This window comes from Neoarius graeffei, chromosome 25 (genome assembly GCF_027579695.1).
Source record: "Neoarius graeffei isolate fNeoGra1 chromosome 25, fNeoGra1.pri, whole genome shotgun sequence".
Taxonomy (NCBI): domain Eukaryota; kingdom Metazoa; phylum Chordata; class Actinopteri; order Siluriformes; family Ariidae; genus Neoarius; species Neoarius graeffei.
Genome location: NC_083593.1, coordinates 23,228,938 through 23,301,026, shown reverse-complemented (window position 1 = coordinate 23,301,026; position 72,089 = coordinate 23,228,938).

The following is a 72,089-nucleotide window of genomic DNA, read 5'->3' as shown; positions in this document are numbered from 1 at the left end:
TTGGTGAAGGTGTTGTGTGTGCATGGGGATGTTCACAACAACCCTTTAGTGTCGGTCCACATTCTATTTTGAGGGGAAAAATTTAGTGTAAAGGCAGCGGTTAATCCTCGCCTTACCCACTCGATAATTTTGGGGACTGATTGGCCGGGATTTCAGGAATTAATGACTCATTTAGTGAAGAGTGGGTCCTGCCGTAGTTCAGCAGGGGGAGGTCCCGGTGTGGCATTGGCAGGAGCAGCTGTCACAGAGCTGTCTACGTCATCTCCGTGTCAGAGCGAGGAGCAGCAGGCACCTCCTTCTATTGGGGAATCCCTCGCAGATTTTCCATTAGAGCAGTTGCGAGATGAGACTCTGTGGCATGCGTTTGACCAAGTGAGAGTAATCGATGGTCAAACGCTCCAGCCAAATGCCACCCCATCCTTCCCCTATTTCTCTATTATGAAGGATAGATTATAGCGAGTGACGCAGGACACTCAGACTAAAGAGCAAGTCATGCAGCTTTTGATTCCAAAGAACCGCCGGGAATTGGTATTACAGGCGGCTCACTTTAATCCCATGGCTGGACACTTAGGGCAGGATAAGACACTAGCCCGAATAATGGCCCGGTTCTATTGGCCAGGGATTCGCAGCGATGTCCGTAGGTGGTGTATGGCATGCCGCGAATGCCAGTTAGTAAATCCCGCAGCCATTCCAAAAGCACCTTTGCGCCCTCTACCATTAATCGAGACCCCATTTGAAAGAATGGGGATGGATCTCGTCGGGCCATTAGATCGGTTAACATGAGGGTATTGCTTTATTTTAGTCCTGGCGGACTATGCAACACGATACCCGGAAGCAGTGCCTCTTCGCAATATCTCAGCACGCAGTATTGCGGAAGCACTCTTCCACGTCATCTCCTGAGTCAGAATCCCCAAAGAGATTCTGACTGATCAAGGCACTTCGTTTATGTCACGCACACTGCGCGAGCTGTATGGGCTACTGGGAATTAAGCAGATCCGCACCAGCGTTTATCACCCACAAACGGACGGCTTAGACGGCTTAGTTGGAATAAATGGCTCGAACCCCTGTTATTTGCAGTGCAAGAGGTCCCACAAGCCTCCACAGGGTTCTCCCCATTCGAATTATTATATGGGTGTAAGCCGCATGGCATCCTAGATGTACTGTGGGGAAATTGGGAGGAGGGACCTTCACCGAGCAAAAACGAAATTCAATATGTTATTGACCTGTGTGCAAAACTCCACACACTCACACACCTAACCCAGGAGAATTTGCGGCAGGCCCAAGAACGGCAAATCCGCCTGTACGACAGGGGTACGTGCCTTAGGGAGTTCGCACCAGGAGATAAAGTACTCGTACTGTTGCCCACGTCGAGCTCCAAATTGATCGCCAAGTGGCAAGGACCCTTTGAGGTCACACGGCGAGTTGGGGACGTTGACTATGAGGTGAGGCGAACGGACAGGGGTGGGGCACTACAGATTTACCACCTCAATCTGCTTAAACTCTGGAATGAGGAGGTCCCCATGGCATTGGTGTCGGTGGTTCCAGAGAAGGCGGAGCTGGGGCCGGAGGTTCAAAAAGGAACATTGACATTGCTTACCTCTCTGGTCCCCTGTGGAGACCACCTCTCCCCGACCCAACTCATGGAGGTTGCCCAGTTGCAGACCGAATTTTCGGACATGTTCTCACCCCTGCCCGGCCACAACCGCCTCATAGAACACCACATTGAGACGCCCCCGGGGGTGGTAGTGTGCAGCTGCCCTTACAGGCTACCCGAACACAAGAAAAAGGTGGTTCGGGAAGAACTCAAGGCCATGCTCGAAATGGGCATCGTCGAGGAGTCCCACAGTGACTGGAGCAGCCCGGTGGCCTTGGTTCCCAAGGCCGACGGGTCAGTCCGGTTCTGTGTGGACTATAGAAAAGTTAACGCGGTGTCTAAATTTGACGCGTACCCAATGCCTCGTATTGACGAGTTGCTGGATCGACTAGGCACGGCTCGCTTTTATTCGACACTGGATCTGACAAAGGGTTATTGGCAGATCCCCTTGACTCCATTATCCCGAGAAAAAACGGCCTTTTCCACACCATTTGGCTTACACCAATTCATCACACTTCCTTTTGGGCTGTTTGGGGCGCCCGCTATGTTCCAGCGGCTTATGGATAGGATCCCCCGCCCCCACGCCACCTATGTGGCCGCATACCTGGATGACATTATAATCTATAGTAATGACTGGCAGCGGCATTTACAACATCTGAGGTCCGTCTTTAGGTCGCTGAGGCGAGCGGGTCTCACAGCCAACCCGAAGAAGTGTGCGATTGGGCGGGTGGAAGTACGGTATCTGGGCTTCCACTTGGGCAATGAGCAGGTGCGTCCCCAAATTAATGACAGCAGCAATTGCAGCCTGCCTGAGGCCCAAGACCAAAAAGGGGGTGAGACAGTTCCTGGGGCTGGCTACTATCGTAGGTTTATACCTAATTATTCAGACATCACCAGCCTGCTGACTGATCTCACTAAAAAGGGGGCACCAGATCCGGTCCAGTGGACGGAGCAATGCCAGCGGGCCTTCTCTGAGGTGAAGGCTGCACTGTGTGGGGGGCCGATGTTACACTCCCCTGACTTTTCTCTCCCCTTTATGTTGCAGACAGGTGCATCGGACAGAGGGCTGGGGGCTGTTTTGTCCCAGGAGGTGGAGGGGGAGGATCGCCCCGTGCTGTATATCAGCAGGAAGCTGTCAGTGTGTGAGGGGCGCTACAGCACAATCGAGGAGTGCCTAGCCATCAAGTGGGCGGTCCTCGCCCTCTGCTACTACCTGCTGGGATGCCCTTTCACCCTCTGTTTGGACCACGTGCCCCTCCAGTGGCTCCACCTCATGAAGGATGCCAACGCGCGGATCACCCATTGGTATCTGGCACTCCAGCCCTTTAACTTCAATGTGATCCATAGGCCGGGGGCGCAGATAGTCGTGGCGGACTTCCTCTCCCGTCAAACGGGGGGGGGGGGGGGGGGAGTCGGCTGCGGGCCGGACAGCTGCCCGGCCTGAGTCGGGCGGTGGGGGTATGTGGCAGCGGGGGCGTGGTCAAGCGTCGGTCTGTGACCGAAGGGCGGAGTCAGGGAAGGTAAGTAGCAGAATCATTACACCTGATGTTAATTAACCTGTGTTTGTGTGTCTTCCCAGCAACCACGCCCTATATAAGGAGAGAGAGAGCAGAGGAAGAGAGGTCTCTCCCCAATCAGATGGCTGATGGGTGTTTGCGCGTGTGTGTCTGAGTTTCTGGGAGAGTGAATACGCTGAAAAGTAGTATAATAAAGAGTTTTTGAAAACTCAGTTCTGGCCTGCCGTACTTCTGTGCTCCACCCACCCGCGCAAAGTTCTACAGAGAGGTTTTGTATGCCCTGTTTGCAGTCTTTGTCATAGTTATTTTAGTAACCTTACAGTTGGTTGTCTCTCTCTCTCTCTCTCTCTCTCCCCGTGTGTGTGTTTGCGTCAGGGATGCAAACTTGTCACCTTTCGGCGAAAATCGCCGTTTTGAATTCACCATAAGTCATTTGTGTGATTCGTGCAGATTCAATTAGTTTTTGAAAAGGGTGTGTGTTTACATGGTAAAAGAATTAAAGCAGTGGCATAACTCAGCCAGGAAAACAAGGTGTACATGTCTAATACGTGAGCATGAAGTGAGCAGCAGAGCACGTTACGTTACATCATAACTGTCTGTCATATCTGTCAGAAAATGGTGAAAAATGTTGATCAGTCACTACGTTTACATGCACATAGAGAGAATCGAATTTCTGCCGTTGCTCGACTGAAATCGAAGTTCAAAATGCCATGTATACACCTTAATTCGGCTGAAATTGAACCGAACTTGATTTCTCGGAATCGAGCTACACGACCTAGTTTATGCGATTTCTGCCGAGCTACTTTATGCATGTATACCCTATCGAGCTAGTTGTCGAGCTACTTTCGGAAGTGACGAGTGACGAGACCACAAGCGGGAAACACAACAGCCTCGGTCGGCATGACAACGAAATGAATCTTTTCTTTTTGTGGCATTGTTTGCACTGTTAAAATTTAGCTCACTTACTGTATCACCAAATATATCTGTACAGCTGTTGCATAGCTGTGAATTGTGTACATAAACAAGTCATTGTATTTGTGTGTGTGTGTGTGTGTGTGTGTGTATATATATATGTCCAACATCTGAAGAATGTCAATAAAAACAAAACAATTGAACTTTGTGTGTTTATTAAGACATAAGTTAAATTGTAAGCAAAAAAAAAAATATTTTTTTGTAAGCAAAAAATGGACTTTAGAAAAATATTATTGTGCAAAATAAGTTGTCTTACAAAACAGTGGTCTGCGCCGGACAGTTTGTAGCCATAGTCTGTTAGAGCAAGCCTAACAGCTTGAACACGGAACTCTAGTGTTGCCAGATTGGGGGTTTTAAGTGCATTTTAGCGGATTTGAACATGTTTTGGGCTGGAAAACGTCAGCAGTATCTGGCAACACTATAGCTCTTCTTCATGATGACAACCGGAAGTGTACCAACACGATGGGGCGTGTAGCGCCACGTGTGGCTCGGGTGCACAATGCACCTTGCACAATAGCCCGATTTCACTTGTGCATGTAGGATTGGATTTCTCTGGCACCCCTGCTGGGACCCTTTGCTCGATTACCGACAGCAGCTCGATTTTGACGTGCATGTAAACGTAGTGACTGTTTCCCAAAGACCAAGGTGACGTGTCTGCCTTGAACCGATGTCTGCCTTACATTACTTTAGTAGCAGTAAGTTAACATTAATTCGTGGGTGAGTTTTTCTCAATATGCTGACTGTAAATGTATATTAAATTAAATATAAATTAATTAAATGTACATTTTACTGGACATTAAAACAACACTGGAAACTTTTGTGTGTATGTCCCCTGCCTATCCCACACTTATGAGCTTTAGAGGACCTATTTCACACCTTGTTTTACCAGCCAAAATGTAACTGCTTGATTAATGGATATTTATTCACTTAATGAATACCTAGCAATACATCCAAGTTGGAATGAATCAACATTTTTGTTAAGTTCCATGTACTTATATACATACTATATAAATTCACTGATACTTCTCATTCTAATTCCAGAGACGCTCATCAAGGCAAGGTGATGATGCTTATTTTCATGCAGTTATATGCTAAGAAAAACAGCGTATGAATATTATATTCCATTTCTTTCAGGTTCCCTATATGGACTAAATACCACAAAATACTACACACTGGACTTTGATATCAAACTGCTTTGAAGATTTTTACATTAGCTCCCCCCTAAATTACACAGAAATACAGTATATGATAAGGCTTATACTTGTCTTGGAGAGATGTTATATTTGGCCTTATGTATGTATGTGTAACTGCCTGTTTATTTTTTCTTAATATTTTTACATTCTCATTTCCAACACTGATAACTGCTAATGATGAGAATTTTGCTTATATTTTTTGTAGATCAAGCGTTTGAACAAGGTTTACGGCAGAGAACAGGCACCCAATGGAGAGACAAGTCTACCATTAGTAAGTATCAACTGCGATATACAGTTAGGTCCATATATATTTGGACACTGACATAAATTTAGTTTTTTTACCTGTTTACTGAAACATATTCAGGTTATAGTTATATAATGGACATGGACATAAAGTCCAGACTTTCAGCTTTCATTTGAGGGTATCCACATTAAAATTGGATGAAGGGTTTAGGAGTTTCAGCTCCTTAACATGCGTTACCCTGTTTTTAAAGGGACCAAAAGTAATTGGACAATTGACTCAAAGGCTATTTCATGGGCAGGTGTGGGCAATTCCTTCGTTATGTCATTCTCAATTAAGCAGATAAAAGGCCTGGAGTTGATTTGAGGTGTGGTGCTTGTATTTGGAAGATTTTGCTGTGAAGAAAACATACGGTCAAAGGAGCTCTCCATGCAGGTGAAACAAGCCATCCTTAAGCTGCGAAAACAGAAAAAACCCATCCGAGAAATTGCTACAATATTAGGAGTGGCAAAATCTACAGTTTGGTACATCCTGAGAAAGAAAGAAAGCACTGGTGAACTCATCAATGCAAAAAGACCTGGATGCCCACAGAAGACAACAGTGGTGGATGATCACAGAATAATTTCCATGGTGAAGAGAAACCCCTTCACAACAGCCAACCAAGTGAACAACACTCTCCAGGAGGTAGGCCTATCAATATCCAAATCTACCATAAAGAGAAGACTGTATGAAAGTAAATACAGAGGGTTCACTGCATGGTGCAAGCCATTCATAAGCCTCAAGAATAAAAAGGCTAGATTGGACTTTGCTAAAAAACATCTAAAAAAGCCAGCACAGTTCTGAAAGAACATTCTTTGGACAGATGAAACCAAGATCAACCTCTACCAGAATGATGGAAAGAAAAAAGTATGGCGAAGGCGAGGTACAGCTCATGATCCAAAGCATACCACATCATCTGTAAAACACGGCAGAGGCAGTGTGATGGCTTGGGCATGCATGGCTGCTAGTGGCACTGGGTCACTAGTGTTTATTGATGTGACACAGGACAGAAGCAGCCGGATGAATTCTGAGGTATTCAGAGACATACTGTGTGCTCAAATCCAGCCAAATGCAGCCAAACTGATTGGTTGGTGTTTCATAATACAGATGGACAATGACCCAAAACATAAAGCCAAAGCAACCCAGGAGTTTATAAAAGCAAAGGAGTGGAATATTCTTGAATGGCCAAGTCAGTCACCTGATCTCAACACAATTGAGCATGCATTTCACTTGTTAAAGACTAAACTTCAGACAGAAAGGCCCACAAACAGACAGCAACTGAAAACCGCTGCAGTAAAGGCCTGGCACAGCATTAAAAAGGAGGAAACACAGCATCTGGTGATGTCCATGAATTCAAGACTTCTGGCAGTCATTGCCCACAAAGGGTTTTCAACCAAGTATTAGAAATGAACATTTTATTTACAATTATTTAATTTGTCCACTTACATTTGAGCCCCAGAAATGGAGGGATTGTGTTTAAAAAATGCTTTAGTTCCTCACAATTTTATGCAATCATTTTGTTCAACCCACTGAATTAAAGCTGAAAGTCTGAACTTCAACTGCATCTGAATTGTTTTGTTCAAAATTCATTGTGGTTATGTACAGAACCAAAATTAGAAATTACAGTAAACAGGTGCGGCTGTCGGCAGCATAGGTCAGCAGGCAGCAGCAGCGCGCAGTACAACACATTGTAAACAGGCGCGGCTGTTGGCAGCATAGGTCGGCAGTCAGCAGCGCGCAGTGATGCGAAGGGAGAGAAAATAGCGCCAAGTGATTATGAGGTCTGACTTTTTTGTGGACAACGGTTTTGTGATACAAATGTATTACTCTTTTGAATGCATATTGTTTTGAGAAGCAAAACGCTTTATTTTTGTGACCCCAGCCAACCAGCCCGAACTACACATTTCAACACCAAGACCGGGCCAGAACTTTGCTCACAGGACGCAGTAGGGGGAAAGTCACTGTTGATACACGACACTGCTAATAAGGATGTCATACAGTTTCATGTCAAAAGATCCTTTAAGTTGTGAGAGCTGCTTGTAGGACTGGCTTTGTGAATGCTGAACAAGACAACGTCACTTATGTGAGTTGTCTTTATAATTACCTATTTTCACAGGCTTTTACTTCAATAGTTTTACAATAAACTTCGACTTCCCTGACTAGCAAAATTATCTTTTAAATCGACAACATCGATATACTGTATTTGTGAATCAAGGCTCAATTCAAACAGGATCAAAAAATAATTTCTTTCCATTAACAATACATACATGTCTTCTCACTAATGAACAATCAGCGTTATCCTGTTTTTATTTCAGTCTGAAAGACACAAAATCCGTTGCTAATTTTGTGTTTTAAAGAAACAAACTAAGTTTGTCTCTCACTTGCAGTTTTAAACAAACTAAATATGTTTGAAAGAAAAGAAGTTTGTTTGTCCTTCCAGAGGTGGGATTCAAACCCCATATCAGGTTTAATCAATTAAACCATAGGGTGTAGTGACACACTTATGGCTTTTATTTTAGAAAGTTGCAAAAAAAAAAGAAAAAAGGTCACACCCCCAAATAGCAAACTCCTCCTGGTTGTTTAAATAAATGGTAAAAAAAAAAAAAAAAATTCTACTTTTTATAGTAAGGGCATTTCAGTAGATCTTACTTTTTCCTTTCCCCCACCACCAGATGCACCAAAGATCCAGCTGATTTTCTGGCAATTTGGAGGAGGATTCTTCTTCTGCTACGACTGTCACTTCAGATTCATTGACCTTTTGTGGTATGTTTTGATTTTGCTTAGTAGTACACTGTATATTTAGGGTTCTAAATCAAGAATGTAATACTTGTCCACAAATACTACAAATATCAGAACGACGGTATACAGAGCCCCCAAGGATCAGAAGAATGGTGTGGAAAACAAAACTGAAATGGAAAATACAAGCTAAAAAACAACAGACCACAGCCCCCTCAGCCCAAAAGCTCTCCACCTGTTTCAAAGGTGAGATAGTACCGTTAATGGAGAAATAGAATTTTTAGTTTTTCATTTCCTCCTGGGGGGGCTCTGAAGAACTGTTTGTGAATAATTGGTTGATAATGTAAATGTACAACTCAATACATTAATTAAAGGGGTTTTAGAATCAACAGTGGTGTGTATTTTATTTGTAATTAAGTTCAAGTTAAGAATAACTAACAGTGAAAATATTTAGGGTTTTTGTTTGGCAGTCATACCTGCTAGTCATACAGTTTTTTTTTTTTAAGGTGGTTTTTAAGGCGTATTAAAGGAGTTTGATCGTAATAATTTAGCAAAAATCTGTAGAATAACAGTATTTTTCTGCAGAACTCTTAGCATTGTCACTTTATTAAAAGTGTTTGATTGTAATAATTTAGGAAAAATCTGTAGAATAAAGGTATTTTTCTGCAGAACTTTTAGAATTGTCCCTTTATTAAAAGTGTTTGATCATAATAATTTAGGAAAAATCTGTAAAATAAAAGTATTTTTCTGCAGAACTCAGCATTGTCACTTTATTAAAAGTGTTTGATTGTAATAATCTATGAAAAATCTGTGAAATAATGGTATTTTTCTGTAGAACTTTTAGCACTGTCCCTTTATTAAAAGTGTTTGATCACAATAATTTAGTAAAAATCTGTAAAATAAAGGTATTTTTCTGTAGAACTTTTAGCATTATCCCTTTATTAAAAGTGTTTGATCACAATAATTTAGTAAAGATCTGTGAAATAATGGTATTTTTCTGCAGAACTTTTAGCATCATCCCTTTATTAAAAGTGTTTGATTGTAATAATTTAGGAAAAATCTGTAGAATAAAGGTATTTTTCTGCAGAACTTTTAGCATCATCCCTTTATTAAAAGTGTTTGATCGTAATAATTTAGGAAAAATCTGTAAAATAAAGGTATTTTTCTGCAGAACTCTTAGCATCGGCACTTTATTTAAAGTGTTTGTAATAATCCATGAAAAATCTGTGAAATAACGGTATTTTTTCACAGAACTTTTAGCATTGTCACTTTATTAAAAGTGTTTGATCGTAATAATTTAGGAAAAATCTGTAAAATAATGGTATTTTTCTGCAGACCATTTAATGAAAATTTCTGTAAAATTAATGTTTCTGGACTTAATTTGAATTAGGATAGTTTACCTTAATTTTACAGTTTTTGTTTGGCAGCCGTAGCTGCCAGTCATTGACTTTTTTTTTTTTTTAACGGGTTTTTTTTTTTTACAGTGCAGAGAAGGTAATCCGAATAGTGTGTAGCAGTTTTTTTTTTTTTATCTTTTAAGAACCTTTTGATGCTAACAATGTTGAACGAATTGGATTCTTTAAATCCTTCAAGGAAATCTTCATCCGAAATATCTATATCAACTCCATGGATTATACCTTGGTTGTTAGGAACAAATCGCTCTACTACGATTGCTGTTTCTTCAGATTTTAGAAGTTTAGAAGTTTATCAACATTTGCTCTATCACAAGTCACTTTCAAATTTCCCCCAAGAATTGAAACACTGAATTTTGTACCTATTTGAGTCTTAATAAAAGACCAAAATTTAAAAGAACTGGTTTTGGCAAGTTTGATGTTATTGGGTTCCGCTCTGAACACAACCTCCAAACTTTAGTTTTCGTCTTTTTTCACCATTTTGTTTTCAAAATCTGACTCAATTGAGTCATCACTTGTTCTTTTCATGAAACTCGTAAATAATGTATATACTTAGCTCCACAATGTGCACAATTTCCAAAGCAGAACTCCATCAGCCATGACCAAAAAGCAGTGTTAATGATGGGAAGTTCAGATCTTTTTACTGACTCGGATCTTTGAATCTTGTTCAGTAAAATTAATGAATAATTTTTTTTCTCCCGAATCATTCGTTCATTTGGTTCACTGGAACTAGTGAGGCACTGTCACTGAGCCCAACGTAAAAATCTGGAGAGCTCATACCCTATTCCCCGCTGTAGAAATGAGTGAAGCCATCTGGCCACCATATTACCACTCACATATTTGGCTTATGTGTTAAACCGTCGTATCAGATCAAATTTGTCCCAAGAAAAGTATCTCCTGACCCCCCCCCCCCCATTATTATCTCCTCTTATTTTCTCAACTTTACCCACATTCTTTACAGATCTTTATAGTGCTCCCCTTCATTGTTATTGTTTTTGTTTCCTTTTCCTAGTTCAATCTCTGATCGTTTTTTTAACAGCTCTTTTACTATTATAATTATTTTTACGGAGATTATTTCAGTTTTTCTTTGTACAAGAAATCCTATCAGACGCCGTCTGGGAAGTAAGCCATTGACCAGGAAATATAACCAACCCTGATTAAGAGTACTTGCACTCAATTTAAACTAAAATCACGTAGTTAAAACAATCATGCCCATTTTGTCAATTTGTGCAAATGGGTGTGACATGTGTAGATGATCTACACTGTCAACTGTGCTTAGCCTTAGGTAAATGAAAATAACTACTGACAACTAGAATAATAACATATCTCTTTTTATTTGCATCCCTCACTATCATTTCTGCTTAAGGCTATGGTCCTTTCATTTAGGCTACTGAGGCTAATTTACTCAGTTCATTTTTCTTTTTGAATTTGAACCGTTGAACTTGAGCTCTCACATCCAATATCAAACATGTCTAGACTTTAGCTTTGATCTAGTCTGGGACATTTTTCATCGAAAATCTGACAGTCAGTGTTCATCCCAGATATCAATGTCAGATTTTCAGCAAAGACGGACAAGATGATGAGACAGATTTTCTGTTATTTTTTTTTCCTTTTGCTCTTGCAAACCATCATAAAATGCTATAGGGGGTCCACACAAATGGCAGTGGGCACACGTGTGTAAAAATGATCACACACGATCACTACTCACAGGTGAAATGTCTATCCACAACCTTTGACTTGACGGTTTGTACAGTTCACTGCTGCACATGCAAGCATTTTTTGTGTAATTTTTCTCACCTACTACATAAATAAATTGTCCAGTTTTGTGTAGCTTCCAGTAGCCTAAATGACCATTCTGCTCCGTGATGTGAGTGGTAAGATGGTGGCCAGATGGCTTCACTCTGACGAGCCTATGAGCTCTCCAGATTTTTATGTAGAGTTCAGTGGGCACTGTGGAATGGGAGTGTGACGTTAGCCGAAGTGAGTAACACAAGGAATTGTGGGATTTTAGGACACAGAAGCTATGGTAGTAATACAGTCGTAGTGGAGGTAGTGTTGCGGTAGTGTTTGTATTATCCAATTTAAAAACATGGCGGAAGCATGAACACTTGCTGGATTAACTGCCATAACCATTTTTCACAACCAACGTGGAAAACATATTGCAAATAGGGTGCAGTTTTTCAGCTTTCCAAACAATACGCTGAGCTTGAATTTGATTGGACATTGAAATAACTCACAAACTTAATATTTGTCTCATTTAAGAAAATTACACTTATATATTGCACATACTACTTTACATTGAGAACAAAAAAAAACAACTCGTGTTTAGAAGCTACTGATGTTTATATGTATTGAGTCAACTAATTTTTTCAGTGCACTCAAAATGCTGTTTTAAAGTTTATTATTATCTCATCTCATTATCTCTAGCCGCTTTATCCTTCTACAGGGTCGCAGGCAAGCTGGAGCCTATCCCAGCTGACTACGGGCGAAAGGCGGGGTACACCCTGGACAAGTCGCCAGGTCATCACAGGGCTGACACATAGACACAGACAACCATTCACACTCACATTCACACCTACGGTCAATTTAGAGTCACCAGTTAACCTAACCTGCATGTCTTTGGACTGTGGGGGAAACCGGAGCACCCGGAGGAAACCCACGTGGACACGGGGAGAACATGCAAACTCCGCACAGAAAGGCCCTCGCCGGCCCCAGGGCTCGAGCCCAGGACCTTCTTGCTGTGAGGCGACAGCGCTAACCACTACACCACCGTGCCGCCCTATTATTATTATTATTATTATTATTATTATGTTAGCAGCTGTTGCAGTGAAAGGAATCCTGAAAGTTTACTGTGCTGCAGCTCATCAGCTCCATTGTTGGATTCTTCAAGCAGGACAAAACAGATGTTATTAAACATTTTGAAAATAAAAATAATCTGTAATTTAAAGAAAGAAAATGAATCCTGTAAAGTTTATTTTTGTAATATTTTCAGAAAGCAAATTAAAGCCTTTCATAATTGTTGTATTTATTTCCACCCTAAATCAGAAAAAGTGGGAACGTTAATAAAAATACAAATAAAAAAGAAAGGTGTGATATCTAAATTTACTTGGACTTGTATTTCATTGCAGACAGTATGAACCCAAGATATTTCATGTTTTGTCTGGTCAGCTTAATTTCATTAAAAGACATCCATTTCTGCATTTCCGGCCTGCAACACATTCCAAAAACATTGGAATGGGCAATTTAGAGCTAGTAATGATGTGATTTGAAACAGGTGATGTCAACAGGTGATTGTAATCATGACAGTACAAAATCAGTCTCCGGTAAAGGCCTAGTCTTTGAGGAGAAAAGATGGGCCAAGGATCTCCAGTTTGTCAACAAATGTATGAGAAAATTATTGAAATGTTTAAAAACAATGTTCCTCCAAGAAAGATATGAAGGGCTTTGCATAGTTCACCCTCATCCAGACCATTAGCATAGTTTATCCAGACTGTTACCAGCAACAAGTCCAAAAGCCAGGTCATTGTATGGGGTTGTTTTAGTGGCCTTGGGAAAGGTAACTTATATTTCTGTGATAGCAGCATTAATGTAGGAAAGTACACTGAGATTTTGGAGGAACATATGTTGGCTTCAAAACAACATCTTTTCTAAGAATATTTCAACAAGACAATGCAAAACCACATTCTGTATACATTACAAAGGCATGGCTGCAGAAAAAGAGGGTGCCTGTTCCCAATAGAGAATGTGTGGCAAATTTTGAAATAGAAAAATATGACAACGATGACCCTGTAACGTTGCACACCTGAAAACCTGTTTGCAAGAAGAATGGCACAAAACACCTAAAACGTTTCATTGCTTAGTGCCTTCAGTCCCTGAACATCTTTTTAAGTGTTGTGAGAAGGACCTGCAATATTACAAAGTGCTAAATGCTTTACCAGTCCAACTTCTTTTGAAATGTGTTGTAAGGATCAAAATTGGCACGTTTTTAGTTTGAAAAAAATAATAATGTGCTGTTATATTGTTTTGAGTGAAATACAGGTCAAAGACTATTTACAAATCATTGTTTTCAGTTTTAATTTCAATTTCAACATACTGCAAGCCTCAACACCAGACATTGCCCGATTTGCCCAACCAAGACCAAGAAATATTTTAGCAAGTTAGACCCATTCAGGCACACCTACAGTGGTGCTTGAAAGTTTGTGAACCTTTTAGAATTTTCTGTATTTCTGCATAAATATGATCTAACATCATCAGATTTTCACACAAGTCCTAAAAGTAGATAAAGAGAACCCAGTTAAACAAATTATACAAAAATATTATACCTGGTCATTTATTTACTGAGGAAAATGATCCAATATTACATATCTGTGAGTGGCAAAAGTATGTGAACCTTTGCTTTCAGTATCTGGTGTGACCCACTTGGCAGCAATAACTGCAACTAAATGTTTCCAGTAACTGTTGATAACTCCTGCACACCGGCTTGGAGGAATTTTAGCCCATTCCTCCATACAGAACAGCTTCAACTCTGGGATGTTGGTGGGTTTCCTTACATGAACTGCTCACTTCAGGTCCTTCCACAACATTTCGATTGGATTAAGGTCAGGACTTTGACTTGGCCATTCCAAAACCAAAAAGTTATTTTTTGGTCTCATCCATCCACAAAACATTTTTCCAATAGCCTGCTGACTTGTCCACATGATCTTTAGCAAACTGCAGATGAGCAGCAATGTTATTTTTGGAGAGCAGCGGCTTTATCCTTGCAACCCTGCCATGCACACCATTGTTGTTCAGTGTTCTCTTGATGGTGGACTCATGAACATTAACATTAGCCAATGTGAGAGAGACCTTCAGTTGCATAGAAGTTACCCTGGGGTCCTTTGTGACCTCGCCAACTATTATACGCCTTGTTCTTGGAGTGATCTTTGTTGGTCGACCACTCCTGGGGAGGGTAACAATGGTCTTGAATTTCCTCCATTTGTACACAGTTTGTCTGACTGTGGATTGGTGGAGTCCAAACTTTTTAGGGATGGTTTTGTAACCTTTTCCAGCCTGATGAGCATCAACAACACTTTTTCTGAGGTCCTCAGAAAACTCCTTTGTTCGTGCTGTGATACACTTCCACAAAAATGTGTTGTGAAGATCAGACTTTGATAGATCCCTGTTCTTTAAATAAAACAGAGTGCCCACTCACACCTGATTGTCATCCCACTGATTGAAAACACCTGACTACAATTTCACCTTCAAATTAACTGCTAATCCTAGAGGTTCACATACTTTTGCCACTCACAGATATGTAATATTGGATCATTTTCCTCAATAAACAAATGACCAAGTATAATATTTTAGTGTCATTTGTTTAACTGGGTTCTCTTTATCTACTTTTAGGACTTGTGTGAACATCTGATGATGTTTTAGGTCATATTTTTATGCAGAAATATAGAAAATTCTAAAGGGTTCACAAACTTTCAAGCACCACTGTATGGTTGGCTTCTTTAAGCACAAAAATGATTTTCGAGTGAGTACATTACCCCCCCAAAAAAGCCATATTAACCAGCATCCTTGCCTCCCCTGCGATCGCCATTTTGTTTTTTTCTTCCCGATTTGTAACGGCAATTCCGATTGGCTCGCTTCAGGCACACATGTGCATTTGTGTTTTTCATCACTACGAGTGGTCTCTGGTGCCCTCTACAGTACATTTTCCCGGGTTGACTTCAGGACGTCCACATCACATCACATATCACATTATCTCTAGCCGCTTTATCCTTCTACAGGGTCGCAGGCAAGCTGGAGCCTATCCCAGCTGACTACAGGCGAAAGGCGGGGTACACCCTGGACAAGTCGCCAGGTCATCACAGGGCTGACACATAGACACAGACAACCATTCACACTCACATTCACACCTACGGTCAATTTAGAGTCACCAGTTAGCCTAACCTGCATGTCTTTGGACTGTGGGGGAAACCGGAGCACCCGGAGGAAACCCACGCGGACACGGGGAGAACATGCAAACTCCACACAGAAAGGCCCTCGCCGGCCCCGGGGCTCGAACCCAGGACCTTCTTGCTGTGAGGCGACAGCGCTAACCACTACACCACCGTGCCGCCCTGGACGTCCACATATATATGTAAAAAAGCTAGTGTTAAGTCCATTCAATGAATGGAAAGACATATATAAATAATCGGCGGCACGGTGGTGTAGTGGTTTGCGCTGTCACCTCACAGCAAGAAGGTCCGGGTTCGAGCCCCGTGGCCGGCGAGGGCCTCTCTGTGTGGAATTTGCATGTTCTCCCCGTGTCCACGTGGGTTTCCTCCGGGCGCTCCGGTTTCCCCCACAGTCTAAAGACATGCAGGTTAGGTTAACTGGTGACTCTAAATTGACCGTAGGTGTGAATGTGAGTGTGAATGGTTGTCTGTGTCTATGTGTCAGTCCTGTGATGACCTGGCGACTTGTCTAGGGTGTACCCTGCCTTTCACCCGTAGTCAGCTGGGATAGGCTCCAGCTTGCCTGTGACCCTGTAGAACAGGATAAAGCGACTAGAGATAATGAGATGATATATATAATTTATATCGTGACTTATCCCATAGATAAATATATCTTACCCCATTTATCATTTGACATCGGCCCATCATGCATGTGAAGATCATGGGGGGGATAATGGAGGGATAATGTTGTATAATGTTTTTAGTTTTATATTTCATCTTTGCAATATTGCTAGTCATTGTTATAGGCAAAACAAAGTGTGTTTTCTGTCCTAAACTCTATATAAAAAGACGTATTACGTACTAGTACCGTATGCAAGTCTTACATATATGATATTGATTTATGTTTCATGTTTTCAGGGCTTGTCTTGTTCTTCTGTTGCAGAAATAAATGTTGTTTTTAAAAATAAATGTTGTTGTTTTTTTTAAAAAGATGTGCTTTTTTCTAAATAACTCAGTTATACCCCTAGAAAGCATATCAGTATTGTCTTGAACAGTGTACTTGAAAACTTGCCGAAATACAGCAAAATTTTGAGGCCATTTAAGGTGTCAAAAGTTAACGGTGAGGCCTGATATTGCCTGATATTGATACTTTTTCTGATTTGGGGTTGTATTTACTAGTGCATCACAAACAATTAGAATATTGTGGAAAAAGTTCAATATTTTCCATCAGTTATTTAAGAAGGTGAAAATTATATGTATTCTAGACTCATTACATGTAAACTAAAATGTTTCAAGCATTTTTCTATTTTAGTTTTGATCATTATGGCCTACAGTGCACAAAATCAAAAGAAATCTCAAAATATGAGAATATTTCATTTCAAGTTTGAGTATGAGGGATTATTTTATACCTCAAAATTACTGTTTAGGGCTTCACAGTGTGTTAAGATTTCTGTTTCTCTGGCCTTGGCTATCTTTGTGCCAGGTTCTGTGTTACAAGGGTCAGCAGGTCAGATTGTGGAATGTATCTTTGTTAGCCAGTTTAGAAAGTTAATACTCTGTTATTTCAATATTTTCGGGGCCTGACACATACAACTGCATTAGCCTGCAACAAATATTTTTCTCAGATAATGGAGAAATTATATTGTATTATTTAGCCTGAATTTATGATATTCTACTTAAGGAGGTTTTCTGACACTTCTTCCTCCTGGTCTAGCACTATTGCCAGTTCGGGGTCCATGTGGACCTTACTGATGCACATGTCATATTAATTGGAGCATAGTTTTACACCAGATGCCTTTCCTGCTGCAACCCTTCCATTTCTGGTCTTGGGAAACAACCATTCATGCACATATTCACACCTGTATCGCAATTTAGAACAGCTAATGACCCTAACCCATAACTATGTCATCGCTTGTTTACCTCAATGCATTATGGGTGATACCCGGGGTCAGCTCCGCCGTATTGTTTACTTTCGCTTTTGTTAAACACTGCATTGGTCTGTATAACCGGTTTTAACCATGCCTAAAATTAATTGCTGTGTGCCTTACTGTGTCTCTACAACAAAGAAAACACCTAATTTGAGTTTTTATCAGCTGCCAGTTGAGAAGAAGAGAAGAAAGAAATGGATAAGTTTAATCTGCAACAAAAACCTTCAAACTTAATTGAAATGGACAAGTGTGTAGCTTACATTTCTCTGGTGGGAAAAATACGTACTTAAACTGTGACCTAGCAACATTTCCATGGTCTGCGGAATGGCCTTCAGGTATAAAAGATTATAACAATCGACACTGTTCATTGTCTGAAACTAGTGATATTCCAAAGCCTGTAAAACAAAGAAGCATTCCTCGGCCTTTGCTTTTCAACGTGCCGAAACACTCGGCAGCCAAACGAGCCTGTCGGACCAATAAAACTCTCAAACCATGAAGGTTTCTCTTTCAGGTATGTATAATGTTCAGTGTACCTCACTAGCAGCATTTATTAATGTGTTGCCATCTGGGTCACATATGTATCAACTTAATCCACTGTTAATTAAGTCCTTCACCCTGTAAAACACACCAAAAATTCAGTTCAATCCGTGTCCAACGAATAAATCCAGATTAAACTTACAAAATAGTTTATTTCTTAAGATTTGACTAGATGTAGCAAAATGTTTCAAAATTAGGAATGAAATTATTTAGCATACAAATTATTTATGTTGTTTGAACATTTTCGTTGATTGGGCCTATAAAGTTTTGCTATACCTGGTCGCAGGACCTGGCAGTAGACCTAACATGAGTGTAACTTCGCCATGAACACTATAGACATTACAGCCAGTTTCAGAGAGGCTACATACAATTCCCAATATTCAGATAGATTTGTTTTCTCAATAAAGTTTAGCTGGTGCAGTATACGTCTTCAGAAATAAGACATTCTGAGATTTGATTTTCTGAGGACACACAACATACCGGAGGAGATAGCCCGAACGACGGGCTCTCCATGGATTGTTATCGGCTCCGGCAAGCATCAAAGGTGGCGCAGACACAGGAAACAAAAGCGTGGATGCCGATCGGGCCTACTTGCTAGGCTAAAACACAATCCATCTCTTCCCAGTATTTTTCTCACCAATGCCAGATCCATCACCAACAAAATGGATGAGTTACATCTCCAGAGTTCCACGAACAATCTCATAAAAGACTGCTGCATTCTACTAATAACAGAGACATGTCTAAACCCGCACATTCCCGACACCACTACAGAGCGAGCAAGCCACACAATGTTTCGCTGGGACAGAAACAAAGACTCCAGTAAAAACAAAGGTGGCGGGCTCTGCATTTACATACACAACAACTGGTGCTCCAACACCATCATCGTAGGAAGGCATTGTTCTCCCGATCTGGAGTTCCTGATGTACTTTCCAAGAGAGTTCACCACTTTAATCGTCACAGCTGTTTATATTCCACCGGATGCTAATGCTAGCACAGCACAAGGCTACCTGCTAAACGCCATCAACTCCCAACTAGATACCAACCCCGAGGCTGTACACATCATAGCCGGGGACTTCAACCACGCGGATTTAAAAGCAGTTCTCCAGAAATTCCATCAGCTCATCAGGTGTGCAACTGGGGAAAAACATTTTGGACAAAGCCTACTCAAACATCAAGAATGGATATAAGACCACACCACTACCTCACTTAGGACAGTCAGACCACCTATCCATACTCCTAACCCCTGCATACACCCCCCTAAGGAAGAAAGCTCCCCCCACCACCAAAACTCTCAAAACATGGCCTGAAGGAGCAATCTCACAGCTCCAGGACTCCTTTGAAAGAACAAACTGGGACATTTTTGAGGATCATGACCTAGAAGAGTACACATCAGCAGTGCTCTGTTACATCAACAACCGTGTTGACAATGTCACTGTTGACAAACATATCCAGATACATTCTAACCAGAAACCCTGGATGACGAAGGAGGTCAGAACTCTCCTGAAGGCTCGCAATGCTGCATTTAAATCTGAGGACAAAGCCTTATACAGCACAGTCAGAGCCAACCTCAGGAGAGCCATCAAAGGTGCAAAAGCTGAGTATGGGAAAACAATTGAGGACCATTTTACCCACAACGACCCACGGAGACTATGGCAGGGGATCCAGCACATCACCAATTACAAAAACACCAATCACAGGACTGTTGAGATGAATGCCGCATTAGCAGAGGAGCTTAACTGCTTCTTTGCCCACTTTAAAGTAAGAATGGCAGAGGCAGCAGACATTACAACCACTCCCACCTACAATGGCCACATGCTCAGTGTACAGGAACATGAAATGAGGTGTGTGCTCAGGGCTGTCAACCCCAGGAAGGCTGCAGGGCAGTGATGGGCGGTAGTGCCGCTACATGTAGCTAAGCTATTAGTTTAACCACATTTTCCTGTAGCTTGTCAGTAGCATCGCTGATTTCTGAATCAAATAAGTTTCCAGTAGTTACATTATTTTTTTGATCAAGTAGCAACGTAGCGTCCACAAAAGTTACAATTTCCAGGACATGTATGAGAAAAGCAGAGGTTTGCTCTACAGTATGATTTTGAAACGCAATAATCAGACAGAAATAAAGCATGTTCATGTGTGAGCTTCTACTCTGCTTGTCTGGCTTTCGAACGCATGCGGATGGCAGTGGAACAAGCAGAGTGACCGAGAGCGGCACACACACACACACACAGCACAAGAGGATGGAAGAAGAGACAGGAGGAGAGCGAGAAGAACCATCCACTGACGTCACGCCGTGGCCTTATCTGCAAAAATATATGACACTTGTCGAATTGTCAGAGAAAAAATACATGTTTAAATGTGTGCTTTGCAATCCCAAAACCAAACTGTTGTCAATGTCTAAGACATCCAACACCAACCTCAGAAATCACATTCAGGTGAATTAATTTCCCTACTGCAGTACACTGTAAAAAAAAAAAAAAGTTACGCCAACTTAAAAATTCAAGGCAACTTACTGCACAGGATTTTTGAGTTTATGTGACAACTAAGATTTTTAAGTTTTGAAGAAACTTGTGCCAACTTATACTTTTGGTCTCAGATAACTTAGCCTTCATATTCACACAAACTTAATTTTTTCAGTTTTACATGATAAGAATTCAACTTTAAGGCCACTAATCTTTCTACAAGTAAAAAGTTCAAAATTTGAGTTCAATTTTCTTTTTATCCCACAATAAAACAAATAACAATCCAGTTCAATAGCATGTTTATTTTAACACGTGTGAGGGAAATTTAATGGACGAACATTATTATTCTCTGTGTTTCTCATGTTGAGCTAAAGTGGCTTAGTGTACTGAGAAGAGATGTTTTCCACATGCTGTAATCGCCTTTCTGTGACCTTGGTGGTAATAAGCAGGGTGCTTGAGTTCTTCCTAACTACGCATCTTCTCATGATGTAACCGCCTTTCTTGACCTTGGTGGTGATAAGCATGGAGCTTGAGTTCTCCCTAACTTGCATCTGTCTGCACATACCAAAGCATGCCAGGTGCACTCATTAGCAAAACTTCATAGAAAATCTTGAGCCAATCACGTGAAGACACAAGCAGTGAGTGAATGCCTTTAGAGTATAATAGATAACAGCCACTAAAACAACTCACAGTGCGCATACTCTCGGCATCACTGAAGTGGTGTCTTCTATTCTTCTTCTTTCCTTTCCTATTTTATATGATCTACTATAATAAATAACTGAAAAGACAACTGCTAAGCGTTCTGAAGTGTTTATTAGAAGTTTCCATTACAATTTGGCGTCCCTGGGTGGGCCCTACACGTCTGATCCTCGGACGATGGAACACTCCCAAGGCTATGGTGCAGAGCTGAAAACTCGGATGAGAGACCAGACCGTCAGGGCTCACCGAACCAGTAAGTGATAACTTTGCATTCTTGTGTAAAGATTAGTGGAAACAATATTTAAAGACTGATATAGGAGCCGGACAGAAGTTTGTCCGAGCCCAGGAGGACTGCTAAGCTGTGGTACCATCAATATGTTTGCAAACAACGGATAAAACACAATTTTGAGACAATAAACTGTGAGTAGTTTATTGGGTTGTGTAAGAGAATTATCCGCCTAAGTGACGACTAGGTAACTGCTCGCCTACTTGAGGAGGGGAAGTACGGGTGCGTGTTTTGATGGGTTCACGTTCAGCGATTCGTAACTGGAAAGAACTGAATCTTGATTCCTTTGTTCTGTGTGAACAACTGGCCCATCGTAGGAACGGGATAGAGAGGTTCGATCATGAAAACGCAAAGACACACTGGTGTGCACGCAAAATATTGATGAATTAACAGAGTACTGTCCTCCTCCAAATTCTGAAACGGAGAAACAGATTTGTACACATGCGTGAGTTGTCTTTGAGGTTGTTGTGCTAAATGATACTTATTTTAGTTTAAGACAAATGTCAGATAAATTGTTTACTAACAAGAACACACCTAAAGGATTATTGTGTCGCATTTTTGGACATACAGTGGGGCAAAAAAGTATTCAGTCAGTCACCAATTGTGCAAGTTCTCCCACTTAAAAAGATGAGAGAGGCCTGTAATTTTCATCATAGGTATACAGTGGTGCTTGAAAGTTTGTGAACCCTTTAGAATGTTCTATATTTCTGCATAAATATGACCTAAAACATCATCAGATTTTCACACAAGTCCTAAAAGTAGATAAAGAGAACCCAGTTAAACAAATGAGACTAAAATATTATACTTGGTCATTTATTTATTGAGGAAAATGATCCAATATTACATATCTGTGAGTGGCAAAAGTATGTGAACCTTTGCTTTCAGTATCTGGTGTGACCCCCTTGTGCAGCAATAACTGCAACTAAACGTTTGCGGTAACTGTTGATCAGTCCTGCACACCGGCTTGGAGGCATTTTAACCCATTCCCCCGTACAGAGCAGCTTCAACTCTGGGATGTTGGTGGGTTTCCTCACATGAACTGCTCGCTTCAGGTCCTTCCACAACATTTCGATTGGATTAAGGTCAGGACTTTGACTTGGCCATTCCAAAACATTCACTTTATTCTTCTTTAACCATTCTTTGGTAGAACGACTTGTGTGCTTAGGGTCGTTGTCTTGCTGCATGACCCACCTTCTCTTGAGATTCAGTTCATGGACAGATGTCCTGACATTTTCCTTTCGAATTCGCTGGTATAATTCAGAATTCATTGTTCCATCAATGATGGCAAGCCGTCCTGGCCCAGATGCAGCAAAACAGGCCCAAACCATGATACTACCACCACCATGTTTCACAGATGGGATAAGGTTCTTATGCTGGAATGCAGTGTTTTCCTTTCTCCAAACATAACGCTTCTCATTTAAATCAAAAAGTTCTATTTTGGTCTCATCCGTCCACAAAACATTTTTCCAATAGCCTTCTGGCTTGTCCACGTGATCTTCAGCAAACTGCAGAGGAGAAGCAATGTTCTTTTTGGAGAGCAGTGGCTTTCTCCTTGCAACCCTGCTATGCACACCATTGTTGTTCAGTGTTCTCCTGATGGTGGACTCATGAACATTAACATTAGCCAATGTGAGAGAAGCCTTCAGTTGCTTAGACATTACCCTGGGGTCCTTTGTGACCTTGCTGACTATTACACGCCTTGCTCTTGGAGTGATCTTTGTTGGTCGACCACTCCTGGGGAGGGTAACAATGGTCTTGAATTTCCTCCATTTGTACACAATCTGTCTGACTGTGGATTGGTGGAGTCCAAACTCTTTAGAGATGGTTTTGTAACCTTTTCCAGCCTGATGAGCATCAACAACGCTTTTTCTGAGGTCCTCAGAAATCTCCTTTGTTCGTGCCATGATACACTTCCACAAACATGTGTTGTGAAGATCAGACTTTGATAGATCCCTGTTCTTTAAATAAAACAGGGTGCCCACTCACACCTGATTGTCATCCCATTGATTGAAAACCCCTGACTCTAATTTCACCTTCAAATTAACTGCTAATCCTAGAGGTTCACATACTTTTGCCACTCACAGATATGTAATATTGGATCATTTTCCTCAATAAATAAATAACCAAGTATAATATTTTTGTCTCATTTGTTTAACTGGGTTCTCTTTATCTACTTTTAGGACTTGTGTGAAAATCTGATGATGTTTTATGTCATATTTATGCAGAAATATAGAACATTCTAAAGGGTTCACAAACTTTCAAGCACCACTGTACCTCAACTATGAGAGACAAAATGAGAAAAAAAAATCCAGAAAATCACATTGTCTGTCTGATTTTTAAAGAATTTATTTGCAAATTATGGTGGAAAATAAGTATTTGGTCAATAACAAAAGTTCATCTCAATACTTTGTTATATACCCTTTGTTGGCAATGACAGAGGTCAAACGTTTTCTGTAAGTCTTCACAAGGTTTTCACACACTGTTGCTGGTATTTTGGCCCATTCCTCCATGCAGATCTCCTCTAGAGCAGTGATGTTTTGGGGCTGTCGCTGGGCAACACGGACTTTCAACTCCCTCCAAAGATTTTCTATGGGGTTGAGATCTGGAGACTGGCTAGGCCACTCCAGGACCTTGAAATGCTTCTTACGAAGCCACTCCTTCGTTGCCCGGGCGGTGTGTTTGGGATCATTGTCATGCTGAAGACCCAGCCACGTTTCATCTTCAATGCCTTTGCTGATGGAAGGAGGTTTTCACTCAAAATCTCACGATACATGGCCCCATTCATTCTTTCCTTTACACGGATCAGTCGTCCTGGTCCCTTTGCAGAAAAACAGCCCCAAAGCATGATGTTTCCACCCCCATGCTTCACAGTAAGTATGGTGTTCTTTGGATGCAATTCAGCATTCTTTCTCCTCCAAACACGACAAGTTGAGTTTTTACCAAAAAGTTCTATTTTGGTTTCATCTGACCATATGACATTCTCCCAAATCCTCTTCTGGATCATCCAAATGCTCTCTAGCAAACTTCAGACGGGCCTGGACATGTACTGGCTTAAGCAGGGGGACACATCTGGCACTGCAGGATTTGAGTCCCTGGCAGCGTAGTGTGTTACTTTGGTCCCAGCTCTCTGCAGGTCATTCACTAGGTCCCCCCCGTGTGGTTCTGGGATTTTTGCTCACCATTCTTGTGATCATTTTGACCCCACGGTGTGAGATCTTGCGTGGAGCCCCAGATCAAGGGAGATTATCAGTGGTCTTGTATGTCTTCCATTTTCTAATAATTGCTCCCACAGTTGATTTCTTCACACCAAGCTGCTTACCTATTGCAGATTCAGTCTTCCCAGCCTGGTGCAGGTCTACAATTTTGTTTCTGGTGTCCTTTGACAGCTCTTTGGTCTTGGCCATAGTGGAGTTTGGAGTGTGACTGTTTGAGGTTGTGGACAGGTGTCTTATACTGATAACGAGTTCAAACAGGTGCCATTAATACAGGTAACGAGTGGAGGACAGAGGAGCCTCTTAAAGAAGAAGTTACAGGTCTGTGAGAGCCAGAAATCTTGCTTGTTTGTAGGTGACCAAATACTTATTTTACCGAGGAATTTACCAATTAATTCATTAAAAATCCTACAATGTGATTTCCTGGATTCTTTCCCCCCATTCTGTCTCTCATAGGTGAAGTGTACCTATGATGAAAATTACAGGCCTCTCTCATCTTTTTAAGTGGGAGAACTTGCACAATTGGTGGCTGACTAAATACTTTTTTGCCCCACTGTAGTCCAACTTGTTCTCCTTGTGATCCTGATAAAGAAACTCAGCCACTGTTGTCACAACCTACTGATATAACAGTGTACAATGGGGAAAAGAAACAGCAAATTAGGGAAAGAAAAGGGAAAAGCAAGTAAGCCTGAGGCTACATGTGCTATAGTAAGAAGTGGGTGTTCCTATGACAGCCCAAACATCCAGTTTATGAAAACCTCGTATGGCAAGGATTGTTTGGCGCAGTTTGACATATGGGTAAAAGACTTAGGATTCCCTGAGAAGGGCAGTTTTAGTCCCAGGCAGATAGAACAGTTAGAAGAAAAGTTGAAACAGAAGGAAAAAGAAGAGTCTGCAGATAATGTTAAGTTCTTAGGGGACTGAAGGGCGTTTTCTGCATGGAAAGAAGAAACACTTAAGAGAGAGTGCAAAAGAGAGAAAAGACAGGCAGGGCTCTCACCTTCTTCTCAGTGTTTGAAATTTCAGATGGACCCTGACTTGGAGTCTGCCCCAACACCTCAACACACACTGCCTCCTCAGCAAGGCGGAGCATCATTCCCACAAGCGCCTCACCCACAGAGAGGGGGAGAAGTCTGGAATCTCCCCCAGCCTACCAGCTGCCTCCAGCATCAGCACCTCCCCTCACTTCTCCATCACACACGAGATCCAGTCTTGCATATGGCGATGGAAGAGACACCCTCCTGGACCTGACCACATGCTCACCAGTGGGTCCACAAGCCCGTAATCTAAAGTCTGAAGTTCTTCATCTTCCAATGGTGGAAGTGGCTGGAGTTGACGGCATGCTTCTAGTCCGCAGACCCTGGACGACAGCTGACATGAAGGAAAGCATGGCTTCTCTTCCCAATGTGAGAGAGGTAGGAGGAAAGAGATTTGGTGATGAGCTGTTGATATTTTGCAGAGAATTCCGACCAACCACCCATGAACTTTGCCGCCTACTCATGACCAAGATGGGTCTAGATTGGAACAAAGTTTCCAAAGAGTGGCCAGAAGCTGAACAGTGAATGACTACACCAGACTGGAGTGCGGCTGGCAATGGTGAGTATAGAGATACAATTACTGCTCTCTGTGCTCGTCTGGACAGTGCTTTTCCCTTGAACATAGACATGACTAAGATCAGTATGTGTAAGCAAGAAGATGGAGAAGTGGTGTCAGCGTTTCTCACCCGTCTCATCGCCGTGCATGAGAGAAACAGTGGCCTGACCAGACCCACGACCCTGGCTGGAGTGTAAGGCACTCCTGAGGTCTGGGAAGCGCATCTGCGGAACAGTTTCATGAACGGTACGAATACAGCAGTGACCAAGTCAGTAAACAGCTCTGTCTCCTGTGGGAAACCACCAGCCTCACCAAGCTTGAGCAGTACGCTGTGCATGCAGAAAGGCTGCTGAAAGAAAAGGAGAAGACAAGGTCAGCACAAAGAGACAAAGACCTACATGCCGCCACTCTCACTCTTTTCCAGACTGTTCAGCCTGGACAAGGAGGAAGAGGAAGAGGTCGAGGTAGGGGCAGAGGCAGGATGGCCTGGGGTGACCTGTCCTGGATAAAAGGCGCAACCTGCTACAACTGCAATCGGAAGGGACACATGGCTCGAGATTGTCTCCACAGTAGCAGGCAGAAGCCCCATGAGGAGTACAGCAAAGCAGACTGACGGGTGGACTCCGGGAACGGGTCCCACACAGAGAACAGGGGAGGTAATACACACACACCTGATAGACAGGAACACACACATAGACAGGAACATTCACATAATGTTAAACACATTAGTAGCAGCACCTGCATGCAACAGCAAGACTACACAGAAACGCCTGATACACCAGTCCAGATAGATACACCTGAAGTTGCATTAAGTTTGTTAAAATACACAACTACTCCCTTCTCTAAACTCCCTTGTATGCCCCTTACTGTATGTGGGCATGTGTTAACCTTTTTAGTAGATTCTGGAGCAGCACACTCAGTGATACAACATGGGGTACTTCCAGTAAACCCACCGCTCAGCTCAAATTCTATTCAGATGATGGGCATCTCAGGATGACCTGTAACCGAAACTTTCTCAGTCAACCTCCCGTGTAAAAGCGAGGGAGCAATAGTTACATCCCACTCATTCCTCATCTCACATACATGTCCAGTAAATTTGTTAGCACGCGATTTAATGGGCAAATTAGGGGTAAATCTCACGTCCACTCCAGATGGACTAACTATTGAGGTAACTGAAATGTGTGGTGTGCAGTATGGGTCTGGAAGCCCTCTGTGTGTGTACAGTGCCTTGCAAAAGTATTCATACCCCTTGAACTTTTTCACATTTTTCCACCTTACAACCACGAACTTAAAAGTTTTTTATTGAGATTTTATGTGATAGACCAACACAGAGTAGCACATAATTGTGAAGTGAAATGAAAATGATAAATGGTCTTCAAAATTTTAAACAAATAAAAATCTGAAAAATGTGATGTGCATTAGTATTCAGCCTCCCTGCATCAATCCTTTGTAGAGCCACCTTTTGCTGCAATTACAGCTGCAAGTATTTTGTGGTATGTCTCTCCCAGCTTTGTACATCTAGACACTGAAATTTTTGCCCATCCTTCTTTGCAAAATAGCTCAAGCTCAGCCAGATTGGATGGAGAGCGTCTGTGAACAGCAATTTTCAAGTCTTGCCACAGATGCTCAATGGAATTTAGGTCTGGACTTTGACTGGGCCATTCTAACACATGAATATTCTTTGATCTAAACTACTGCATTGTAGCTCTGGCTGTATATTTAGGGTCATTGTTTTGCTGGAAGGTGAATCTCCTTCCCAGTCTCAAGTCTTTTGCAGCCTCCAACAGGTTTTCTTCCAGGATTGCCCTGTATTTAGCTCCATCCATCTTCCCATCAACTCTGACCAGCTTCCCTGTCCCTGCTGAAGTAAAGCATCCCCATAGCTTGATGCTGCCACCACCATGTTTCACAGTGGGAATGGTGTGTGCAGGGTGATGAGCAGTGTTAGTTTTCCACCACACATAGCGCTTTGCATTTAGGCCAAAAAGTTAAACTTTGGTCTCATCTGAACAAAGCACCTTCTTCCACATGTTTGCTGTGTCCCCTACATGGCTTCTTATGCCTGTCTTTCAACAATGGCTTTCTTCTTGCCACTCTTCCAAAAAGGCCAGATTTGTGGACTGTACGACTTATAGTTGTCCTGTGCACAGATTCTCCCACCTGAGCTGTGGATTTCTGCAGCTCCTCCAGAGTGATCATGGGCTTCTTGGCTGCTTCTCTGACCAGTGCTCTCCTTGCTTGCTCTGTCGGTTTAGGTGGACGGCCATGTCTTGGTAGGTTTGCAGTTGTGCCATACTTTTTCCATTTTTTAATGATGGATTGAACAGTGCTTCTTGAGATGTTCAGAGCTTGGGATATTTTTTTTATAACCTAACCCTGCTTTAAACTTCTCCAGAACTTTTTCCCTGATCTGTCTGGTGAGTTCTTTGGTCTTCATGATGCTGTTTGTTCTTCAGTGTTCTCTAACAAACAACTGAGGCCTTCACAGAACAAGTGTATTTATGCTGAGGGTAAATTACACACAGTAGGACTCTATTAACTAATTGGATGATTTCTGAAGGCACTTGATTGCACGGGATTGTATTTCGAGGTATCAGAGGACAGGGGGCTGAATACTAATGCACACCACATTTTTCAGATTTTTATTTGTTTAAAATATTGAAGACCATTTATCATTTTCGTTTCACTTCACAATTATGTGCTACTCTGTGTTGGTCTATCACATAAAATCTCAATAAAAAACTTTTAAGTTTGTGGTTGTAAGGTGGAAAAATGTGAAAAAGTTCAAGGGGTATGAATACTTTTGCAAGGCACTGTATGTCTGGCGGCTCTGCTCAGATCAACTCGTACAATCTCCCAAACACCTTGTACAGCTCGCACACTTGAACACCTCATCAGTTGACACAGATTATATAGAATAGAATGCCTTTATTGTCACTATACACATGTACAATGAGATTGAAGAGGAAGATGAAAGAGGAAGATCTGCACTGTACAGCACATCTTCACCAAGGGCAAGATGTAGAGTTTGAAAAGACTTGGTTTGCAGACCCCCACGCATGTGAAAGATTGACCCTCAAAACTACATATTGGTCTAAATATTATTGCGCTGTGCAGGTCCATTTTACTCATTGTCCGAACAACTGCATCAATGTTCATGCTCTCAAATATGTTATATGTGGCCTCGTGTCAGAGGACTCTGAGGTTGGCTGCTGCCAGCATGATTTCTTTGACATCGTTAATTCTATACCCCATGTCTCATTAGCAAAGCCACGAGCCGCCCATTGGAAAGACGTGGGGAAGTGGATCAAGAAGTGCACAGTCGATGGCAATGAATGGTCCCAAACAGAGGACTCTAGTGTGTTGTTTTGCCAAAGGCTTGGGGTCTACAAACAAAGTCATGCTATGTGTGTATGTTAAGCACAGCGTAATATTAGCCACTGATGACCAGGATCCTGGGGACCCTGGCCATAGTGGCCTGTTTGTCTCTGTTTCCACAGGCATATCTCCAGCAGAGGTGCACCCCAAATTGGCAGGAGTTCCAAATTCCGTTTGGGCGAAGGGTAAACATGATGTAGGCCTAATAAAGAGTGCTGAACCAGTGGTGATCACCCCCAAATCAGATTTCAGGCCTAGACAGACCCAGTACCCACTCAAACCAGAAGCAATCGCAGGTATAAGACTGGTCTTTGATTCGTTGCTGAAGGCAGGTGTAATTGTCCCTTGCCCGGACTCTCCAGTGTGCACTCCTATTTTTCCAGTTAAGAAGGCAAGAAAACCATCCCAGCCCGATGAGTGGAGGTTTGTCCAAGATCTACAAGCAGTCAATGCTGCGGTTGTTCTGTGCGCACCTGACGTCCCTAACCCATACACCATTTTGGGCCAGGTGCCCGCTGACAGTATGTTAAGTGGTTTTCAGTGGTAGACCTAGCAAATGTGTTCTTTTCAATTCCTCTACATAAAAATAGCCAGTAATGGTTTGCCTTTATGTATGATGGTCGTCCATACACTTCCACTCATTTGTGCCAGGGTTACTGGGAGTCCCCAACTATATACAACCAGTGCCTCAGAGACAGCCTCGCTTCGTTAACTTTGTCACCAAGATCAGCTTTGCTGCAGTATGTTGACGATTTAATGATTTGTGCCCCAACTAAAGCTCAATGTGAAGATGACACCGTAACGCTACTGCGACACCTCGCTAAGGAGGGTCATAAGGCTAGCCTCACAAAATTACAGTTTGCAAAACAGAAGGTGCATTTCTTGGGGCATGACATCACAGGGGAGGGGAAAATGCTGTCTGCGGACAGAGTCTCAGCTATTCAGAAAATTCCCAAGCCGATCACTGTGAAACAAGTTTTGTCATTTTTGGGTATGTGTTCCTATTGCAGAGCATTCATTCCAAATTATTCCATCCTGGAAAGCCCAGTGAGAGAGCTCGTGCACGGTTCGTCCCTCATCGCTTCGTCACCTGTCGTATGGACACCAGAGGCTGAAGAAGCATTCCTGGCCCTAAAAGGCGCCCTACAGACCACACCCACGCTGGGACTGCCTGACCCCAATAAACCATTTGTTCAAACTGTAGATGAAAAGAAGGGTTTTATGACCTCTGTTCTTTTGCAGAAACACGGGGATAGATTGAGACCTGTAGCCTACTTCTCCAGCAGGCTGGATCCAGTGGCGGCTGGACTTCCTGTTTGCCTGCGTGCAGTTGCTGCAGCTGAAAAGGTGGTAACTGCCTCCAGAAATATTGTGGGGTATTCTAGCCTCACCCTTTTGGTCCCACATGCTGTCTCCCTGCTTCTGTTGGAGAAAAAGACGTCACATTTGTCGGCACAGAGATGGTTGAAGTATAATACATCAGCACAGCACAGAGATGGTTGAAGTCATACTTGATATGCCTAACATCATTGTGAAAAGTTGTACTGTTCTGAATCCTGCCTCTCTTCTCCCTACAGAGGATGATGGAGAGCCACATGACTGTGTTGCTCTCACTAATGATTTTTGTTCCCCCAGAGCAGACTTAGAGAGCGACCCTTTAGGAAAATCCAGACATGGTCCTCTATGTGGATGGTTCAGCCTCCAGAGACCCCGAGACGGGAAAGAACAAAGTAGGTTTTGCCGTAGTCTCAGATCACAAGGTCCTCAAGGCGTCGTGTCTGCCCTCAAACCTGTCGGCGTAGGCCACAGAGCTCTGTGCCCTTATTGAGGCATGCAAATTGGCTGCAGGGCAATCTGTCAATATTTTTACGGACAGTAGGTATGCATTGGCGTTGTGCACGATTTTGGCACCATTTGGAAACACAGAAATTTTCTCACTAGCACAGGATCTCCCATTGCACATCATAAACTTGTCTCTGAGTTGTTGGATGCTATTCTACTCCCTAGAGCCATTGCTGTGTGTAAGCGTGCTGCCCATACTAACAATACTGATCTTGTGTCTCAAGGGAATGCCAGGGCGGACGCGGCAGCTAAGTGTGCAGCCTCAGCTTCCAGTTCACCCTCTAACCTTGCTTTTCCTCAGGTTTCTACCCCCTGTTTACAGTTAACAGACCTTCAGAGCACTGCCACCCAGGACGAGAGACAAGTCTGGAAATGGGCTGGCTGTATCTTTGCAAACTCGTTCTGGGTTTGTCTCTCAGGCCGTCCCTGTCTACCAAAACACATGTTCCCTTTCTATGCAAAATTGGCACATGGGCTTACCCATGTGTCAAAAGGGGGGATGGTAGCAGAAGTAACAAAGAGATGGTTCACAAAGGGGTTTTCAAATTACGCTGCGAAATTTTGCAAGCAATGCTTGATATGTGTACAACATAATGCAGGTCAAGGTATCAAACTAACTCAAGCAGCACACCCAATACCAGACAAACCATTTGATCATCTCCAAATGGACTTCATTGAACTGACACCTAGTGAGGGGAAAAGGTATTGCCTGGTAATGGAGCACTTGCATGTGATGTCACAGCCGATCCAGATTGTGACAGACGCCATATTCCGCCTTCTACTTCTACTTCTGGTTCTACTTCTACTTTTACTTCTACCTTTTCTTCTGGAAAACCCTACTATATGCAATTCTACTACAATGGCTGCGGCTACAAGCTCTCCCTACCTGTGCACATTTTTTATGTTTTTTGTGTGTATTTTTGCGTGTTGTTCGTCTGTACCGGACTTCAATATCCACTACAACCGTATGGACTTACTGGACATGGGTTTCCAGCAGAAAATGATGGTTTTTATCAATTTCCATCGCATGCACAACATTCCGGACAAGAAAAAAAACAACATTCCGGACGGGATAGCGAGACCAGCAGGGTCTCCGTGGATTGTTATCGGAAGCAAAGCGAAGGAGGTGGTGCCGGGAGCGGAAGCAAAAGCGAGGCTGCAGGCAGAGCCGGCCTGTTGACTAAGCTCAGAAAACAGCCACTCAAACCTCCACTGCCAAGCCTCTACCTCTCCAACGCCAGATCCATGTAAACAAGATGGACGATTTGGAATTACCTTATTCTATTCTATAATCGGCTGGTCAGTGCATCTAGTATCAGTACTAGTAATACTTAAGTGATTTACCCATCCAATGAGGATTCTTGTTTACAAGATGCCACATCTGAGTCACTGACAAATCCTGAATTTCTGTAGAGATAACTGTCCAGAGATTTATAAGCACGCAGTGCTTCACCACTGAACAGCGAGGGAAAGTTAATGAGGTAATTATACACGTCCGGGTATTCCGCTGACAGTTCAAAATCCGGTCATGAAAACTCTGTCCGGTAAGCCATAAGGGTCACAAATCTGTAGATCGTTTATTTTAGACATATATCTAGTTATCTGTTCATTAGAAAAATGAGCCGTGTAGTCCGTCGGTTGAAATTGATCCATTCTGTACATGAGTGCAGCAGTATTCAGTGGTGTTTTTGACTGACAAGATGGCGGTTGTGTACTTTCCGGTCACGTGACTGCAAGATCTCTATAGTTGACATGTTTTCAAAATGGGTTGAAGCAGTGGTTCCCAAACTTTCTCTGCTGTGCCCCCCTTTGGTAGATAAGAACATTTTTGAACCCCCCAGACAAAAAGAGAAAAAAAAAAGATAAACAGGACACACATACATTTTGTTTTTAGACTCCATTGCAGTTTATTAATACAAACCTCAACCTTTTTTGAACAAATAAAAGTAAACTGCCATAAACTACAGGTTGCAATATAATTATTTTAAGTATAACTGTTTTCAAGCACCTTAACTGTGTAACAGATTTCTTTTTTTAATATTCAACATTATCAATGCAGTTTTCATACATTGCCTCTCTGCAAAAATGGGTTTTAAAACATGACCAACTCCCTGAGAAGAAAAAAACAAAAACCTAAAGATTTGTTGTGCAAAAATGACACTTTTAATCCTCGCATCTTTTCAGTGACTGGTATGGGCCTGCTTCATGCTGCAGATCTTCTCAAATCTGGGCTGCAGTTTTGAGATTGCCACTCTGAGTTCATTTTCAGTGTCCAGCTTTGATCTGTATTTTGTCTTGATTGAGGCCACAGCAGAAAAACCTCTCACATAGGTAGGATGTGGCAAAAGGAAGAAGTATGGCCAGGGTTCTCTTACCTCACAGTGGGTAATCTTTCTCCACTCCAATCCAAAATGCAGCCAGTGTCGTTGACTGAAACTGCAGCCTCATTGTTGAATCAGAGGTGACATCAATTAACTGTTCCTCCTCTGATGTGCTGAAGTCAGCAGGTGGTGTTGCACTGAAGGGGTTACAGATCCAGTCATATTCTTTGGGATCCTGCATCAGGAAATATTTCTGGAAATGGTTCTGAAGGGCAGAGATGTGTGCTTTCATGCATGGGATCATTGTGTTCTGCAGTTTGTTGTCTTCAATGAATGATTTCAGGTTCTCAAATGAGTCCACATTTCCAACCTTCACTCGCTGCAGCCACATCTCAAGTTTTCTGGTGAATGATGTGATTTTATCTGCCAGATGTGGGAGGTGTTTATTTGTGCCCTGCAACTGCAAATTCACTTCATTGAGTTTCAGAAACATGTCACTGAGGTATGCAAGTTTCATGAGGAACTTGTTGCAGTAAAATTTGTGGGCAAGATCATTGCCCTCTTCCTTCAAAAAGATGCGGATTTCATGTCGCAGTTCAAAGACCCTGGACAGCACCTTCCCACGTGACAGCCATCGGGACTCGCTGTGAAACAGAACAGCTGTGTGGTCGGAGCCCATTTCCTCGCACAGTACTGAAAAAATCCGGGCTTTGACAGGTCGTGTTTTGATGTAGTTGACGGTGGCAATAACGTCGGTCATTACATCATTCAGCTCGGGACTCAGCTGTTTAGATGCCAGTGCTTCACGGTGTATCATGCAGTGCATCCAGTTCTTCTGCTGTGGCTCTGCCAGTAACTTTTTTGCAGAAAAGCAATTCCTCCCTCATGTCATCTCCATCTATGAATCTGATGTAAGTAATTAATAAACAGTCTTTGTTACTGTCAGTGGCTTCATCCATCTGAAGAGAAAAGCATCTGTCACACACTTTGTCATTAAGCTGCTCCTCTATGTCCTTTGACATGTCATAAATACGCCTGCCGATGGTGTTGTTGGACAGAGTAATAGCCCTTAGTTTGCTGGCTGCAGTGTCATCAAGCATAGTTGATACCATGTCCATAGCACAGGGAAGTACTAATTCCTCCACTATTGTGTGCGGCTTTTTACGCTGTGCCACTCGGTAGGCAACTTTATATGAGGCGAGTTGAGCATTTGCCGGCACAGATGCAGCTTTAGTAAATAGGGACTGTTGAGCACAGCAGTTTACGAGTTTTTGTCTGAAAAACTCAACTGGCTTGTCTTTGTGCTCTGGATGTTTTGTCTCCAAGTGGCGTCTTAGCTTGTTCGGCTTCAAGCTGTCACAAGCTAGCACTTTAAGACAGACAGCACACTGCGGTCTCTCCTCATTACCCTACATTGTACAGGTGAAGCCAAAGACGAGATATGCGTCATCATATTTTCTTGTCTTTGCCTTGGAATGAACTTGCTTTGGAAGCACATTTGGTGATGCTTCATCCTCTGATTTGCGTTTATGTGGGAGCCCCGCGCCCCCTGCCAAAAACTTCTCCATGTTATGCTAGCAGTGTAATTTATTCATTCATTCCATCCATGCCCCGTGCCCCCCCTGCAGTGGCTCTGTGCCCCCCACTTTGGGAACCACTGGGTTGAAGTACTCCCCACAGCTAAACAAGATTCAGAGGCGGTAGTCAAAGCACTCCTGAGAGATATAATTCCTAGGTGGGGGATTCCTGGCAAAATCTCAAGTGACAATGGAACACCCTTTGTTAATGCAGCCCTAAAGAAAATAGGAGCATTCCTAGGGATAGACCTGAAACAACATTGTGCCTACCATCCTGCCAGTGTGGGAGCAGTAGAGAGGGAAAATGGGTCACTTAAAAATAAACTAAGCAAAGCTTGTGCAGAAACAGGGCTAGGATGGACAAAGGTCCTCCCTGTAGTACTCACACAAATGAGGATGCAAACTAGGCCTAAACATAGGTTAAGCCCATTCGAAATTCTGTTTGGATGAGTACCCAACACGGGGATAGGGCCAATTCAAGGAACACTGCCGGACACCACACTGTGTGATGATGCAATGTTGAATTACTGTGCAGCGTTGTCCTCTGCTTTGAAATCTATCCACAAATAGGTAAAAGAAGCACTTCCCAAGCCCGCTGAGGGACCTCTGCATGATCTACAACCAGGGGATTGGATAGTGGTGAAGGACTTCCAATAAACCAAGTGGTTCAGCCATGGTGGAATGGCCCAGTCCAGGTCCTGCTCACAACCCCAACGGCAGTGAAGGTCACAGGCAGAGTGACATGGATCCACGCTAGCCACTGCAGGAGGGTTCCTGAACCGGCTGAGCAGGAGGAAAAAGAAGGCCTAAGTGACCCAGACGCTGACTAAAGCACGTGAGGAAGGAAGGCACCACTGCATGGAACAGTGCGAGTATCACATCAGTCACACACACACTCTCAATAGGGAAGAGTATTTCAGTGTCTAGCCGATAGATAAGTCTTAGGGTTTTGAGTTTCCTCCAAGTCCCGGTGAGGTGGGATGAGGGCTGATAGGGCGTGCTCGCCCTCTGAGCACCAATACACGTCAAGAAGGACAAAGGTTAATTCAGTAACATCACTGAGGCACTGAACAAGATGCACAACGTTGCTGAACAATTACGAGCAGATGAACATGGAGGAGTCGAAGACAGCTGGTGGTGCTGGTTTAGTGGATGGAAGACTCTGATTCTATCCACCATACCAGTCCTGGGCTTAGTGATTGTGATGCTATGTTTGTTCCCTGTTTTCTGTCAATGTTGTATGTCTGTGTTTCAGAGGCAGCTGACAAATATTGGTTACCAGATGGTGAAAATAGACCCAGACGACTTGCCTGACTGGCCTCCAAACCCACACGAAGACTATAACCCACCGTTCAATGACATCAGCACGGTTGACATGAAATTAGTCCTAACTTTAAAAACACTTTCATTTATGGTTGTTTCCTGTTCTATTATTCCTGATCTATGTATATAGCTTGCTAGCATTAACTTAAGACGTCTATGTCTTATAAAAACAGCCTTGGCATTATCCCTGTACACTCAATGACATGTTAAGTTGAATCTCTCTGGGAACTCTTATCACTGAAACTGTGTACATTTCTTTTCTTTTAGCAATTATTATCCTGTAGGACAAAAAGGGGGGAAATGTGAGGGAAATTTAATGGACGAACATTATTATTCTCTGTGTTTCTCATGTTGAGCTAAAGTGGCTTAGTGTACTGAGAAGAGATGTTTTCCACATGCTGTAATCGCCTTTCTGTGACCTTGGTGGTAATAAGCAGGGTGCATGAGTTCTTCCTAACTACGCATCTTCTCATGATGTAACCGCCTTTCTTGACCTTGGTGGTGATAAACAGGGAGCTTGAGTTCTCCCTAACTTGCATCTGTTTGCACATACTGTACCAAAGCATGCCAGGTGCACTCATTAGCAAAACTTCATAGAAAATCTTGAGCCAATCACGTGAAGACACGAGCAGATAACAGCCACTAAAACACAACTCAGAGTGAGCGTACTCTCGGCATTACTGAAGTGGTGTCTTCTTCTTCTTCTTCTTTCCTTTCCTATTTTATATATCTGTTTTATATGATCTACTATAATAAATAACTGAAAAGACAACTGCTAAGCATTCTGAAGTGTTTATTAGAAATTTCCATTACACATGGTAGCTATATACACATGATGGTAGCAAAACTGCTATAAAACTGTAGTGGCAGTGCATTTTTGTTAAGTCACACATTCACTTATTTTAAGCCTGAAGCTAATTTGACAAAAGAAATGTGCAAATGTTTGTCAAATTAGCTTCAGGCTTAAAATAAGTGAATGTGTGACTTAACAAAAATGCACTGCCACTACAGTTTTACAGCAGTTTTGCTACCATGATGTTAAAATAAACATGCTATTTGAACTGGATTGTTATTTGTTTTATTGTGGGATAAAAAGAAAATTGAACTCAAATTTTGAAGTTTTTACTTGTATGAAAGATTAGTGGCCTTGAAATTGAATTCTTATCATGTAAAACTGAAAAAATTAAGTTTATGTGAATATGAAGGCTAAGTTATCGGAGGCCAAAAGTATAAGTTGACACAACTTTCTTCAAAACTTAATCTTAGTTGTCACATAAACTCAAAAATCCTGTGCAGTAAGTTGCCTTGAATTTTTAAGTTGGCGTAACTTTTTTTTTAACAGTGTAGGCTATAATGAAGTGTGTGTGTGTGTGTGTGTGTGTGTGTGTGTGTGTGTGTGTGTGTGTGTGTGTGTGTGCATGGGCGCCGCCAGGGGGGGAAAGGTTAGAACAATTCTAGGGGCCCAGCACTGCCATGGGGCCCTTTAAGGGGCTGATAATATGCTTTTAATGATTTTAATAAGACTTTTGAAATAACAACAATGCAATATTCCATCTGGTAAAATGAGCTAATTGAACAAGGTTGTCTATTTCTTGAGTTCTTCAACATATTGTCATTTAACCCTCCCCCTTTTGTGAAATGGTACGGTCCAGTTCTGGTAGAAGTGCGATGTGTTAAATCTGTGTGCTGATCAGTGCAACGCTACTTGCTGCTGTGTTGCGGTGCAGCAGCCAGCCAGCCAGCAGTGGAGTGCGTACAGTCTATGATCGCTAAATATGAAAAGTGGCTGTCAAAAACGTAAAGAAAGGCAGCTGAAAGCTGAGAGGGACCGGAGAGGCAGGCTCAGTTTTTCCCAAAGAAAGGTAGCTATCGCTCACGTGTGTTCAAAATATTAGCGAATGGTAAATGAACAGTATGAACGTGGTTGGATTAGCCTATCAAGAGAACACTTTTACAGTTTGTACAGTGACATTTTCCCATTTTAATAACTGAACTGACTTGTGTGATTAAAGTGTTGCTAATGTAACAGACGTTGTGTTGTTCACCAGTCTTTTTATTCTGAAGAAATGAGACACAAATACACTGCTGAGGACGGGCTGCTTTATTGGCGCTTTATTTCCAAAACGAACTGAAAGAGGCCAGCGCCTCGTTCCCATAACTACCTGCACTCTTAAAGGGCCAGCGCAGAATTTCCCCACCACTACACACAATGGCAAGTGGAAAAAAATAAACCCGTTACACTAATAACGGACACCAGTCAAGTGTTTGACATGGTTACATGTGTGGAATGTTCACACATTCTAAACTATTGGTTTCAACCATTGGCTAATACATAAAATGTAATAACAAAGTCACAAACTCAAGGTCCATGGGCTATCAAAAGTCAAATAATGACAATAGTGCAATTGTGACGAGGGTGGGCAAAGTTGGGGGGCCCAAAATTCTAATCTTTCATGGGGCCCAAAATTTCTGGCAGCGCCCCTGTGTGTGTGTGTGTAAAATAATACCCTACAGTTTGACTCAGAATTGAGTGAAAACGAGGGAATGACATTGTAGTATGAGAGCAGGTGGGTGAAGCACAGAAGTACGACAGGCCAGAACTGAGTTCCAAAACTCTTTTATTTTGCACTTTTCAGTTGCACTACACTCTCCCAGCCACACACACATGCAAGTCATCTGGTTGAAGAGAGCTTCCTTCCTCTGCTCTCTCTTTATATAGGGTGCGGTCACTGGGGAAGATACACAAACACAGATTAACCAACATCAGGTGCAGTGATTCTGCCACTTACCTTCCCTGACTCCGCTCTCCGGTCACAGACTGACGCTTGACCACGCCCCCGCTGCCACATACCCCCACCTCCCAACTCAGGCCAGGCAGCTGTCCGGCCTGCAGCCGACTCCCCCCTCCCCCCCGATGGGAGAGGAAGTCCGCCACGACCATCTGCGCCCCCGGCCTGTGGACCACCTTGAAATGAAAGGGCTGGAGTGCCAGATACCAACGGGTGATCCGCGTGTTGGCATCCTTCATGCGGTGGAGCCACTGGAGGGGCACATTGTCCGAACAGAGGGTGAAAGGGCGCCCCAGGAGGTAGTAGCGGAGGGTGAGGACCGCCCACTTGATCTCTAGGCACTCCTCGATGGTGCTGTAGCATCCCTCACGCACCGACAGATTCCTACTTATGTACAGCATGGGGCGGTCCTCCCCCTCCACCTCCTGGGACAGAACGGCCCCCAGCTCTCTGTCCGACGTGTCCGTCTGCAATGTAAAGGGGAGAGAAAAGTCAGGGGAGTGTAACAGTGGCCCCCCGCACAGTGCAGCCTTCACCTCAGAGAAAGCCCGCTGGCATTGCTCTGTCCACTGGACCGGATCTGGTGCTCCCTTTTGAGTGAGATCAGTCAGCGGGCTGGTGACGTCCGAATAATTAGGTATAAACCTACGATAGTAGCCAGCCAGCCCCAGGAACTGTCTCACCCCCTTTTTGGTCTTGGGCCTCGGGCAGGCCGCAATCACTGCTGTCTTATTAATTTGGGGATGTACCTGCCCATTGCCCAAGTGGAAGCCCAGATACCGTACTTCCACCTGCCCAATCGTACACTGCTTTGGGTTGGCTGTGAGACCCGCTCGCCTCAGCGACCCAAGGATGGCCCTCAGGTGTTGCAGCTGCCGCGGCCAGTCGTTACTATAGATTATGATATCGTCCAAGTAGGCAGCCGCATAGGTGGCATGGGGGCAGAGTACCCTGTCGATAAGCCGCTGGAATGTAGCGGGTGCCCCAAACAACCCAAATGGAAGTGTGACAAATTGGTGTAAGCCAAACGGTGTGGAAAAGGCCGTTTTTTCTCGGGATAGTGGAGTTAAGGGGATCTGCCAATAACCCTTTGTCAAATCCAGTGTCGAATAAAAGCGAGCTGTGCCTAGTCGATCCAGCAACTCGTCAATCTGAGGCATTGGGTACGCATCGAATTTAGACACCGCGTTGACTTTTCTATAGTCCACACAGAACCGGACCAACCCGTCAGCCTTGAGAACCAAGACCACCGGGCTGCTCCAATCACTGTGGGACTCCTCGACGATGCGCATTTCGAGCATGGCCTTGAAATCTTCCCGAACCACCTTTTTCTTGTGTTTGGGCAGCCTGTAAGGGCAGCTGCGCACTACCACTCTGGGGGCATCTCTATGTAGTGTTCTATGAGGCGGGTGAGGCCGGGCAGGGGCGAGAACACGTCCAAAAACTCGGTCTGCAACTGGGCAACCTCCGTGAGTTGGGTCGGGGAGAGGTGGTCTCCACAGGGGACCGGAGAGGTACACGATGCCAATGTTCCCTTTGGAACCTCTGGCCCAAGCTCCGCCTTCTCCGGAACCAATGACACCAACGCCATGGGGACCTCCTCGTTCCAGAGTTTGAGCAGATTGAGGTGGTAAAGCTGTAGCACCCCGCCCCTGTCTGTCCGCCTCACCTCATAGTCAATGTCCCCGACTCGCCGTGTGACCTCAAAGGGTCCTTGCCACTTGGCGATCAATTTGGAGCTCGACGTGGGCAACAGTACGAGTACTTTATCTCCCGGTGCGAACTCCCTAACGCATGTACCCCTGTCATGCAGGCGGATTTGCCGTTCTTGGGCCTGCCACAAATTCTCCTGGGTTTGGTGTGTGAGTGTGTGGAGTTTTGCGCACAGGTCGATAACATATTGAATTTTGTTTTTGCTTGGTGAAGGTCCCTCCTCCCAATTTTCCTGCAGTACATCTAGGATGCCGCACGGCTTACACCCATATGATAATTCAAATGGGGAAAAACCCGTGGAGGCTTGTGGGACCTCTCGCACTGCGAATAACAGGGGTTCAAGCCATTTATCCCAATTGCATGCGTCCTCGCGTACAAATTTTTTAATTATATTCTTGAGGGTGCGATTGAACCGTTCGACTAAACTGTCCGTTTGTGGGTGATAAACACTGGTGCGGATCGGCTTAATTCCCAATAACCCATACAGTTCGCGCAGTGTGCGTGACATAAACGAAGTGCCTTGATCAGTCAGAATCTCTTTGGGGATTCCGACTCGGGAGATGACGTGGAAGAGTGCTTCCGCAATACTACGTGCTGAGATATTGCGTAGAGGCACTGCTTCTGGGTATCGCGTTGCATAGTCCACCAGAACTAAAATAAAGCGATATCCTTGTGTTGACTGATCTAATGGCCTGACGAGATCCATCCCCATTCTTTCGAACGGGGTCCCGATTAATGGTAGAGGGCGCAAAGGCACTTTTGGAATGGCTGCTGGATTTACCAACTGGCATTTGTGGCATGCCATACACCACCTACGGACATCGCCGCAAATCCCTGGCCAGTAGAATCGGGCCATTATTCGGGCTAGTGTCTCATCCTGCCCCAAGTGTCCAGCCATGGGATTAAAGTGAGCCACCTGGAATTCCAATTCCCGATGGCACTTTGGGATCAAAAGCTGCGTGATCGGCTCCTTCGTCTGAGTGTCCTGCGTCACTCGGTATAATCTATCTTTCATAATGGAGAAGTAGGGGAAGGACGGGGTGGCGTTTGGCTGGAGCATTTGACCATTGATTACTCTCATTTGGTCAAACGCATGCCACAGAGTCTCGTCTCGCGACTGCTGTAATGGGAAATCCGCGAGGGATTCCCCGAGAGAGGGAGGAGGAGCCTGTGGCTCCTCACTCTGACACGGATATGACGTAGACGGCTCTGTGACAGCTGTTCCCACCAATGCCACACCGGGACCTCCCCCTGCTGAACTATGGCAGGACCCACTCTTCACTAAATGATTCATTAACTCCCAAAATCCCGGCCAATCAGTCCCCAAAATTATCAAGTGGGTAAGGCAAGGATTAACCGCCGCCTTTACACTAAATTTCTCCCCTCGAAATAGAATGTGGACCGACATTAAAGGGTAGTTGTGAACATCCCCATGTACACACAACACCTTCACCAACTGTGCTCTCCCCAATGCCTCATCTTGCACCAGGCTTTGGTGGATTGAGGTCTGATTACAGCCAGAGTCCACCAAAGCCTGATACTTATCCCCTTGGATACTCACTGGTATACGATATGCTCTGGCCTGATCGAGCGCGGTTCCTGGCATGTCAGGGATCCGGACCACCATGCCCACCTCCATTACCGAGCACTGATGCTGGAGGTGCCCCAGCTCCCCGCAGCACCAGCAAACCGGCCCGAGCTCTCTCTCTGCACCGGCGTTCTGGGACTCACTCACCTGAGGGGGGGGAGAGACAGACACAGAAGTGGGAAATGGGAGGGCACCGTGGGTGCAGCGGGCCGGCTGGGGTGGAGCCGGCCCCCGCCTCCGTGGTGGGGGAACGGGGTGAGGACAAGACACAGAAGGGGAGGGAGGAGAGAGATAGAGGAGAGGGGAGAAGAGATATGCTGTCCTGCCGTCGGAACAGCCGCCAAATGGTTCTCCGCCAGCTCAATGGCCTGATCCAACGATGCCGGGCGATGGCACTGGACCCACTCTGTGGTCCCCTCGGGCAATCGGGCGATGAACTGTTCCAGTGCCACCAGATCGATGATTCCCTCGGTGTTACAGTTGTCAGCCCTCAGCCACCGTCGGCAGGCGTCCTGGAGTTGCTGGCCAAACGCGAGCAGCCGGCTGACCTCCTCTAGGCGCAGAGCATGGAAGCGCTGGCGGTGTTGTTCTGGGGTGCGCCCCACACGCTGGAGGACAGCCTGGCACAGGTCTGCGTAGACCAGCCGACTGTCGTTGGGGAGCTGTAGCGCGGCCAGCTGCGCCTCACCTGTTAGCAAGGAGAGGAGGTGCGCCGAGCGCTGTTCCACCGGCCAGCCCCAGGCCTCTGCTGCTTGCTCAAAGAGCGCTAGGAAGGCCTCAGGGTCATCGTGCTGGCCCATCTTCGTTAGGGTGAGGTGGGGAGGGCCCACGGCAGTGGAGGTGGTGGACCCCGCCGACATGAGGAGGTGCCGGAACGCCTGACACTCTTCCTGCCCCACCAGCCCCAGGGCCTCGAACCGTTGCTCTTGCTCCTTTCAGAGGGCGACTAGCGCCTGGTGCTGGCTCTGTTGGGCCGTGGCGAGGGCGTGGATCAGGTCTGCGAAGGGGGAGGACTCCATGGGGCTGTTCTCCTCTGTGCTCCGATCCCAGGTTTCGGCACCACTGTAGTATGAGAGCAGGTGGGTGGAGCACAGAAGTACGGCAGGCCAGAACTGAGTTCCAAAACTCTTTTATTTTGCACTTTACAGTTGCACTACACTCTCCCAGCCACACACACACACACAAGTCATCTGGTTGGGGAGAGAGCTCCCTTCCTCTGCTCTCTCTCTCCTTATATAGGGCACGGTCACTGGGGAAGACACACAAACACAGATTAACCAACATCAGGTGCAGTGATTCTGCCATTTACCTTCCCTGACTCCGCCCTCCGGTCACAGACCGACGCTTGACCACGCCCATGCTGCCACAAACGTCATGTTAATGCATGACTAGCAGGGGGAAAACTAGCCTACAAAAGTGGCAGTACTAGCCTGTCTAAGATAGTTTATCCACCGTCTCTGGTCAAAGTGTTTTTTAAAGCTTAGGCTACATGTAGTTTTTATCAATGTGAAATTATATTAGCATATACATTGGTGTTTTTATCAATAGGCTCCAGTTATTCAGATATTCAGAGTGATGTTCAAGGTCCTAGGCCAGGAGTCTCCAACCTTTTTTTCTCCAAGAGCTACTTTGACAAAATCAATGTGGCCAAGTGCTACTCTACAACTATTTTACAGCATTTATCTATTGGCCTATTGATAGTCTTAGAGATATTGTAGATGTTACATCCTTTTTCATACACACTTGCAGTACTCATCTAATGTGCCATCTAAACTTGTGGAGAGAAAAATATTTTAGCTATAACTTTTTTGGTCCCTTTTTCCATAGTAGTCAAGTCTGATGAGCACTACTAACATCAACTCTCATCAGAGAGCAGTATAACTGGGATATTATCATTTTATAGCTACCAGACAAAGTTTACACAAATCTGTTATTATTTACATTTCATTTGACCCTTTGGAGAGCTACTTTTAAGTAGTTGGTGACCCAGCTACCTGTTGAAGACCCTTGACCTAGGCCTACTCAGTTTAGTTCTTTGGGGTAGGCCTGATTAACTTAGCCTACCAAGGGAAATATAACCCTAGTCCTTACCACAACCACACACAAAAAAATAATCATGAATCAATCATTTCTTCTCTAGAGGGTCCACCCAAATAAAATGGCATGCATGGACAAGGAGCGCAAACGGGCCAAGAGGAGATGTCTACCTCTGGATGATACCATAGTTTTTTTTTCCTCCGTGCTCTCGTGGATGGCGGTCACATTCTCTCTCCCTTCCCTTATCTTTCCTGCTTCTGCTTCTGCTGTCTTGTCTGTCTAGTGTCTATACTTTTGAGAGACTCTCTCTGCACTGCTCTCCGAACTAAAAAACCATGGAATTGATAAATTGGTCTCTTCACGCAATTGACACAATCTTCTCGACGAGAAGCCTGGGTTCGGGGGAACTAGCCTGTCCTGCCAGAACGTTCGCAGCCGGCTACACGATGGATGCGTGGGAGAAGTGGCGGGTCGTGTGCCTGGCGGTTCTTTTCTGTGGAGGACATTGAAGACATCTACCTATTCGGAACCATGATTACAGAACTTTTGCTGATTGGAATAAGCATTGCCCTGGTTGATCGAGGAAATCAGAAAACGGTGACAGCTGTTCAAAGCCCCATAAAGCTGCCCAACATGATTGAAGCGGTAGGCAGAGCTGTCGGCACTCAGACTGTGGCTATTAGAACTTAAACCGCGATGTGGGCAATATCTTGGAGAAAGCCTTCAGCTTTGCAATGGAAATTGGATCTTGGGGACCAGCATGGACAAAATGGACATACAGAGTAGGCGTGCAAAGAATGCGTGTGCTCGCCAAGACTAAACAAATTCCAATTTTATCTACTTTTTCAGCTCCTTAGCCAGAATGGCCTCGGCCAAGGCCGTTGCTGGGACAACAATTTCCCCTGGAGGACACTGCTGTTAGACTCTCTCGTATTCCTCTTCCCGCGGTCGCTGTTTTCACCCCCAGTGTGACAAGCGGGTGCGTGACCAGCGCCTTCATGGCTGCAGGAGTGGACGGCTGCTTGCTTGTGCTGGGTTACCTTTACCCCCACCCTTACCCCCCACCCCTGATTGCCCCCCTTCCCCCCTTACCCCCCTCAAGTCCCGTGTTTTCATGTTGTGAAGTGTAATTGTGTTTCTTGTGCTTATGTACTGAGGGTTTTTTTTAATGTTCCCACACTGTACTCCTGCAGGAGCATAGGGTGGGGGTTGCTTTTTTTCTCCTCTCCTTTCCTCATGTTCTCCTTATATTTTAAATTAGAATTTAAATTTAAGTTTAAATTTTAAATTTAAATTTTCTTTTTCTTTTTTTCCATCTTCCTGTCCTGTCTACCCCCTCCCCCCCCCCCGTTAATATGTGTGTGTATGTATGTATGTATGTATGTATGTATGTAAGGACAGGTTGATGGTCAATTTCACTGGTAAAACAGTGACAATAAAGGGTTCATTCATTCATTCATGATGAAGACCATGCTTTACAAACCAGTGTGTCACAGTTTTTCAGGGGAGGCACACACGTCATATCTCAGGAACATTTTGATAAACTCATTCTTAACTTCATAGTTCAAGGAATGCACTCACTCCACACTGTGGACAGACCTGAATATCAACAATTATTTAGTGAAATTCTGCCCTCAAGACATTTGATGTCAAGGCGGACATTGGGGCGGCTCCTTGACAAGGAATACTCTTCCATGAAGAGTGCTTTGGCTGACGTATTGTCCAAACAGAGTCACATATGTACCACCACAGATGCCTGGTCATCAAATAATAGGAGCTTCCTTGGTGTCAGTATCCACTGGATAGATGAAGACTCCTTGAACATCCACTCTGGGGCAATGGAGCACTTGCATGTGATGTCACATCCGCTCCAGATTGTAGACAGATGCCATCTTGTCGGTAAAACGCCATATTTCCGCCATCTTTCTGACACTGACTTTCGTTATTTTTCGCCAAAATCTTCAAATATTACCGTGCCACAATGCCGGAGAGTTGTATGGCATATAAATGCCACAACAGGAGAGGTCAGAAATCGGGAAGAAAGTTTCATAGGCTGCCACAGGACCCTGACAGTTACCCTAACTGTTATAAGAAATCAGTGATAAAAAACAGTGACCTTTAGACATTTGTCAGTCACCCTCTCATTTTCCCTTTCCACGTTTTGGCTGTGAAGTGTCAAGTGTATCATTACCAATATCTATGACATAGACGAGCACATCTATAATTCTAAGAATTATGATTTATCAGTATTGCTAATTATGGTAAAAGCAAAAGAAATTAAACTGGACAAATATGTTTTTATTTCATAAAGCAGGTATACCATATATACAGTAATAGTGATAGACTACTGATACTTGATCTAACTGATAATATAAAATATTCAACCATAATTGGCTGGTCAGTGCTATACTAGATACTACTGATATATCTAGTATCAGTTCTAGTACTCAATACTTAAGTGACTTACCCGTCCAATGAGGATTGTTATTTTCTTGTTTACAAGATGCCACATCTTAGGGGGGCTGATAAATCCTGAATTTCTGTAAAGATAACTGTCCAGAGATTTATAAGCACATGACTGCAAGATCTCTATAGCCCAGGGGTGGGCAATTATTTTTTCCATGGGGCCACATGAGAAACAGAAAATTTTGTGGAGGGCCGGACCAAAAGGCTGAACTAAATTCTGCATAATATTAATTGTATTTCTTTATCTAAAGCAATAAATAACATTGTTTTTACAAGCTGCTAAGACTGGTAAGAGTATGGAAAAAATGAGGTTGCCTTACAAAAAAATGTCATTTATTCAATCAAATTTCCCAAAACAATGGTTAACAAAATGTCAACGTTTGTACCATTTTTTTCAGTCACATTCACCCCAAAACACAATAAAGACATCACAATATTGTCTTTCTACTCCAAATATCAAGCAAGATACATCATATTATAATAATGATGCTCACGTTTGTAGTCTAATCACCTCATTTGGTGTTTTTCAGTTTTTTATTTGTTCAGTGAGAGAAATCTAGTCTCTGTTGGTCTTTAATGAATGCATCAAAGTCAGGTTGAATGTCTGAGGTGGAGATGCGAAGCACAGCTGACATGATCATCGGTAAGAGAGGATCTATACCTGGATTTGTTAAACTTCATCACTGAAAACGTCAATTCGGTGTAGGTATCAGATCTACAGATCGGCTCAGGCTCTGGCACCTGCTGGTGACATCACACTATGTGATTGGCTGGACTGTTTGAAGGATGACGTACAAGTTTGTGGTTGGTCTGGACAAATTACGGAAGTAGTTATTGCCGGATTAGGTTTCGTGGGATTTCATGTCATGTTCATGTCGCGCGCATTGCGTTTTTGTTGAACACAACTTCAAAATAAAAGCAATGCACATTCAGTCCATGCATGAGGTAAAATTAGAAAATACGTTTATTTTGTAATTTCTAATTAACCTTACGCGGGCCGGTCAGAATGAACCAAAGGGCCGGATGTGGCCCGCGGGCCGTAAAATGCCCAGGTCTGCTATAGCCTGTCATAGAATTTTAGGGAGGCACACTTTTGATGTTTTACCACTGAAAAGCGAGGGAAAGTTGATGAGGTAATTATACACGTCTGGGTAGTCCACCTCTGGCAGTTCAAAATCCACTGACACGGTTGTGAAAACTACGTCCGGTAAGCCATAAGGGTCACTAATCTGTAGATCGTTTATTTTAGACATATATCTAGCTATCTGTTCATTAGAAAAATGAGCCGTGTAGTCCGTCGGTTGAAATTGATCCATTCTGTACACAAGTGCAGCAGTATTCAGCTGTGTTTTTTACCAACAAGATGGCGGCTGTTAACTTTCCGGTCACGTGACTGCAAGAGCTCTATAGCCTGTCGTAGAATTTTAGGGAGGCACACTTTTGATGTTTTACCCGAGATGCTTGAAGATGTTCACAGAGAATTCAACATAAAAGACAAGGTGACTCTGACAACTACAGATAATGGTTCTAACTTCATAAAGGCATCTAGTATGTTCACGGAAGTTCAGAGAAGTATCCAGGACTACAGAGAGGAGGAGGAAGATGAGGATGAGGAAGATCATCCCGTCTTCATCAATCTCACAGACATCCTAGATGAAACACAGGAAGATTACAGCCTCCCTCCTCATCAGCGGTGTGCCTGCCACACCCTCAATCTTGTTGCCACCCGAGATATTGAGCACGCGTTGACCCAGTCAGAACCATTTAAGAGAGTATCGAGATCAACACTTGCCAAATGTCAGGCTCTTTGGAACAAGCAACACAGGAGCACTCAAGCCTCTGATACTATTCAAGAAAAGCTAGGCTGTAAGCTGATAGTCTGCATTTTAACCTGATGGAACTCCACTTACCATGCCATGGAGCGCTTGAATACTTGTATCCTAACAAAAGAACAAGAATTCTATGAAGTCTGTGAGAAGCTGCAGGTGGCACAGTTCAAGTCAACAGAATTTATGTTCATACAGGAATATGTGAAGGTAAATATGATAAGTGTGCAAATAGTACAGTTTATGTCAACATGACAACCACTATAATAATAATAATAATAATAATAATAATAATAATAATAATAGCCTGAATTTCATATGGGATAAATAAAGTATGTAGTAATAATAATAATAATAACTCAATTGTATGAGTTCAATAATTGAACAATATGTGATGTGACATTAATATTTTTATTTGTCTGTATTCCAAGGTTATGATGCCTTTGGCCAAGGCTGTTGATGTGTGAAAGTCTGACTGAATGGGTTTCTCGGGAGTGTTGGTGCCAACCATCTCAATTTTACTTGAGAAGATGGACCAGATGAAGCGGGAGAGACGACTTCATCATTGTAACCCCCGGTAGATGCCATCATCAGTGGGATTAAGAAAAGGTTTGACTACATTTTTCAAGATGCCAGGTTGCTCACAGCCACTGCAGTTCACCCAATGTTCAGACTGATAGGCCGTAAGGTGAATCCCGTTTTCGTTTCATCTCGCTCCGACGTCTCCGAACTACGAAATCATTCATTCATTCATTCATTATCTCTAGCCGCTTTATCCTTCTACAGGGTCGCAGGCAAGCTGGAGCCTATCCCAGCTGACTACGGGCGAAAGGCGGGGTACACCCTGGACAAGTCGCCAGGTCATCACAGGGCTGACACATAGACACAGACAACCATTCACACTCACATTCACACCTACGGTCAATTTAGAGTCACCAGTTAACCTAACCTGCATGTCTTTGGACTGTGGGGGAAACCGGAGCACCCGGAGGAAACCCACGCGGACATGGGGAGAACATGCAAACTCCACACAGAAAGGCCCTCGCCGGCCCCGGGGCTTGAACCCAGGACCTTCTTGCTGTGAGGCGACAGCGCTAACCACTACACCACCGCGCCGCCCCCGAACTACGAAATATTTATTTTAAAACTAAGAATGAGTACTAGAAAGTGTGGCGAAGAAAGTTCTCACCTTATAATCCTGTCAATTCCTCGCACCGAGCGATCGCGTGGCGAAGTATTTTCCTCTAAAAATGACGTGTCGGGACATCACGTGACCGGTCTGGACCAATCGCGTTGCCGATTTTTGACCACAGATCAGCTGACAGTAGGGGTGGGCGATATGGGCAAAAAATAATATCTCGATATTTTTTAGGATTTTTAATGATAACGATATTTTGACGATATTTAAAAAAAAAACACTTGCTTAAAGATTACAATAATTACAATGACTAAAAGAATCATTGCAGTGACACAAGTATTTAAGGAAAAGCCATATTTATTTTCTTAAACAACTTTAAATTAATAAAAATGAATAATTCAATTGACAGTTCCTAACGGCAGCAAACATTCTAATCAACCGTCTCTGACGGCAGTACGGGTCTGCAAATATCCCGCCTGTTCCGCTGCCAACAACCAATCATATGTCGATCTGGACCAACAGCTTTCCAATCATCTTGCAGCTTCGTGCTCCGCTGTCCCTCTCCTGCCGTTATAGAAGTACTGCGCCTGCGCAGTGTCAAAATAATCCACGAGAAAAGTGGATTTTAAAGCTTTTTCTGAGTCATGAGAACCAACCTAACACTCAAGTATAATCAACTTTTCATGGCGATTTCAATCATATGCTCTTTGCGACCGTTAGTTTTCACAGAGTCCAGTATTGATATCTCCCCATTCATGTTCAGAGGGTCTGGTCTCACTAATCCGAAAAAGATGCCTGAAAGTGGCCGGCGAGTGACAGCACTTGGCCTGATAGGATCCCGTCACAGCTTCTTCTTCTTTTTTTTTTTCCCCCTAAAAAAAAAACCGTAAACTACAAGTCAAAGTTTTTCAGTATAACAATAATAAAGAAAAATGTGCTCAATTTAAAATGTATTGAAACTATTCGAAATCGGCTGATCGGTTCATTCATTATTATCCGTGAGTACAGAAACACTAGTAATAATTTCTGGATCATTGCTATAAACGTGGACTAATATTTCTTGGGAACCAATGGGTTAATGACATGGAATGAACCAACCGACCAATCGCATTTTTTCTTCAGATGGTATCTGGGTAAATGAGCAGCTGTCTCAGCCAATCACATTTTATTGCTGGACGGGATCATATCACGACATCTTCCGGTAGATACCCGAAATCAGCTTTGTGCGTTGTGAGGCCAGCGGTGCAAAAAAAAAAAAAAACTTTTAATATGCTGAGCAATGTTTGATACATTTTGGAAAGTTGTTTTGGTTGCTTTATAGGTTTCTTAGAATATTTAACTCGTCACGTCTGTGCTGCTCTCCTGGGTTGCTAGAAACAGTTGTGTTGCCCTGGCTTGGCGTATAAAATGTGTGCCCCCCCCCCCCCAAAGCAATTCAAGGCCCGTCCGTCAGTCCGTGTCTGGCGCCGGGTCTGCTCCGCTCTGTATTGATTTTTGGCGGCTTAATTAAAAAAACTCGATAATGCAAAATTACACATCGTCAAAACAACATTCACGATGACATCGCAGACGATACATATCGCCCACCCCTAGCTGACAGCTTGCGTAATTACAGTCACATTAGTAGAAAAAGTCTCCAAAACACCCTCCAAAGTGGGTGAAATGTCTTCTAAGTCCTAAATAGTGCTTTAAATACATCACTAAGACAATATTGCATATATGTGGTATATTGAAGTGTTTATATTATTATTAGAATAAAAATAATTTTTATTATCACCATTATTATAGTACAAAATATGGTGTAATGGTCTATGACTAGGACCATTCATGTATTCATTCTCTTAGGTTGTTAACTATAAAGTACTGATCAACCATAAAACAATTTGCTTGAAAAACAGACCTACAATGTTACACAGGCAGTAATGGAATAGAGTATTGACTCGTCATTGTGGGCTATACACACCATGGATTAGCCATAAAATGGCATATATAATATATAGGCAATGCGTGTGATTTCAGATCAAGATTTAAGAAATTGTGCAGGAAGGAGAAGAGTCCATAGGAATAATAATACATAATAATAATAATAATAATAATAATAATAATAATAATAATAATAATACAACCTATATATAATATTGCAGTTCTATTGCTCAGTTCAGAGGCACAATGGCAGGGATTCAAGTATTCACTACCTATGCAGTGGCACAGTAGAGGTAGGTAAACGCACTAGGCAGCACTATGCACCTGCAGCAGCGGCAACAAAGAAGATGCAAGACTGAGTCATCATACATCACACAACAGAACTATGTGGCAAATTGCAAACTTTAATAGAAAATGTAAACAACAAAACAGTGATATATACACATTACAAATGCAAATTTATATATACACAAAATATATATATATATATATATATATATATATATATATATATATATATATATATATATATATATAAAAGTCCTGTGGCACGGTGCAAAAAGGCAGGGGTCAGCATCCAGGCAATGACCTAGGTGTCAGTGACAGAGAAAGAGAGGGGGGGGGAAGACACACACACACACACACACACACACACACAATAACATTCAGTCAGGTGCTACTCATCATCATCACTGTCAGGGCACTGGTCGTCTTCCTTGTCCTCTGTCTCCTTCATATTTGAGCAATTGCTACACCTGCACAAGTCCGTGCAACAGACTCCTGCAGAGACACAAGAGCATCTGCCAGTCTGACAGGCACTTTCTTTGCACCCACAGTGGATCATGTGTAAAACTGAGTCAGGGGCTGGATTCTGTGTCATCCAGATGACCTGTAGGTTTCCATCTTCAACATGCCACCCGTTTCCAGCAGGTGATGGTGCACCTATGTTTTTTTTCACACATGACCTCATTATTGCAGCCTGGTAATTTGCCCTTTTGCTGTGCTGATGGAGGGCATCACTTGTTGGGGGAATGGATAACTCCGGCAAGGCTGATGATGCCAAACAAAAAGCCTTGTACCTAGCCTCGTTGACACTATCAGTAGCTCGCTGATCATACAAGTGGCACACATATTTGCAAAGTAGGGCAAAAGTGGAGGGCTCCAGGTTGAAGTCACTTCCCAGATGTTTAAAGGCCTTCAGGAAGTCATCTTTCTCATACGCCACAGCAAATGTCTTTCTCTTGCCTTTGCCATAAAAGGCACTCGTGGAGTCGCACCCTGTGAATGTGTGTATCCCAATCAAGGCTGAACACACACTGTCGCCGAGAGCTGATGACACCTTGCTTATGTCAATGATGCGTGCTCTGTTGCCCGTCCCCTTGTAAAAGTATAAGGTGCATGGTAAGTCTTTCTGCAGACTTACAGCAATGACTGCCACATCAGTGTCAGGGCTCTTAATGATGACAGTTGCATGCTCCTGTGCAGCATGTTGTGCATGCAAAAAGATCCTCATGTCACATTCCTCATGATCACACTGCAGGGCTTCAATCGCATGAACAGACTGTGCACCCCCCATTACTGTTACACAGTGACATTGATCCTGATGTGTGATGTACAAGGAGAAGTTTTTGCCAACTGCTCTAAGGTCAGCATTTGTCCATGCATCATATAGGAAGTCCACCAGCGCCTCTCTGTTTGCTCCTTCAGAGAGAAACCTTTTCCACTGGGTTGGGGTCCTCTGGTCTGGGCCATAGATTTGCATGCGTTGTGATCCTCCATCAGCTCGACGTGACCTTTCTAGGTTCTTAATGCTGATCTGTGGGTATCAGTCAGTGACAAAGTCGATGCGAGAACACCCATGCTGCAATGACGGTTGAATGATGTACTGCAGTATGGTCTCTGCAAGCTCTCCAAAGGTTCCTGGTCTGGATCTAATAGCTTGAATAACTGCCATGCCATCAAAAAGAATGGCACCATCTGCTGGAACATTTCCAACTAAGCAGTCTCCACCTTTGCTCTCTAGAAGATCCATTAGAGCAGATTTGTTTGTTTTAGCCAGTGAACCATCAGCACTGGCTAAAGGATAGGACACAGTTCCCAGGGAGTAGGACAGAATTTCCCTCATCTCAATCTTCCTGCTTTGACCTAGGATGAGGAGCCTGGAAAACAGCTTCTTGTCAGCACACAAAATCACTTCCTTGCCAGCTGCAGATTTCTTTTTGGCCTTAGCCTGGTCACTGAAAGTCTTTAGTTTTTGGGACTTCATGGGTGCAAAGATGTCAACTGAATCGGACAACAGTCTCTGGTCCATAAACTCTTGTGTGGCAGCTTCACCCTTTTCTGAGGCCATTAGCAAATCTTTGGTTATGTCTTCAGTTGCTACTCTTCCAGAGCTCAGACACACGATGTGTTCTTGGTTTGTATCAAAAGGGTTCAGCATGGAATCAATGGTTGAAATTATTCTACCGACAGCCCTTTCATCAGCATTGATTCGTGCCGTGTCAAGGTCTTTTCTTGTGCTCACTTCTGTATATATCCCTGCCATGGTTTCACATTGCCTTGCTATTGCTGCCCTTTCGTGTTGTGACAGTATCCACCGGTGTACTGCAGACCGATTCTGTGTTATGCCTGTCCAGCCACCTTTGGTTTTGGCATCTCTGTTGCAGGTCTGTTCGATGGCCTGGTCACAGGCGATGGAGGCAAATCCATAGGCACTTTGCCACTGCACAGTCCACTGACCTTTCACAGTAATGTCACTGTGGCAAGAGGGGTGTGTAACAGGCAGGTTCACCATCTCTAGCCAGTATGCTGGCAGGTACCAAGCATAGTTCACTCTGTCATATGCGAAGAACCAGGGCATCATCAACCTCACTGTTGCCAGGTGAAGTCGCCAGTCTGACTCCCGGGTTGCTCTGACAAACAGGAGGAGTAGCTGCACCATGTCAGTGTATGAGCTCCAGAAAGCAAATGTTGGACAGTCCACACTTCTCCTCTGCACATAGTTGGCGTATGTTGTGCACATAGTCTGAAACTTCGGCTCTCCACTCAAAATGTCTATCAAGCTGTCTGGAAAGGCATGTTTCATTTCCGTGACAACATGCACGTATTCAGCTCTCTCCTGATGCGACAAGGACTCCAAGAAGGTGATGAATCTGATGCGCTCCAGGCTCTCATACAGAAATTTGTGGGCCCTCATGCTGCGGTTGGAGTGATGTCCATTAATGACTCCATTGATGGATCCTGGGGCAACCACTTCTGATTCAATGAGTATGTCTTGGAGTCCTGCATCTCCAAACCTTTTGCCTAACACACCCAGATAAGACATGGCAGTGTGGAATTCACCTAGTCTAATGACTAAACGGTTTATAAGGTCATCAGTCTTCCAGCGGATTTGCTGTGCTTTGGCATATATGGCTTGGTCAAAAACCAACACTATATTATCCAGTTCAAGCTGGTCAGCAATGTGGACACTCCGCTTCAGTATAGTATTGACAGTTGACATTTCTGTTGGTGACGCCTCAATGACTGGCAGATAAGACAGTGCAGACTTTGGTAGTGTATTTTCATCTTGCAGCAGTGTATGGAACCCTGTCCAGCTTGGGATTGCACTTCCTTCCAAGGACCTCACGAAAACATATGCCAGTTCAGCTTGTGTAGCAAAGTGGGTGTCCATTTTGCATGCCTCTGCCTCCATTACCTGACTCAGGTTGCGTGGGCCTTGCCTTTTGGACTGATGGTATGGCTCTATGGGGATTTGGGCGGGAGCTTTGAAGGAGGAAACTCCCTTTCTCAGAGGCTGTCTGATGTCAGTGGACATGGTGACACTAGCAGAATGCTGCAGCATTATTCCATTGGTATGGTGTGTGGTTCCACGGCCTGATAAAGTCTCCTCCCCAAAGTCAATGTTGTCCCACACAAGCGTTGTGGGTTCCCTCTTTGCAAATCCTTTTGGAACTTTGTCAGTGCCCTCAGTCAGTGTCAGTTGGGCAAGGCTGGTATCTAGGCTCAACACTGTGTCCCATGATGCACAATGTCCCAGTTTGTTCAGCAGTGACACAATGCGTGAAGACCCTGTTAAGTGCCGAACAGTTAAGCCTAAACACAGGGACTTAGGTGTCTGTTTACGGCCCTTGGAAGCAAGGTACACAATGTCCTGACAAACAGAAAGCACTTTTAAATGCAAGTCCTCGGCAATGGGGACAAAATGTTCCAGTGTTGGCTCCTCAGTGGCACCTATAATCAACTAACAAAATTGAAAAGTTCAGGAGGAACAACAGCTTGTGCTTCATTGACATTCAAGTCTTCTGCGGTGGGAGGCCATGGACAGGACATGCCAGGAGTGTCGGTAAGCAGTCTTTTCAAAAACAACGCTCCTGTGTACAGTGTCCTTGTGTCATCTGTGGTCGTTTGGAACCTTGGTTCTGTCCCGCTGTCTGTCTGGCTCATCTCGCTAGACTGTGTGGTTTCAGCACCTGAAGGTACCATGTCCAAGTCAGTTTCTGTCGACAGAGTCTCTGCAAAAACCATTTCAGAGATGTTACGCTTGGCAGGGGTGTGGAACACCAGCTGAGGGAAATCACTGTGAAGTCTCCTCTTCAAAGTGTCCTGTCTGTAACACAACAAAATAGCACAAAATAGCAACAATTAGGCGTCATAGTGGTATCAGCAATAGCATACACCAAGCGTGGGCGTCATTACACTTGTGGCTGCCGTTATTGTCAACCAGTACATGTATGTGCTTATAGCAAATGGAGTGTGTCACAAAATAGAATACAATAGAAAGCCTTTACGGTCATCACACAGAGTGTCATGAGATTCAGAGCTGCTCCATAAAGTGCACACACACATATAATAAATTGAAAAGGCATGTACAATATACAATATACAAAAGACTACTATGAAAACTACTAGTACAATATACAAAAGACTATTATGAAAACTACTAGCTACTATATACAGACACAAATGTGTAGATCCAGCATGGAGACTACACACAAGACAAAAACACAGTAGACAAAAACCTTAAGGACAAGTAAAGTGGCTAATAGTAGCAGCATCCATTGGTAACATTACAATTGTGATTGTAACAATGAAATTATAGTTCAAGTATATAGGCATCAAGTTGGGAGTCAATGACATGTAATAGTGATACTCCAGTAGTATAAGTAAAGTGGCTAGAGGTAGCAGTGTTCAATGATAAGGTGACATTTATATTAACAGTGTAAAAAAACAGGTTGCAGTATGCATCCATTGAAGTCCGCTGCCTTGATGTTATGTTGCAAAGGCAGTTTGCAGTTTGCTGATTGACAGCCTGCAGGTAAAGCAGTTTGGACAGAAATTGACAGTAAAATTATCACTAATGGGTTGCCTTTCATTTACCTGTAGCTTGACGCATCAAGGCCTTCGATTGACTTCACCATGTCAATGAACTTCTTTCTCAGATGGGCCATTCTCAGCACCTCCTGGTTGATAATCAGCCTTTGCTGGATGATCCTCTCACAGAACGCCTTGTAGCTTATTTCATATGTTGGCTCATTCCTTCAGAAAATCTCATCTCATCTCATCTCATTATCTCTAGCCGCTTTATCCTTCTACAGGGTCGCAGGCAAGCTGGAGCCTATCCCAGCTGACTACGGGCGAAAGGCGGGGTACACCATGGACAAGTCGCCAGGTCATCACAGGGCTGACATATAGACACAAACAACCATTCACACTCACATTCACACCTACGGTCAATTTAGAGTCACCAGTTAACCTAACCTGCATGTCTTTGGACTGTGGGGGAAACCGGAGCACCCGGAGGAAACCCACGCGGACACGGGGAGAACATGCAAACTCCACACAGAAAGGCCCTCGCCGGCCCCGGGGCTCGAACCCAGGACCTTCTTGCTGTGAGGCGACAGCGCTAACCACTACACCACCGTGCCGCCCCCTTCAGAAAATACAGCAGAATATACATAAGATTTAGATTAGGTTTCAGAGTTTACTTCATTGACAGTACACAAGTACAGGGGAACAAAATACAACTTACACAAGGTGCAATGTTTACATGCTAAATTGAATGTATGTATTATCTGAAGTATTTAGAAAAGAAATGCAGATAGATATTGCCAACCACTACTACACTGACCTAAATAAACATGTGCATGCATGCACGTGCACACACACACACACACACACACACACACACACACACACACACACACACAGTGCTGTGACTAATTGTCTTCACATTGAACAGTAGCAAGTAGCATTCTATGGTCATGTATGAGAAGTTAATACATGGCTTACTTGTCCTTCTCTTGTCTAGCAGGCTCATTCAGAAATCTGGTGTACTGCTGGTAGCAGCTCTTGTGGTACTGCACCTCCAGAGCCACACAGTCTTTGTCCTTAATGTGTACCAGAATACTGTGGTCATCTTTAGTCTCAGCAGCAGTCTGCAACTTGCCTTGCCAGACAGAAAGACATGCTTATTACCACATAGGAATTTAAGTTTGCCAGTAGCATATTCACATAAAGGCACACATATGTTACATGCATACAAACATTGAAACATAACATCCATGCATGCAAACACACTTGCAGAGGGAGATAGCACTGTAGATAGTCATCAGTGATAGTGACCCTTTGTGTGTGGGGGGGCAGGGGGGTTGGTGGGTTGATCAGTAATTGTGACCCTTTGTGTGAGTGTGTGTGTGTGGGGGGGGGGATGGGTGGGTTTGCTTACCTGCTGTTAAGGTCTCAGCTTTTGAAAGAGCTTCCCTTTGTCGTTTGCCTCCCTTTAAGACAAATTTGAGGGTTTTTTTTACATATAATGCATAGGGCAGGAAGGACGGGACCTGAGCTGGACATAGGCAGTGCTGACCTGGATCTAAGACTCTTAGTGCTGCCCGATGTTGAGGGGCCAGCTTCGGAGGGGGGGGCAGCTTCGGGGGGTCTTGCGGCGTCTTGAGTTTCATCTCCCCCTTCTTTCTCACGCACCATACGCTTTCCCGCTCGTTCAATAGCAAGTTTGTCCGTAAACCTGCGGTAACATGCAGGGTGGAAGGCAGCATCCTCGGGTATCTTGTCAAACTCTAAATCTAAACAGTGTTTGTAGTTTTCGGCTACTCTCCTGTTCTCACCGCTCAACTGCAGCCACTGTCGGATACTGTCCCGGTATGTATTCCACCGTTTGAAGGTAAATTCCTGGGTCACTCTGTGCTTCACAGAAGCTATATGCATATAGCACTGCTTACGTGCAAGAAGTTTTCTCCTTTTTGCCGTTATTTCCAAACTTTCCTCTCCTCCACTGCTGCTAGACGAGGCTGTGGTGGCTGCCATGTTGGTCTCTTGTTTATGAAATGGGGCTACGTCGCGGGTGTTTATGGGATACGTCAGCAACCGTGGAACCTGTTCTGTAGCGAAATCTTATTCCGCAGTGCCAAAATATCATTCCACGCCGATGACATTAGTTTGCTTTTTCAAGCCTTCGTGTGAAAAATTGACAGCATTACAAGGTGAGAACTTTTTGATGACATCATTTCATAATACGTCCATTTTTAAGAATTGGATATTATGTAGTTCGGAGACGTTGGAGCGGAATCTTGTTTCTTAAAGACTTTTCGGGGTTCACCTTACGGCCTATGACCTACATCCCCAGTGACAAGAAGGCTCAAGTTGTGTCAGACCTGAAAGCAGACATACACCTGCTTCAAACCCAGTCTTCAGGTCACATGCAAACAAATGAGGACAACACAACTGATGATGGTGATGAGGTAACAGGGTACTTCCCATCCCTGAGATCAGCCACAGAGCTGAATGAAGTGGACTCCTACTTGCAGTCATCTGAAACCAAACTTGCAAATGCATTCCAAAACCTGCCACTGATGAAAAAGGTCTTTCTTAAATACAACACAGGGGTCCCAGCAAGTGTAGCATGTGAAAGACTGTTTAGCATAGGAAAAGATACGGTATTGTCAGGCCAAAGAGAAACCTTCTGATGCCACTTTTGAAAAGCTTCTCTTGTGCCATGTAAACAAACACCTCTTGTTAGAACAATAAGGGCCCAGCCATGCGACATAACTCCCCTCCCCTCCCATATCCCAGCACTAAAACATGTATTTGAGGACTCTGATTCTCATTTCAGCTTGGACCAGTCCATTTGCTATTGTCCCAGTGATCACTCTCTGAGCCATGCTTTATAATCATGGTGTTAGATATTATGGTTTCCTTAAACACAGTTTAACACGGTTCTTAAACACGAAGTTCATTTGTAACTTGAATAGACTTAATTGGGGTCTGAAGAAGTTTTCTCATTAAGGGAGGCCCTGAGGAAATAAGATGCCTGTTAATATGGTTTTGATTTCCCTAGAAATTTTAAATTGGTCAATTTAAACCTATAGCCATGCCTTGCCCATAGAACACTACACAGTAGCTTTAATTTGGTACTAAATAGTTTGTTTCCTAGAGAACTGGTTTACCTAATAGTAGGCCAATAACTTTTTTGTTTTATTCCCAGCAGTAAGCACTGTAGCTTTTATTTATGTCTCAATGCTTCACATAATGCAATGTCTACACTGTGTTAGATCATGGGCTTTTCTTCAATAAATGCTTTAACCAGTGTATCTATCTGACTGTCATTTTGCACTGATCTGGCATTAGGTTGGTACAACGTGAAGTAGCTTCTGATGTAGTTAAGCTACTTTTGCCATATTTGTGTAACTTAGCTTGCTATATTTCTATGGGTGGTAGCTTTTGTGTAGTGAAGCTTAATTTATTGTTGAGTAACTGATAACTTAGCTCACTACATTTTACAAGTAGCTTGCCCAACACTGCTGCAGGACCAGATGAAGTGACAGGAAGAGTACTGAGAAAAGGCGGAGACCAATTCTCAGCAGTCTTCACAAACATCTTCAACCTGTCCCTGTCCAAGGCCACCATCTTGGCCTGCCTAAAATCAGCAACAATTATCCCAGTACCGAAGAAACCACTCATCAGTGGCACTCACCCTGATCATCATGAAGTTCCTTGAGAAGCTGGTCCAGCAGCACGTCAAATCCAACCTCCCAGCCACCTTCAACCCACACCAGTTCGCTTACAGATCAAACAAGTCTACTGAGGATGTGGTAACCACTGCCCTACACACTGCACTTTGCCGCCTTGAACAGCAGGACAGCTACATGAGGATGCTCTTTGTAGACTACAGCTATGCATTCAATACAGTCATCCCAGACAGACTGATTCCCAAACTGTCTGATCTAGGACTCTCTCAAACCATCTGCCACTGGATCAAGGACTTCCTCACCAACCACTCCCAGATAGTAAGACTAGGCCCCCACATCTCATCCACCCTCATACTCAGCATTGGCGCCCCAGAGGGCTGTGTGCTGAACCCCCTCCTCTATGCCCTTTACACCCATGACTGCACTCCCACCTTACCAACACTATCATCAAGTTCACGGACGACACAACTGTGGTTGGACTCATCTCAAGAGATGACAAGACAGCCTACAGGGATGACATCCAAAAACTGACAAGGTGGTGTCAAGAAAACAACCTGGCCCTGAACCCATCAAAAACAAAAGAACTCATAATAGACTTCCGAAAACACAACAAGGACTACACTCCATTGCTAATCAGCAGGGTCAGAGTGGAAAGAGTGCCCACTTTCAAGTTCCTGGGCACACACATTGCAGAGGACCTCGCCTGGACCACAAACTCCACAGCGGCAGTGAAAAAGGCACAGCAGCGACTGTACTTCCTCAGGATCCACAAGAAGAACAACCTCCATGAGCAGCTGCTAGTGACCTTCTACCATTGCTCTATCGAGAGTGTGCTGACATACTGCATTGCTACGTGGTACACCAGCAGCTCTGTGGCAGACAAGAAAGCCCTTCAAAGAGTCATTGACTCTGCACAGAAGATCATTGGCTGCCCACTGCCCTCTCTAGAGCAACTCTACACCACCTGTTGCCTCAACAGAGCCATCAACATCTTAAAAAACCCTTCCCACCCTGGACACCAGCTTCTTGAACCACTGCCCTCTGATAGACATTTCAGGTCCATTGCATCAAGGACAAATAGACTAAAGAACAGCTTTTACCTGAGTGTCATACGTGAACTGAACAAAGCCAGTCACCTACACAGATGCCAGCGGTATGGACAGAAACAAGACTGAATGGTAACACAAGCTGTCTACACCTCTACATGCCTACCTCTTACCTGAATAATATATATTTTTACAACCACATGCACCTTATTCTCTCGACCACCTATATTTATTAATTAATTTATTTATTTATTTATATTGTTCCTGTTAAACTGCACTCTGTCAACATGGGCAAATGTGCAATTATCACGCCTAATTGTGCAATACATTCACTTATTACTGTGCAATAACCCGCTGTATCATAGGTCATACCCTAGATACAGTGGTGCTTGAAAGTTTGTGAACCCTTTAGAATTTTCTATATTTCTGCCTAAATATGACCTAAAACATCATCAGATTTTCACACAAGTCCTAAAAGTAGATAAAGAGAACCCAGTTAAACAAATGAGACAAAAATATTATATTTGGTCATTTATTTATTGAGGAAAATGATCCAATATTACATATCTGTGAGTGGCAAAAGTATGTGAACCTCTAGGATTAGCAGTTAATTGAAGGTGAAATTAGAGTCAGGTGTTTTCAATCAATGGGATGACAATCAGGTGTGAATGGGCACCCTGTTTTATTTAAAGAACAGGGATCTATCAAAGTCTGATCTTCACAACACATGTTTGTGGAAGTGTATCATGGCATGAACAAAGGAGATTTCTGAGGACCTCAGAAAAAGTGTTGTTGATGCTCATCAGACTGGAAAAGGTTACAAAACCATATCTAAAGAGTTTGGACTCCATGAATCCACAGTCAGACAGATTGTGTACAAATGGAGGAAATTCAAGACCATTGTTACCCTCCTCAGGAGTGGTCAACCAACAAAGATCACTCCAAGACCAAAGCGTGTAATAGTCAGCAAGGTCACAAAGGACCCCAGGTAACTTCTAAGCAACTGAAGGCCTCTCTCACATTGGCTAATGTTAATGTTCATGAGTACACCATCAAGAGAACACTGAACAACAATGGTGTGCATGGCAGGGTTGCAAGGAGAAGCCACTGGTCTCCGAAAAGAACATTGTTGCTCATCTGCATTTTGCAAAAGATCACATGGACAAGCCAGAAGGCTATTGGAAGAATGTTTTGTAGATGGATGAAATCAAAATAGAACTTTTTGGTTTTAATGAGAAGCGTTATGTTTGGAGAAAGGAAAACACTGCATTCCAGCATAAGAACCTTATCCCATCTGTGAAACATGGTGGTGGTAGTATCATGGTTTGGGCCTGTTTTGCTGCATCTGGGCCAGGACAGCTTGCCATCATTGATGGAACAATGAATTCTGAATTATACCAGCATATTCTAAAGAAAAATGTCAGGACATCTGTCCATGAACTGAATCTCAAGAGAAGTTGTGTCATGCAGCAAGACAACTACCCTAAGCACACAAGTCGTTCTACCAAAGAATGGTTAAAGAAGAATAAAGTGAATGTTTTGGAATGGCGAAGTCAATGTCCTGACCTTAATCCAACAACAACAAATGTTGTGGAAGGACCTGAAGTGAGCAGATCATGTGAGGAAGCCCACCAACATTCCCAGAGTTGAACCTGTTCTGTACAAAGGAATGGGCTAAAATTCCTCCAAGCCGGTGTGCAGGACTGATCAACAGTTACTGGAAATGTTTAGCTGCAGTTATTGCTGCACAAGGGGGTCACACCAGATACTGAAAGCAAAGGTTCACATACTTTTGCCACTCACAGATATGTAATATTGGATCATTTTCCTCAATAAATAAATGACCAAGTATAATATTTTTGTCTCATTTGTTTAACTGGGTTCTCTTTATCTACTTTTAGGACTTGTGTGAAAATCTGATGATGTTTTAGGTCATATTTATGCAGAAATATAGAAAATTCTAAAGGGTTCACAAACTTTCAAGCACCACTGTACATAGAACTACTTTTTTAAGCAGTTCTTGAAAAGACATGTTTATCTTTTTTATTGACTTATCTATCTTGTATAGATTTGTTTATCTTTTTACTTGAATGTTTATCTTAGAGCTTACTTTCTTCCCCCCTTAATACTAAGTGTTTGTTTGAACACACCAACTGGATTGCGTGCTTTAATTTCATTGTACTGTACGGTGCAGTGACAATAAAGGAATCTTGAATTTTGAATCTCAAATTTAATGTTGTTGTACAGTGTGGTAGACACGGTCTAGACTCTTACCTTCTGACCAAGCTTGATTTGGATTCTGATTTTCCTGCTGTAAACCCTCCACGTGTTACCTACCTTTTTAAATCACCAATTTCATTGTCTTCCATGACAGAGTACGGCAAAATTGCTCCTCTCACATCGCTGTCACGTAAAATTAATCTGACATCCATCATATTGCTCAACTACCAACCCCAGCTCTCACCCACAATGCACTGCGGTAAACAAGTGATGACATAGTTATGCTTGGGGGCTATTAGCCTAACTACATGTCTTTGGACTGTGGGAGGAAACCAGAACACCCAAAGGAAATCCATGCAGACATGGGGAGAACATGCAAACTCCACACAGAAAGGCACCTGTCGCCCATTGGGCTTGAACCCAGAACCTTCTTGCTGTGCTAACCAGTACACCACCATGCCACCCCAGGAGGTTTTCTATGGGGTGACATGTGTCACCGGGCACATTTTGTGGACGAAATGCATTTCGTCCACCACAGAATGCATTTGGTCCATCACGGAATGCATTTGGTCCATCACGGAATGCATTTCGTCCATCACGGAATGCATTTCGTCCCACGAAATGCATTTCGTCCATCACGTAATGCATTTTGTCCATCACATAATGCATTTCGTCCATCACATAATGCATTTCGTCCCACGAAATGCATTTCGTCCATCACGTAATGCAGTGGTTCCCAAACTATTTGGCTGGGGACACCCTTTTGGACTTCAGAATATTTTTGGGACCCCCTGACATCGACCCCCCCACCACCACCCATTATGCAGTGTGTAGTGTAGTAATAATAACCATAATAATAATAATAATAATAATAATAATAATAATAATAATAATAATCAGACGGATATTAAAGTTGCTATTTTTTATTCACAGAAGAGCATTATCCACAGAAGAGCATTGCACATCATAATAAAACAGAACATTACACAGAACATCAGAATATTTTTTCAGTGACTTGTGTGTGCTTGCTTTTCAGTACAGAGTTTTTCAAATCTTGGTGATAACTGTGAGATCGCCACCCTTAGTTCGTTTTCAATGTTCAACTTTGCCCTGTATTTGGTCTTGATGGAGGCCACTGCAGAAAAGCCCACCTCACAGAGGTAGGATGTGGCAAAAGGGAGGAGTATGGCCACAGCCTTTCCACCCAACAGTGGGTAGTCTTTTTCCACCCCAATCCAAAAGGCAGACAGTGACTTGGCCCTAAACTGCTGTTTGTATCCTATGTCTGAGGTCACATCAATGAACTGTTCCTGTTCAGTAACACTGAGATGAGCAGGTGGCCTTGTATTGAAGGGGTCTGTGATCCATTCATAGTGTGCCAAATCCATAACAGGAAAGTACCTCTGAAAATGTTGTTGGAGGGCAAAAATGTGTGAATGAATGCATGGCATGATTGTGTTGTGACTGTTGGTGTTATGGAGAAATGAATGCAAGTTCTGAAAGCAATCTGTTGTTCCCTCCTCAATCATCTTTCCCCACAGTTCCAATTTCCTTGTAAATGACTGCATTTTAGCGACAAGCTGAGGGAGATGGGTGTTGGGTCCTTGCATTTACAGATTCAGTTCGTTCAGTTTTTGGAAAATGTCACTGAGGTAGGCAACTGTCATCAGGAACCGTTCGTCGTTGTAACAGAGTGCCAGTGCATGATTCTCCTCCTCGAGAAAAATCCGTATCTCCTCTCGCAGCTCAAACACCCTGTTCAATATCTTCCCACGTGACAGCCATCGCGCTTCGCTGTGAAACAGAACTGCCATGTGTTTGGAGCTCATTTCTTCACAGAGAGCAGCAAAGAGTCGAGCTTTAACAGGGCGCGTTTTGATATAATCGACAGTGGCGATTACGTCCGTCATCACCTTGTTCAGTTCGGGACTCAGCTGCTTCGATGCCAACGCTTCTCGGTGAATCATACAGTGGGTCCACTGCACATTGGGGGACACACGCTTTATGAGTGCTTGTAGCCCACTGCGCTTCCCAGCCATAGCCTGAGCCCCGTCCGTACACACTCCAACACAGCACTCCCACTTCAATTTTGCCTCTTGCAAATAAGTGTCAATCACTCAGAACAGTTCATCAGCAGTGGCTCGTGTTTTCACCTCCTTGCAGAATAGCAGATCCTCTCTCATGTCCTCTGTATCAATGAAACGGATGTACGTGATTAATAAACAGTCTCGGTTGCTGTCAGTGGCTTCGTCGACCTGCAGAGCAAACCGGGTGCTTGCACGTACTCGGTCGGTGAGCTGCTCCTCAATGTCGCCAGCGATGTCATGTATGCGTCTTCCAATCGTATTATTTGAGAGGGGGATCGCCCGTAACTTGTTTGCTGTTGCCTCGTCGACCATGGTCCTCACCATTTCAATGGCACAGGGCAGGATCACCTCCTCCGCTTCTGTGTGTGGCTTCTTGCTCTGCGCAAGGAGGTAGGCCACTTTGTAGGAGGTGAGCTGGGCATTGACATTGACAGACGCAACTTTAGTGAAGTTCACCCGTTGTGCCTGAAAGTTCAAAAGTTTCCGCCGAAAGAATTCAACCGGCTTGTCCTTGTGCTCGGGGTGTGCCGTGTCCAGGTGACGCTTCAGCTTGTTTGGCTTTAAACTTTCTGTTGCCAGCACCTTAGGACAGAGAACACACTGCGGTCATTCCTCACCACCCACCAATGTGCTCGTAAAGCCCATTTCGATGTATGCATCATCATACTGCCTTATCTTTTTCACTGCTGAAGTGCATGGGAACTCGTCCTGTGCAGCAGCCTTGCGTTTTGTAGGAAGCACGCGTAGAAACTTGTCCATGTTGTCAAAGTCGCCGTCCGATGTTTTGTTCTGAATCTCAAAATAGGGACCTGTTTTATACAGTTTGTATTCACAGGAGGAGGGTTTGCTAATAACAACAACAATATCAGAGCAATCCAACAGATTGGCGGTTTAGCATAAATTGAATGGAATTAATATTCAAGGACGGAGCGCGATTACTGAGTGAAAGGGAGCAATTGAATTCTAATGACCGTGGCAGCTATACGGCTGACGCATTACCAACATTCCGACGCCGTTCAAAAGATTCCAATGCCCGTTTTTTTTTCTGTGTTATGCAAACAGTCCCGTCTCTCCACGACCCCCCTGGAGTCCCTCCGCGACCCCCAAAGGGGTCGCGACCCCCACTTTGGGAACCGCTGACGTAATGCATTTCGTCCATCACGTAATGCATTTCGTCCATCACGAAATGCATTTCGTCCATCACGTAATGCATTTTGTCCCATGAAATGCATTTCGTCCATCACGTAATGCATTTCGTCCATCACAGAATGCATTTTGTCATCACAGAATGCATTTCGTCAATCACAGAATGTATTTCGTCATCACAGAATGCATTTCGTCAGACGAAATGCATTTCGTCCATCACAGAATGCATTTTGTCCATCACAGAATGCATTTCATCCCACGAAATGCATTTCGTCCATCACGTAATGCATTTCGTCCATCACGAAATGCATTTCATCCATCACGTAATGCATTTCGCGATGGACGAAATGCATTTCGTGGGACGAAATGCATTTTGTGATGACGAAATGCATTCTGTGATGGACGAAATGCATTTCGTGGGACGAAATGCATTCTGTGATGGACGAAATGCATTCTGTGATAGACAAAATGCATTCCGTGATGGACGAAATGCATTTCATCCCACGAAATGCATTTCATGGGACAAAATGCATTCTGTGATGGACGAAATGCATTTTGTCCGACGAAATGCATCCTGTGATGACGAAATGCATTCCATGATGGACAAAATGCATTCCGTGATGGACGAAATGCATTCCGTGATGGAAGAAATGAATTCTGTGATGGATGAAATGCATTTCGTGATGGATGTAATGCATTTCGTCCATCACAGAAGGCATTTCGTCGGACAAAATGAATTTCGTCCATGACAGAATGCATTTCCTCCCACGAAATGCATTTCTCCATCACGGAATGCATTTCGTCCATCACGTAATGCATTTCGTCACACAAAATGCATTTCTCCATCACGTAATGCATTTTGTCCCACGATATGCATTTCGTCCATCACGGAATGCATTTCTTCCATCACAGAATGCATTTCGTCCCACGAAATGCATTTCTCCATCACAGAATGCATTTCGTCCTTCACGGAATGCATTTTGTCCATCACGGAATGCATTTCGTCCATCACGGAATGCATTTCGTCCCAAGAAATGCATTTCGTCCATCACAGAATGCATTTCGTCCCAAGAAATGCATTTCGTCCATCACAGAATGCATTTCGTCCCATGAAATGCTTTTCGTCCATCAGGCAATGCATTTCATCCATCACATAATGCATTTCGTCCATCACGTAATCCATTTTGTCCATCACGTAATGCATTTCGTGATGGAAGAAATGCATTTCGTCTGACGAAATGCGTTTTGTGATGACGAAATGTGTTTTGTGATGATGAAATGCATTCTGTGATGGACGAAATGCATTTCGTGGGACGAAATGCATTCTCTGATGGACGAAATGCATTCTGTGATGGACGAAATGCATTTTTTGTTGGATGAAATGCATTTCGTCCCACGAAATGCATTTCGTCCATCACAGAATGCATTTTGTCCATCACAGAATGCATTTCGTCAGACAAAATGCATTTCGTCCATCATGAAATGCATTTCATCCATCATGAAATGTATTTTGTCCGACGAAATGCATTTTGTGATGACGAAAGACATTCTGTGATGGACGAAATGCATTTCGTCTCACGAAATGCATTTCATCCATTTTGACGAAATGCATTTCGCCTGACGAAATGCGCTTTGTGATAATGAAATGAATTCTGTGATGGACGAAATGCATTTCGTGGGACGAAATGCATTCTGTGATGGACGAAATGCATTCTGTGATGGACGAAATGCATTCTGTGATGGACGAAATGCATTTTGTGATGGACGAAATGCATTTTGTGATGGACGAAATGCATTTTGTCCCACGAAATGCGTTCTATGATGGACGAAATGCATTCCGTGATGGACGAAATGCATTCTGTGATGGACGAAATGCATTTCTTCCCACAAAATGCATTTCATCCATCACAGAATGCATTTCATCCATGACAGAATGCATTTTGTCATCAGAGAATGCATTTCGTCAGACGAAATGCATTTCGTCCATCACGAAATGCATTTCATCCGACGAAATGCATTTTGTGATGACGAAATGCATTCTGTGATGGACGAAATGCATTTCTTGAGACAAAATGCAGTTCATCCGACGAAATGCATTTTGTGATGACAAAATGCATTCCGTGATGGATGAAATGCATTTCATGATGGACAAAATGCATTTCGTTGCATGAAATGCATTCCGTGATGTACAAAATGCATTCTGTGATGGACGAAATGCATTCTGTGATGGACGAAATGCATTTCATGGGACGAAATGCATTTTGTGATGTACAAAATGCATTCTGTGATGGACGAAATGCATGTCGTTGGACGAAATGCATGTCGTTGGATGAAATGCATTTCGTTGGACGAAATGCATTCCGTGATGTACAAAATGCATTCTGTGATGGATGAAATGCATTCTGTGATGGACGAAATGCATTTCGTGGGACCAAATGCAATTTGTGATGACAAAATGCATTCTGTGATGGATGAAATGCATTCTGTGATGGACGAAATGCATTTCGTGATGGACGAAATGCATTTCGTGGGACCAAATGCAATTTGTGATGACAAAATGCATTCTGTAATGGACGAAATGCATTCTGTGATGGACGAAATGCATTTCGTGGGATGAAATGCATTTTGTGATGTACAAAATGCATTCTGTGATGGACGAAATGCATTCTGTGATGGACGAAATGCATTTTGTTGGACGAAATGCATTCCGTGATGTACAAAATGCATTCTGTGATGGACGAAATGCATTCTGTGATGGACGAAATGCATTTCGTGGGACCAAATGCAATTTGTGATGACAAAATGCATTCTGTGATGGATGAAATGCATTTCGTGGGATGAAATGCATTTCGTGGGATGAAATGCATTTCGTGATGGATGAAATGCATTTCATCTGACGAAATGCATTTTGTGATGACGAAATACTTTCTGTGATGGACGAAATGCATTTCGTCCATGAAATGGGCCCGGTGACACATGGTACCCCATAGTTTTCACACTATGCTCCATTAAGCTGAGCTTAAGAACAATTTATGAGTTCAAATGTTTCGAGGATCTTGTTTGTAACCAGCTTGTGTTTCTTCACTACTGAGTGCTATAATTTTAAAAGCACTTAGTGTGTTAAACACAGAATTGCCATTGTGTAGTTAAAATGTTAAGATGCCATATGGTAGGAAATACGAGTGGGTCTGTTTTATTTTAAAGACAGCAGAAGTTGTGCCTTAGCCAATGAAAAGCTTAAGTTAGGTTGCCAATCACAAGTCGGTGTTCAAACAAAGAAAAGTCCTTTTACAATGATTTTAATCAGAGCCGCCATTTTGTTTTGGGGTGGTTCTAGGGTTGGCCCCTTGTAGCGGAAGAGAGTTTAAAAATTACTGGTGGAAGTTTAAAATTCAGTGCAGTCTGGACACACTCAGCATTGGAATTGTTTTTATGCAATAAAGGCGCTTTTACAGGTAACTTCTTTCATGTAAGTGTATGTTTGGCTACTTTTGAGGTTCAGACTTCCATGACATATTAATTTGGTGACTTCGACATGAATTTGGTTGGATAACTTAATAGCTGTTCTGATTTCTGGAAGCTTTACATAGAACATGGTTGGTCATATTAAGGTAAATGGTTTGTGCTTTTTTTAAAAAAAGTAAATTAATGTTCTGTTCAAATGTTTCTGATTGCAAGTGACTTGGGCTGAGCTCCATGCAGGAGTCGAACTTTTAGAGAGGTTCAATCTCCAGCTTCCTTTGGTTCAATGGGTTTTCCTGCTTAGCTGACTTATCAGGGTTAAGGCTGATGCAAATGTCTGCTTATGCCATTACATTTCCTGATTTTAATCAGATAGCTGGGTGGCAACAGTGTTTGGTCAGTGTAGCACTAAGAGGAATCAAGTTTGGTAAATGCTGAATGCCACTACAGGGTTCAGAAAAATTCTAATTAGCTATGTGGTTGTGAAAGTATTTGTTTCTGGGTCAGCCATAGCGAGAATCTTTGTGTGTGAGTCAGGGAGCCATTAGCCTCTCAAAGTTGACACCAGCAGTAGGGAGCCAGCTCCTGTGACATTATCATGGGTGCTTGTCTGAGGCCGTGTATAGATTTTAGCATCTCAGATGCCCAAAGTCTAAAATAAAAAAGAAAAACTATTATGTTTTTGGAATAATAAGAAACATGAACGGAGTTGCCTATACTGAAAATTTCCATGTAAATCTCTGCTACGTCATCAAGCAGGCCTTAAGGGTCACAATATTTTGGGAATAATAATAAAATGTTTTTGTGATTATGTTCTGACCAGAGTTGAAAAGCTTGTAGTGAGACAGTCACGTGGAATTTGAATAACACCTGTGGATACCGCT